This window comes from Oryctolagus cuniculus, chromosome 5, assembly GCF_051225735.1.
Source record: "Oryctolagus cuniculus isolate XC-2025 breed Fujian yellow rabbit chromosome 5, ASM5122573v1, whole genome shotgun sequence".
Taxonomy (NCBI): Eukaryota; Metazoa; Chordata; class Mammalia; order Lagomorpha; family Leporidae; genus Oryctolagus; species Oryctolagus cuniculus.
Genome location: NC_142871.1, coordinates 36,208,054 through 36,280,142, shown reverse-complemented (window position 1 = coordinate 36,280,142; position 72,089 = coordinate 36,208,054). Strand labels below are relative to the sequence as shown.

General features: G+C 39.8%; 2 protein-coding genes across 6 annotated transcripts; both read right to left on the bottom strand.

Moving 5' to 3' along the window:
• Window positions 1–17,687: 17,687 nt before the first annotated feature.
• Window positions 17,688–27,160, bottom strand: TAAR1 (trace amine associated receptor 1). The gene is made up of 2 exons (XM_089332668.1): window positions 27,041–27,160; window positions 17,688–20,388 (listed from the first exon to the last, which is right to left on the bottom strand). Exon 2 carries the CDS (start codon window positions 20,266–20,268, stop codon window positions 19,249–19,251), a length of 1,020 nt encoding a protein of 339 aa, XP_089188794.1. The 5' UTR covers window positions 20,269–20,388; window positions 27,041–27,160; the 3' UTR covers window positions 17,688–19,248.
• Window positions 27,161–44,669: 17,509 nt separating this feature from the next.
• Window positions 44,670–66,064, bottom strand: VNN1 (vanin 1). 5 transcript variants are annotated; one of them, XM_070073553.2, is made up of 8 exons: window positions 65,832–66,064; window positions 64,202–64,300; window positions 63,432–63,734; window positions 58,216–58,408; window positions 57,008–57,299; window positions 55,560–55,918; window positions 49,461–49,631; window positions 44,670–48,129 (listed from the first exon to the last, which is right to left on the bottom strand). In XM_070073553.2, exons 3-8 carry the CDS (start codon window positions 63,647–63,649, stop codon window positions 47,947–47,949), a joined length of 1,416 nt encoding a protein of 471 aa, XP_069929654.2. In that variant the 5' UTR covers window positions 63,650–63,734; window positions 64,202–64,300; window positions 65,832–66,064; the 3' UTR covers window positions 44,670–47,946. The 5 variants fall into 5 exon arrangements, 4 of the variants coding, with proteins under 4 accessions (XP_069929654.2, XP_069929653.2, XP_002714789.3 ...); XM_070073552.2 differs by having other exon boundaries at window positions 63,432–63,591; XM_002714743.6 differs by lacking the exon at window positions 63,432–63,734 and having other exon boundaries at window positions 64,170–64,300.
• Between the last annotated feature and the right edge of the window lie 6,025 nt (window positions 66,065–72,089).

Genomic DNA, 72,089 nt, shown 5'->3' with positions numbered 1-72,089 from the left:
GCAAAATAGATGTGTCCCTCATTACATCAGAAGACCAGGAAATGTCAAAGTCCATGTTTTAGCTCAAATTTCAGTCCCTGAATTTTATTGCCCAATGATTTTTCTTCTTTTTCCCCTTTGCATAAATGTGATTAAAAATACATATCATCAACTCTTTCAACACTAGATAAATTGGACATAATTATTATCTCTTTAAATATCTCATGTGTTCATATAAAATCTCAGATGTTACTGGTTTAAATCTGCTCATCTGTTTAAGTTTCTACATTTGTGTGGGTTCTTTTGTGATGTGAAGTTCAGTTTGCCCTGAGGAGACTGCTTTGTGAGGCCAGAGGCTGTAGATGTAGATGAAATTTAACACTGGTTGTTGGAAGATATCAGGGTCCTGCTTGCATTAAAATGTTAGCTATAGCTACTCCATATGGTCTCACTCAGCAGGGTCTAGGACTAAGCAGAGTACTATACTCTATTACCAAAAAGTTTCTAAGTCTCCTTTGTTGATGATCCTCCCATAAAGCAAATGCATAGGCAAGCAATGTGTGCAGTCACAAAGGGGATCTTTGAGTGACTCACGCCTGCTTTCATGCCCTGCAGCTGCCCTCCTTAAATTCTTGATAATTTTCTAACAAAGTACTATGCATTTTCATTTTGCAATGGGCCCCCCAAAGTATAAGAGGTTTGAAAAATTTCATGGAAATGCTTATTATGAAAAAACTACATGTGAATTCCCATTTTGGGGGCACCAAAATAAACTTGGCTTTTAATTCCATTCTGAGTGGTTTGTAGTTGGGTCCTAGCTCTTTTTTCTCTCTCAGAAGCTTTTATTGAAGAAAAAAAAGGACAAAAATCTCTTTTCATTACAGAGCATATTCATATTTATATTATGGCATAATGAGAAAATATATATGAAAGGATTTTTAAAGAAAGCTTTACTGGGATAGGCACTGTAGTACAGTAAGTTACACTGCTATTTGTGATGCTCAAATCCCATATCAGAGTGCCTGGGATCAAAGCCCGCCGCTGCGTCTGATCCTGCTTCCTGCTAATGCACCTGGGAGGCAGTAGCTGATGGCCCAGGTATTTGTGCTTCTACCACCTATGTGAGAGATGATGGATGGAATTCTGGGCTCCTAGTTTTGGCCTGAATCAGCCCTGCCGGCTGTGGCCATCTGGGGAGTGGACCAGTGGATGGAATCTTGCTCTCTCACTCTCTCTCTCTGTTGCATTATTTCAAGTAAATAAGTCTTTTCTTTAAAAAAAGAAAGGAAATATTTTAACTATAAATATTTTAACTATATAATCTTGTTCCCCAAGAATGTAGAATCAAACTTATTTTTCATAGTTAGCAAAAGACAATACTCAGAAGTCACCAGCAACTATGTCTCTTCTGGGAGAGATAGATGGAAAGTCAATTTGGACAAACATTTTTGGTATTACAAAGAATCACTTAAGCATTTCTATTATGCATGTGCGTGGGAAACAAGCAGTAGGGAAAGGTTAGAACTTAAATATTTGGGTTTTTTGTTTGATGCAACTCAGTAATTAGAGAAATTTTATAAACTTGAGGTAAGTATTATTTACAAGAAATGATGAAATAGTTTATCTTTGGCAAGATCATTTCATATGGACATTACAAACTGCAATCATGGATGCCTCCAAGTCCTTATGATTTGGCTGGTTGTTCCTGTCTCCACACTACTTCTCCAGGTTCACACCAGCACAAATGAATGTCATGCTCTTTCTGCTTTATAGTTCTCTCTTTCTATGCATGATATTGGTAGTTCATAAAGAAAAAAATTAGCTTTTGAAACATTATTTCTCTTGTAAATTAGTTTGGCCATGTAGGTCTTATGGACCAGTAAAGGTTAGATGACCCCAAACGTCTATAGTCAACTTCTTTGTTTCTTCATTGCTCTATCACTGTGTTTTTCTGCATTCATGTAGTAGTTACATTTGTACATTTGCATAGCCAAATCAAAATATTGTTTTGTTTGGTTTTATAACTGTTTGTAAAACTGGTATCATGCTTTTTGTCATCTTTTGGAATTCATATGGCTCTTATTTTTCCATACTAGTTTATACTATCTGTGCCTACAGTTCATTCACTGTATTGCCATATAATAATCTATCCATGGCCATAATATTGACAAACGTGGCTCCACCTGGTTGTGCAAAGTAACTAATGCCCAGTTTCTGGGCAGATTAGTCTTTATGATCGCTGGTACACTGTCTTGAAAAGCTGCCACTCTTTAGCCCCTGGATGACTGTACCCTAAAGAATAAGGCATGTCCAGAAGTCTGAGTTATATGCTGCTTTGTTGGTCATGAAAAATTCTTCGCAGGAAGGTCAAATTCAAATTTGCATTTTGGAGGCCGATGTTGTGGATTAAGCTGCCGCTTGTGACTCTGGCATCCTATATCAGAGCACCAGTTAGCATCCCAAATGTTCCACTTCTGATCCAGCTCCTTTCTAATGCACAAGGGAAGGCAGCAAAAGATGGGCCAAGTGCTTGGGCCCCTGCACTCACATGGGAGACCCAGACATGATTCCAGGCTCATGGCTTGGACTTGGCTCAGACACTGCAGCTATCTGAGAAATGAACCAGCGGACAGAAGATCTCTCTCTCTCTCTGCCTCTACCTTTCTTTCTTTCTTTCTTTCTTTCTTTCTTTCTTTCTTTCTTTCTTTCTTTCTTTCTTTCTTCCTTCCTTCCTTCCTTCCTTCCTTCCTTCCTTCCTTCCTTCCTTCCTTCCTCTTTCTTTCTTTCTTTCTTTCTTTCTTTCTTTCTTTCTTTCTTTCTTTCTTTCTTTCTTTCTCTTTCTCCTTCCTCCTCCTCCTCCTCTTCTTCTTCTTCTTCTCCCTGTCTCTCTCTGTCTCTCTGTGTCTCTCTCTGTCTCTCTCTCTTTCATTCTTTCTTTCCTTCCGTCTGTCTGTCTTTTCTGTTAATCTACCTTTCAGGTAAGTAAATTAATATTTTTGAAAAAGCAGATTCGGGGATGGAGCTGTGGTGTAGCTGGTAAAGCCACCGCCTGCAGTGCCAGCATCCCATATGGCTCTGGTTCAAGTCCCAGCTGCTCCACTTGTGATCCAGCTCCCTGCTAATGTGCCTGGGAAAGTCGCAGAAGATGGCCCAAGTCCTTGGGCCCCTGTACCCACATAGGAGACCCAGAAGAAGCTCTTGGCTCCTGGCTCCGAATATGGGCCCATCTCCTGCCTTTGTGGCCATTTCAGGAATGAACCAGCAGATGGAAGACCTCTTTCTCTCTCTCTCTGTCTCTCTCTGCCTCTCTTTAACTCTTTCAAATAAATGAACAAATCTAAGAAAAGAAAAGAAAATAAATGAAAAGAATTGAAAAGAAAAAGAGGGGCTGGTGCTGTGGCGCAGCAGGTTAATGCCCTGGCCTGAAGCACCGGCATCCCATATGGGTGCCGGTTCAACACCTGGCTGCTCCACTTCTGATCCAGTTCTCTGCTATGGCCTGGGATAGCACTAGACAATGGCCCAAGTCCTTGGGCCCCTGCATCCACATGGGGTACCTGGAAGAAGCTTCTGGCTCCTGGCTTCGGATGGACGCACTTCCGGCCATTGCGGCCATCTGGGGAGTGAATGTAAGACCTCTCTCTCTCTCACTCTCTCTGCCTCTCCTCTCTCTGTGTAATTCTGTCTCTCAAGTAAAAAAATAAATAAATCTTTAAAAAAAAAAGAAAAAGCAGATTCACATTCTTGCTCATTCTTGGACAGCTGCCATTGGCACTCAGTAAAATGTGAGGCAGCTTTCTCCAACTAAATGAACTCTTCAAGTTACAGGATTCCCTAACGTGTTTAATTTTGGTAAAATGAACATTCATGACACTACTATTGCTATATGCCCATCATAAATATTTAGCCTATTACCCACCTATTCTGAAAGCATTCTCATATGGGAAAAGAATTTCCCAAGGTTGATACGCCTATATAATTTTCTCTGTCATAACTCGGTAGACAGAATGGGATTTTTGTCTTTATTAATTATTCATGCTCATTTAACTCTCTCAAAAGATTATCATTAGGATGCTTTAGGCTCCTCTGAACCTTGATAAAAATCTTCTGTCATGGCATGATACTGTTTCTATAGATCCCTAGTGTGTATGCTCCTCTAATACTCTTCCTACTGCTCAAGTAGTACCTTGTTCCTCTGTTTATAATGACAGCAAAATCACAGCTTGCAGTAAAAGTTTTTATCAAGGTGGTCCTACATATTCCATAGGGCTCTTTCAGGAAAGAGAAAATCAGCCAATTAAAGCTTATATGCTGGATACTCTTGCCTTGCAACTATGCACCCATAATTGTGGTAATTATTAAGAATAATTATCTTTTAATTTCTGTTACATCAAGACAACTGAATCTGGGGCTGGCACTGGGGGTAGATTAAGCCTTTGCCTATGATGCTGGCATCCCATATGGTCACTGGTTCCAGATCCAGATGCTCCACTTCCGATTCAGCTCCCTGCTAATGCACCAGGGAAAGTAGTGGAAGACAGCTCAAGTCCTTGGGAACCTGTACCCATGTGAGAGACTTGAAAGAAGTTCCTGGCTTTGGATCAGTCCAGCCCCAGCCATTGCGATCATTTGGGGAGTAAACCAGGGGATGGAAGACCTCTCTCTCTCTCTCTCTCTCTTTCAAATAAATAAAAGCTAATTGTTTAAAAAAAAGACAACTGGACCTCTTGTTATAATTGTAAAACCATAGCTATTATGTAATCTTTTATCCTATCAGGTTAGATTTATAGCTTCACTTGCAGCTTCTGGTATTTCTGCTATCAGACTGTGCTGCCTATTTTCTTATTTTAATAAAACATATTCTTCCTAACTTGAAAATTTTTAAAAATATTTATTTATTTATTTATTTGAAAGTCAGAGTTACACAGAAAGAGAAGGAGATGCAGAGAGAGAAGTCTTCCATCAGGGGGTTCACTCCCCAGATGGCCGCAATGGCCGATCTAAAGCCAGGAGCCAGGAGCTTCTTCAGGGTCTCCCACATGGGTGCAGGGGCCCAAGGACTTGGGCCATCTTCTACTGCTTTCCCAAGCCATAGCAGAGAGCTGACTTGGAAGTGGAGCATCCGGGACTCGAACTGGCACCCATAAGGAATTCCAGCACTGGTGCCCATATGGAATGCCAGCACTACAGGTGGTGGCTTTACCTGCTACACCACAGTGATGGCCCCCACCTAATGTGAAAAATTGATTAATCCTGTTTCTATTTACCACACTCTATCTGTTAAATATCCTTTCACTCCTTCTTCTTCTATTTGTGGATAAATCTGTCAACCAGCAGTAATCTTTTCTTTTTGTAACAAATCACTAAATTCCTACGAAACTTCAGGAAGTCTCCCCTAGAATCATGGGGTGACAAATGTACCATTTGACTCCTTATGTAATGTTCACATCAAATGCTCATAGTAATTCTATCTCTGAGGTATTAACAGTGGGTCTAAATCTATTTGACCTTGTAGAATTGGGTGCTGATATCGGGGACAACTGCTTTACTATCTCTCTCCCTAATTCTACAACATGTAAGTTTCACTCTGAATGGATTAAATTAGCTCTTTCTCTTCACCCTCTCTCTTCTGACAAAACTTCATTTCTCATTCATTATTCTTCTATTAAAATATTCGCTGTTGTCTTGTGGGTTTTTACCCAGATTCCAGAGACACTTTTCAACTCCGCAAAAACTACAGAGGCACTGTTCTTATTAAACATGAATCTCCTCCTGAAAATTCTTCTAAGGATCCTGTGAGGATCTATTTTTATACTTTACCCATCATGGTTTGCCTTTGGTTGGTCTTCCAATCTATTATTTATGAGCCCTCTTTTATGAGAAGCTGATTTTGGTGCAGTGGTTAAGATGCCACTTGGAATGCCCACAACTTATATTGGAGCTTCTGAGTTAAGTCCCAGCTTTATTCCCTATTCCAGCTTTTTGCTAATGCTCATCCAGGGAGGCAGTAAACAATGATACAAATACTTGAATCCCTTCCACAAATGAAGGAGACTTTAATTTAGTTCATGGCTCCTGGATTTGGCTGTATCCAAATCACAGCTGTTAAGAACTATTGGAGATTTAATGAATGGATGAATGATTCTCTCTCTCTGCCTCTGTCTCTCACTCTCTCTCCCCTCCCCTCCTTCTCCATCTCCCTCCCTCCCTCTCTCTGTTTCTTTTTATCTTTCAAACAAAATAAATATTTTCAAAAATTAAAAATAGAACTGTCATATGATCCAGCAATCTTACTAGTCTGTATATAACCAAAGGAAAGGAAATCAGCATGTCAGAGGTATCTGTAATCCCATCTTTATTATAGCTCTATTCACAATAACCAAGATATGTAATCAACCTAGGTATACTTTAATAGATGAATGAATGAACAAAGAGAATGTGGTAATATACACAACAGAATACTGTTTGGCTACAAAAGGAAGGAAATCTTATTTGCAAAAAATACATGACCTCACTTATATATAGAATCTAAAACAGTTGACATTACAGAATATAGTAAAATGGTGGGATGATTATAGAGGAACAGGGTTCAGAGGATGTTGACCAAAGAATGCATAATTACGGTTAGGAAGAATATGTTTCAGAGATCTTTAGTACAACCTGGTGACTATAGTTATTAATATTGTATTGTTCCCTTGAAAAACAAAAGGAGTGTGCTAAATTTTTTCACTACAAAAATGATAGCTACATGAAGTAATATATGTTTTTTAAAGATTTATTTTATTCATTTGAAAGACAGAGTTACAGAGGGAGGTAGAGACAGAGAGAGAGGTCTTCCATCCGCTGGTTTACTCCCCAGATGGCCTCAATGGCCGGAGCTGCACCAATCCGAAGCCAGGACCCAAGAGCTTCTTCTGGGTCTCTCACATGGGTGCAGGGGCCCAAAGACTTGGGCCATCTTCTACTGCTTTCCCAGGCCATAGCAGAGAGCTGGATCGGAAGAGGAGTAGCCGGGACTAGAACCAGCATGCATATGGGATGCTGGCGTTTCAGGCCAGGGTTTTAATCTGCTGTGCTACAGCACCAGCCCCGAAGTAATATATTTTTATTAACTGAAGTTAAGCGTTCCAATTATGAGATTTAGAGATTTATCCAGAGGCCATGTGAGAGAATGTTAAGACTGGAATTGAGATGTGTTGCTCATTCTGGAGTGGGTATGGGAAATAAGAGAAGGAGGAGTCAAGAATGAATCCCAGACTTCCAACAGGCATAATTGTGAAGGCTGTTATGGGGTGATTTTTATATGAAGAACTTGTGGTTGCTTGCTGAAAAGGAGAAGCCAACAAGAAAGCATAAACAAGAGTATGTTTTATATGAGTTGAACAGACAAAAAGATAAACTGGGAGAAGGCATTGGAAGTATGAGCACAACAATGACCTTCAAGTTTGCTGTATCCATTAGACAGAAAGAGTGACATGTATACCGTGATTTGAGCTCAAAACTGACAGTGAGTTATATACAGTCATACACCATGTAATGACATTTTAGTCAATGGCAGACTGCACCTATGACTGTGATCTCACAAAATATATTGCTTAGTGACATTGTAGTCATCTTTGCATAAGTACAATCTTTGATGTGTGACAAGTCACCTAATGGTATATCTCTCAGAATCCTCTCATTAAGTAACACAAGAATGTATTATTACTTTTTATTTCAATTTATTTATTTTCACTTTTTATTTGAAATGCAGGTAGACAAATAGGCAGATATATTCTATCTGTTGGGCTCAAATTTCTGTGACAGCCAGGGCTGAGCCAGGATGACCAAGAGAGAGTAACAAAGAAAGAGACAGAGAACTTCCATCGTCTGGTTCAAACCCCAAATGCCAACAATGGAAGTTCTTAGGGTTGAAGATAAAGCCCCAAAATTCAGTCCAGGTCTCCCACATCAGTAATGGAAACCCATGTGAGCCATCACCACTGCCTCCTAGGGTCTGCATTAGCAGAAAGCTGGAGCCATGTATCAAATGTAGGCCTTCCAATACAGTACACAAGTATCTTAACTGCTAGGGAAGAACATACCCTTGAGTTTTAAATTCTGTCTTTGCAACTACGAACTAGGTTGACAAAAGAAAAACAGATATTTAATAATAATAATAAATCAAATTTATTGACCATGTAGTATAAACTACATACTGTAAATTATTCAAACACTTGATAAATATACTATTGCATTTTCAGAAAAATCCTATTTAATACCTAGAAAAATGCCAGAGAGTTGGAAAACATCTTGCTCTTACTTCTGTATCCTTATATATAGCTAACACAGTGACTGGCATAAAAAAATCTCCAATAAAAACTTTTTATGTCTGGGGCCAGTGTTGTGACACAGTGAATTAAGCCACCACCTGCAATGCTGAGCTTTGATTCTAATACAGCTCCCTGCTAATGTGCCTGGGAAAACAGCAGAGCATGGCACAAGTGATTGGGCCCCTGGACCCAGGTGGGAGACCCAGACAAAGCTTCTGGCTCCTGGCTTTGCCTAGATCAGCCCTGGCCATTGTGGTCATTTAGGGAGTGAACTGGCAGAAGGAAGATCTCTCTGTCTCCCTTTCTCTCTCTCTGTGACTCTGACTTTCAAATAAGTAAAATAAAATCTTTTTAAAAATTATATGAATGAATGTCTTCACAAGAACCCTGAAAGTTGTGTATTACCCATTTTATGAATGAGAAAACTAAAATTAAAGAAGTAAGTTGCTTTCTGCAATTGGACGTTATTAAACAGCTAATAATCACTAGTAATTGAATACAAACTTGGGAAAATATGTTTCTGGGGCATATCACAAAAAATGACACTGGTTTGCTGTATTTGCAGTCATATTTATTGATGGCAATGGAACTGATTAACAGAATTTAGAAGAATACATTACCTAGGTAATGGCTACCACTTTTCACTTCACTTATTTTATGTAGAACTAGCCTGCAATCTAACCGTACATAGTCCAATGTAGCATACAGTAAAACAAGTTGGTATTATGGTCTGCATTTTGTTTTCTAGTATTTCATTAGTCCTCGTAACTTAAACGATGTAGAAGAAAATCAATTGTTGATCTGTATTTTTTTCTTATTCTTTCTTTTCAGAGTCTAATGTATTTATTTTTAATTTTTTCCCAAAGAAATCTTTTATTTAATGAATACAAATTTCATAAATACAACTTTAGGAATATAGTGATTCTTCCCACCATACTCACCCTCCCACCTACACTCCCACCCCTCCTCCTCTTCCCTCTCCCTTCCAGTAAAAATTCTCCATTAAGATTCATTTTCAATTAACTTTGTACACAGAAGACAAACTCAACAATTTGCACACACACACACACACACACAAATACTGTTTGAGAACAAGTTTTAGAGTTAACTCTCATAATACCACTCATTGAGGACAGAGGTCCTGCATGGGGAGTTAGTGCACAGTGACTCCTTTTGTTAATTTAACAATTTTTTTAAGTTTGTTTATTTATTTATTTGACAGGTAGAGTTACTGACAGTGAGAGGGAGCAACAGAGAGAAAGGTCTTCCTTCCGTTCGTTCACCCGCCAAATGGCTGCTACGGCCGGAGCTACGCCGATCCGAAGCCAGGAGCCAGGTGCTTCTTCCTGGTCTCCCACGTGGGTGCAGGCACCCAAGCACTTGGACCACCCTCCACTGCCTTCCCAGGCCACAGCAGAGAGCTGGACTGGAAGAGGAGCAACCATGACTAGAATCCAGCACCCTTATGGGATTCTGGCACTGCAGGCAGAGAATTAGCCAAGTGAGCCACGGCACCAGGCCCTGTTAATTTAACAATTAACACTCTTATGTATGATGTCAGTCACCTGAGGCTCTTGACATGCACTGCATAGGCTATGGAAGCCTTTTGAATCCAAAAACTCTGTCAGTATTTAGACAAGGCCATAAGCAAAGTGGAAGTTCTCTCCTCCCTTCAGAGAAAAGCACATCCTTCTTCAATGGCTACTTCTTTCCACTGGGGTCTCTCTCACAGAGGTCCTTCATGTAGGAAATTTTTTGCCACAGTGTCTTGGCTATCCATGCCTGAAATGCTCTCATGGGCTTTGCAGCCAGACCAGGATTCTTAAGGGCTGATTCTGCAGTCAGAGTGCTACTTATAATGATTGTCATTCTATGAGTCTGCTGTGTGGACTGCTTCCAATGTTGGAACATTTTCTCCTTTTTAATTCTATCTATTTTTAATACCTGACACTGATCCTATTTATATGGTCAATTTAACACTTAATCCTGTCTATATGTTCACTTTAACACTTAATATGGTCACTTTAACACTTAAGATGGTACTTTTACCACCCAGCCTAATGGGATTTGGAGTCCATGGCAAGTTTTTAAACTGTACCCCTAAAAGTAAGTCTGTAGGATTGTATGTAGAACTATACAGCTTTCCAGTCACAAACTTCTTTCTCCCTCTGTTATTCCCACTCTTATTTTTAATGAGATCCTTATCTTTTAAATAATTTCTTACTTGCCTTTATATCATTTTCTGTGCTTAGAACACACAGACAAGATAAAGACTTTAAGTCATAAAAATAGTCATTGGCATATTTAAATCACATTATATCACTGCTGGCAAACATTTCTGTTTGTTAAAAGCAAAGTCTTGAGTGAATTGCTAATAGCAGTAATTAAATGTGTTGATTGGCTACTTACTGATGCCCACTGAATTTTTTTTACGGTTTGACATTTTAAAGCTTTAATTTGTTTAACTTGTCCCTAGTGCAGGTGCATTTCCCTCACCTTGTTCTCATTTGCCAAACTTCCGAGAAAATAGAGACCAGAGGGCATCATTAACACATCTGCTGTTTGACCTTAATCATAATGGGAAATAGTTTCACACTCTGAGTCACTGGGGAAGCCGCTGTGTTTAGTGGAGAAAGGAAAACATTTATCACAAAACTTTTTCTGAAGATCCAGATGCTTGGGGAATTCTCAGACTATTAAGCAAAGGCCACATGTAAAATCTGAAAAAGAAAACTTTAACTGATGCAAGAGAAGCAGAACATTGCTTATGCCTTAGTCTATCTTCTTCTTTATAGTAGATATGTTTACAGGACTGCCATGAGCAGATGGAACATTTCAGAAGTTTCAGGAAAATCATTCAGCTAACATCACCTCTTAGCACTAGTTGTCTGCAACACGAAAGCTCTTTATTAAACACTTACCTTGTTTCTCCCTTAATGACTTCACATTTTAGACTGAATAGTAAATTGTTTACATCAAATAAATTGAGCTCCTCTGTTGAAAAGGGAAATAATACAGAATGAGGCCTTTGTTCTTAGTAGCAAGAATTACTTTGCTTATGTTTGGCTACTGTCTTTGCCATCTATTTCCATTGGATGGTGACTCTGCATTATTAGAAGTCTTTATGGCTCTACTTCCTTCAAGATCTAGGTGGCATGTTTCAAGTCTACCCAAAGACCTTGTTGCCAAAAATACCTTTTCGGCCACTAAGATTGCTAATAATCTAGTTTATTATATTTTGAGATTTCCCAAATAAGCAGCCAAGTACAGGTTTATCAAATAAACAATTTTAAAAATAGCTTCATTTTAAAAATATCTTTTACACTTTGAAACCAACATTCTCATGTATTATTTGCACTTATTCATGGGGTACAGTACTATAGTTCAATACATGTGTACCATCTGTAATAACCACATCATAACTGGCATTTCTCTCTCTTCACATAGTATCAGTTATCTGCTGGAGAACTTCAAACTCTTCTGCTGTAGTTATTTTCAAATGTCCCTCCTTCCTACAGTGGCCTCTATTCTACTCTCTTTCTATGAAATCAACTTTGATAGCTTCCACAATTGGTTAAGAACATGTAATATTTGTCTTTCTCCGCCAGGTTTCAAAAGAAAAGAATCTCTTATGCCTGGAAATTTAGCCAGGGCATAATCTTGAACAAAAGACAGTCAATTTGGCAGGTGCCACGGCTCACTAGGCCAATCCTCTGCCTGTGGCTTCAGCACCCCAGGGTTCTAGTCCCGGTCGGGAGTCGGATTCTGTCCCGGTTGCTCCTCTTCCAGTCCAGCTCTCTGCTATTGCCCGGGAAGGCAGTGGAGGATGGCCCAAGTCCTTGGGCCCTGCACCAGCATGGGAGACCGGGAGGAGGCACCTGGCTCCTGGTTTCAGATTAGCGCAGGTGGCCGTAGCGGCCATTTGTGGGGAAGACCTTTCTCTCTGTCTCTCCCTCTCTCTCACTGTCTAACTCCACCTGTCAAAAAATAAATAAATAAATAAAGTCAATTAAATAGAACAAGTTTTCTAGTATAAAAAAATCACTACTTTTTTTTTTTTTTAATTTTGTGTAGAATGTCCTGTAAAATTCAACATAGTCATCACTAATCCTCTCACTGGGAGGGTGTGGAAATCTGTAAATTAAACTACCTAAGTACCATTAATTTGAGAATCTGACGTTAATATATCTAACTTTTCAGAAATACCTTTATTTTTTGAAATTTGAATTTTTTTATTTTTTTAAATTTGAATTTTTTAAATTTTGATTAATAAAGCAATAAGCCCATTACATGTTAACAAAAAGAATCTTTTCTTGAAGATTTATTTATTTATTTATTTATTTAAGAAATAGAGTTACAGACAGAGAGAGAGGGAGAAACAGAGTGAAAGGTCTTCTATCCACTGGTTCACTCCCCAAAATGGCCTCAGTGGCTGGAGCTGGGCAGATCTGAAATCAAGAGCCAGGAGCTCCTTCTGGGTATCCCATGCAGGTGCAGGGGTCCAAGCACTTGGGCCATCTTCTACTGCTTTCCCAGGCCAGAACAGAGAGCTGCATGGGAAAAGGGGCAGCCAGCACTTGTACTGGCTCCCATATGGGGTACTGGCACCTGCAGGTTTACATGCTACACCACAGGGCCAGCACCCAGAAATAATCTTTTATGAAAATGCATCTGTAAATAGAAAATGGTATTGTTTTTCATTTTTGCAAATATCTTTGGTCTAACTTAATACTTCATTTCTAGATTCTCATATCCACCTCTACATTTAATTTGGTGTTTTGATGAAAGTATATGAAGAAAAGCTGAGCTCGCACAGATATTCAAACAGCTGGAGAGGGAATATCTTTACAGCCTTCCAGAAAAGTGTGGATTTGACAAGTAGTATTTTTCAGAGGTTAGTTGCAATATGGACTCTACGATATTATCAATTCATTTTCTCTACTCTGTTACATCTTACATTTTGAATGGGATCACTTATCTATCCTCATCTTAACATTATGCATTCAGCTTCACAGACCTCCCAATCTTTAACACATTTATTATATAGTATCAAAAATGGGATTTGTTAATATCACCATTGGTTTCATTAGAAAAATCTGTTTAGGTATTAAGAAGCTTTCATGCTCACCATGGTAGATTAAGATTCTCACTTCAAAGCTCAAATTTTATCATTGGCAACAAACATTCAGTTGTTTTCCTTGAAGTGACAAAGACTTCCTTTTGCAGAAAATAGATGTCACCCATTCAATTGTGGATAACACAAGTACCAGCTCTTTGCTCAAGTAAGAAATGGTGTTCCATTAAAAAAAATAGCCATTGAGCCCATAGCTTACTCAAGACAACCACAAAGAAGTGCTTATACATCCTGCCATTTAGAAATATTAAAGTATTGAAAGGCAGGTTGGACACTGTGAACAAACTATGTAATTACTAAGTTAATATTATAAAAAAAAAAAAACAACAAGGACTACTAAATGCTACTTGCCTTGATCTGTGCTTTGGTAGCAGTTTTATCCACTACTGATTTTGCAACAACAGTGCAAGCAGCAACACAGTGATAGTGTTATGAGGCAAAGATATTCTTAGTTTTAGATGAGCAAACCCTTTGCAGACCACATTTTTGAGTACTGTAAGTCTGACTAGAGCAGTGTGCTGTCCAGTGTAAGGATCCAGTTGCCTGGATGAGATGTCCCTCATTGGGACTGTGACAGCCTAGAGTCATTATACATGTAAATCATGAAGTTTCCTTCCCTATTTCAGTGGTCAATGCACAACCTTTGGATTAATGAACTGCCACACAGTTAAATATCAGAGACAAAATGCTAAGTGCCTAGGGTGATGCAACCACTTAGACTGCTTCATAGCTATACTTCTCACCGTAAATTAATGAACTGCATTATGTTTTTTATTCAACGGGCTTTATAAGCCTTGTAGAGGCAGCAGCCCTGAATCCAATCAATTTTGGATTAGGACTGATAGTTTCTGAGGTCTATCTTATGACAACTTCCATGAACAGTTTTTGTTCCTATGGCACCACTGGAATTGTCTACATAAGGAAGACTCTTTATGGCAATTTCAAATATCATACTAGAGATCTGTGGAATCAAAAAGCCAACAAAAACTAACAACTAAAATATTCAAAGAAGCAACTTCATTTTCTCTAGAAAGCATTACATTATTATTTTCTATGTTTATTTTGAGAAAAGATGACTATTCAACTTTATGGTGATAGAGTGAGGTTTGATGGAGTGTAGGAACACTCTTGCTTGCTCTACACCCCTGCTCCTCTCTAGCTGCCTCTTCAATTTGTGGAGTCTGGAAAGTTATCAATTATATGTCTCTGGTTCCTTTGCAGTTATGAGTTTTACTGTGCCCATGGGAAGGGGAGCAGATGTGCCTGCGTGGACTGTGAACCGGATGGCACAGTCCTGGAGCTGGCAGCCAGGCAGCGACTTCCCCGTTCCTCACGACAGTTTCCTGACAGATGGCTGGCTCTGTAGTATGGTTTTGGGGTGAACTTCTGGAAGATTAGGCTAGAGATATCTCTATATATGAATAAACCTATTGAGTTTAAACTATCTTAAGTGGCTTTCGATGCTTGCTGTCAAGAGCTGACCAACTCACATTTTTTTTTGCTTTCTTTTTTTTAACTTTTATTTAATGAATATAAATTTCCAAAGTACAGCTTATGGATTACAATGGCTTCCCCCACACATAACTTCCCTCCCACCCGCAACCCTCCCCTCTCCCGCTTCCTCTCCCATTCCATTCACATCAAGATTCATTTTCAATTCTCTTTATATACAGAAGATCAGTTTAGCATATATTAAGTAAAGATTTCAACAGTTTGCACCCACATAGAAACACAAAGTGAAAAATACTGTTTGAGTACTAGTTATAGCATTAAATCAGAATGTACAGCACATTGAGGACAGAGATCCTACATGAGGAGTAAGTGCACAGTGACTCCTGTTGTTGACTTAACAAATTGACACTCTTGTTTATGGCATCAGTAATCACCCTAGGCTTTTGTCATCAGTTGCCAAGGCTATGGAAGCCTTTTGCAACTCACATTTTAAAATTTAACATTCCTTTAACATTTAACACCATGCTTCTGGTTTCTAATTTGATGGTATTATTTTCTTCCTCTATAGCATTCATAAGCCAAGACAATGTCCCTTTTATACAGTTAAGTGTTATTAAAAATTAAAATTCTATGGTAGTGCTTTTAGATACATCTACAATTTTATTATGAAATCATTATTTTGGCATTAGGCGGTTACAGTGAGAGCAAGATAACTGTGAGTGTGGCAGAGCACCTCCGATTTAACAATCATATTCCCTGCTTACGGAATCACAATCTGTTCTTTCACATCCATTATATACAAGTTACCTGCAGTCACGACTGCTAAGAATCCTTAAGTACATACCAACTGGGCAAGAGCTAATGCTAAGCAATTAGGCTAACTTCTGATAAAACTACAAAAGTTTCTTGATGGAACCTTTTCCTTTCCCCTCCCCTCCAATGACTTAGTTTTAAAATAACTGTATTACTCAGAGCTAATCAGATAGCAGTAGCACCGCAGAAACATCATGTTTAGTTCTTGCTAAAAAGCAATACCTGTGCAGTGCATATTTCACACCATAGGAAAGGGAATGATCTTGCATTAGAGTCCCTTAATATATAAAAATACTCCATCACGTTCTTCAGGATGATGTCATTGCTGCACAGTTTTTGAGATATCACTTTCCATGCTGTGTTTGCTCTGAAGAGATCTTCCACTATATCTCCAATATGCTTTTCTTATAGTGTCTTTTTTTAGAATTTCACATAACTCTAATGCTTTATTAAGAATGTAATCCTTATAGTCACATTAGTTTTCTAGCATGTCTTCATAGATGTCCACAAGAAAGACAATTAGCTAGGGAGAACTGTGGAATGGATCAATATCACTCCATTCTGTTCTGTCCCTGTGCAGCACATAGGTGGTGAGTCCAGACTCAGAAACCTATCGTTCATATGGGATGGCACTGCTTCCCTGGCCTGGGACACCATCTCTTTGCCTTGTGAATGGCAGAGTTAATCAACACTATGGACCAAATGGACCTAACTGATATCTACAGAACTTTTCACCCCACAGTAGCAGAATACTCAATCTTCTCAGCAGTGAATGGAACTTTCTCTATAATAGACCACATACTAGGCCATAAAACAATTCTCAGCAAATTCAAAGAAATTGAAATCATACCATGCATATTCCCTGACCACAATGGAATGAAGCTAGAAATCAACAACTCAAAAATCTCTATATCATAGGCAAAAACATGGAGAATGAATAGCATGTTCCTGAATGAACAGTGTGTCATAGAAGAAATCAAGGGAGAAATTTAAAATTTTCTGGAAACAAATGAAGATGATAATACATCATATCAGAAATTATAGGATACAGCAAAAGTAGTGTTAAGAGGGAAGTTTATAGCAATCAGCACCTACATGGAAAAATTGGAAAGGGCCTAGAAAAAACAACAATCGAAACCCAAAATTAGTAGAAGGAAAGAAATAATTGGAGAAAAAATAAACAAAACTGAAACAAAAAATATAAAAGATCAGTTAAATGAAGACCTGGTTTTTTGGAAAAATAAACAAAATTGACACACCACTAGCCCAACTAGCTGAAAAAAAAAGAAGGAGAAAACCCGAATCAATAAAATCAGAGATGAAAAAGGAAATGTAACAACAGATACCACAAAAATAAAAAGAATCATCAGGAATTACTATAAAGAGCTGTATACCAACAAACTGAAGAACCTAGAATAAGTGGATAGATTGCTAGACACATACAATCTACCAAAATTGAGCCATGTAAACATAGAAAACCTAAACAGACCAATAATCAAGATGGAGATTGAATCAATAATAAAGGCCCTCCCAACAAAGAAAAGCCCAGGACTGGAAAACTTCACTGCCTAATTCTACCAGACATTTAAAGAGGAACTAATTCCAATTCTTCTCAAGCTATTTAAAGCAATTGAAAGGGAGGGAATCCCCCCAAATTCCTTTCTTTTTAAACTTTTATTTAGTAAAAATAAATTTCCAAAGTAAGGTTTATGGATTACAATGGCTCCCCCCCCCATAACTTCCCAACTTCCCTCCCACCCGCACCCCTCCCATCTCCTGCTCCCTCTCCATTCCATCACATCAAAATTCATTTTCAATTATCTTTATATACAGAAGATCAATTTAGTATATATTAAGTAAAGATTTCATCAATTTGCACCCACACAGAACATAAAGTGCAAAATACTGTTTCAGTACTAGTTATAGCATTAATTCACATTGGACAACACATTATATCCCTTAAGTTTACTTCTGATGGATGACTACCTCCCTTTCCCTTTCTGTGTACCATGGAGTCCAGCAGTGTAAACTTGTTTATTCTAAAGCACCTATGATTACACTGCCACTCAAAGTATAACCTTAAAATGTGTGAAGTCAGTCCAGACATTTTTGTGGCCTCAGCAGCAGTCAACAACTGAAAACTTAATTTAATTTCTGTTACTTAAAAAATGAAATTAGAAACACCTAAAATGATAGACAACAGGTAAATGTTCTAAATACTATTTGTACATCCATGCCAAATATTAGTGTATAGCCACTAGAAAATGGTACTTTTCTAAGTACCATTCTAAGTACCATTTTCTAAGAATTTTAAATGGCATAATTTTAGGAAGTGAGATATAAAATATTTTTAAATTTAGTTTTATTTTTATACAATATTTTAATTTTTTACTAGTATGAGAATTGGAAAATCTATTTTAAAAAGCTGAAGATCGAGATACTTTTAGAATATATACATGTTTTAATAATACAGTATTTAATAATAATCTTTAATGTGAAATTTGAGTTGATTTTACAAAAAGGCACACATACAGTTGACCATTGGTATCTTTGGGGGATTGATTCCATGAACACTCCCACACATACACCCAATACCAAATTATATAGATGCTCAAATCTGTTACATAAGGTAGCATAGTACAAGTATTCACATATAGCCTGTGCACATCTTCCCATATATTTTAAATCATCGCTAGATTAGATATAATATCTAATACATTGTAGATGTTATATAAATAGTTGTTATACTATATTGCTAGGAATAATGACAAGAAAAACAAATCTGTACTTGTGCAATACAGATACACCATGTTTTCCCAAGTACTTTCAGTCTGTGTTTGTCTGAATCTGCAGATATGGTCCTACAGATACAGAGGTCTGACTGTACCTATATGATAAAGACATCTATACACATATGACAAAAATCACTCAAATTTGAATCCCCAAATGCAGTCTATGGTTTCAACCACTGAACAGCTGAGCAAAGAACCACTGTTCAATTCATGGCATTCATCTAAGAACAGGAAAAGTTCTTTAGAATGTGGGTCCTTAAATGCCAGTTTTGTAAAGCTTCAATGTGTATGAGAGTACTTCAAAATATTTGTGAGAATGGTGAGTATTTGGCCTAGTGGTTAAGTCAATTGTGTCCCCCTGTGCCTGGGATCCACTCTTAGCTCTGGCTAGTGACTGCAGCTTCCTGCTAACGCAGATCATGGCGGGCTGGTTAGGATCCTGCCACCCAGGTGGGAAAGATGGATTGAGTTTTGGATTCTAGCTTTGGCCTTCTAGCTGTTGTAGGCTTTTTGGCGAGTGAATCAGTGAATGGACTCTCTCACTCTCTTTCTGTAACTGTGCCTTTCAAATAAATAAATAAATAAATCTTAAAAAAAGAAAGAAAGAAATGTTTGTGGGATGAGATTAAAAGATAAATTTATTTAGGGGCAAAACATTATGAAATTGTGCAGTTTTTTCATAATGTACATATTGCATGAATTCTTTAAATACCACTCATATGCATAGATTTCAAAATCCGTGAATAATTCTATGGATCATAACATTCTATGTATTTGATTCTAAAAATAGCTTACACCTAGATGAGTCCTTTTTGAAAATTTTACCAAATAGAATCATCTTCAATGCAGTTCTGAACCAGGGATAGAAAAATGCATAAACCATTGGGTTAAAAGTAGAGTTCAAATAGCCAAACCAAATCAATGCATCATTCAAAGTGGGTGGAATAGTGTAGTCCAGAAAAGGATCCACGACTGTACAGACAAAGAAAGGGCACCAACACATTAGGAAAACTCCCATCACAACCCCTAATGTTTTTGCAGCTTTCCTTTCTTTGCTTTGTGAAATTCCATTTTTGCCCTCCAATCCAATTTGAAGATCCTGATTTGAATTGATAATTGATCTTGCCTGCCCCTTAGCTATAAAATATATCTTGTAATAGACACACAACATAATAGACCCAGGTATATAAAAAGAAGTCATAAAGGCCAAGATCCCAGCTATTTTGCTGAAGAAGACTGAGCAACCACCTATACAGTGAACATGTTTGTAATATGTTTCCTCAACCCCTTTGAAATTTAGCTCCAGAAAGATCATTGCAAATGCAAAAATAGCAGGGACACTCCAACTGATGAAAATCATTACAAAAATAACCAAGACATTGATCCTGACCTTGTATCTTAATGGGTCACACACAGCACAGTAACGGTCAATGGAAATGAAGGACAGGTGGAAGATGGATGCCGAGCTCAGCATAATGTCAGTGCTGGTGTGAATTTTACAGAAGATGTCTCCAAAGTACCAGCAGTGTTCAACAGATCTCACCATGCTGTAAGGCATGACCAGGCATCCCAGCAGAAAGTCCACAGTGGCCATGGAATGAATAAGCCAGTTGGTTGGGGTATGAAGTTGCTTGAAGTGTGACACGGAAATGATAACTATCAGATTACCAACTAGTGTGGTCAGAATTATCAGCACCATTAAGCTGTACAGGGATGCACGCATGTCATTCGACCAGCTGCTCTTCACACAGGAGATATTAATGATACTGTGACAAAAGGGCATCATTTCTGAGGGTGTCCATCAGCTTATTTTTCCCTTTGTGTGTTGAGTGAACTTTCACCTGAATTCATAATCTTCTGGTCAGGATTCCTTCTCCTTTGATTTACACATTTCTATCCTAGAAACCTGGGTTGAAAAAAAAAAGTAAATCATTGGCAATTTGATTCTGTTACTTGAAACACATTTGCCTAATACTTCTTGTTGATGAACAGCGAGCCTAGAAGGAGCTTTGTTTCCAAGTTCAGCTCAATAATTAAATTCAACAATTTTTTGAACTTCTATTTGGAGCTGGGCATTCTGCTATAAGTACAAAACTGAATTGTTCGGTTCAACTATATGAAACGGCTACTTTCGTAGGTCAAGGTCAAATAACGACTTTTATTAACACATGCTTAATCTATGGAAACAGCTTGATCCCTAGGAAGCCTGAGTCTAGTAAGGAGGCTTACATTCTAAAGAGTAGTCTGAAATTACCAGCAAATTCAGAATTAAAACAGGTTAATTTGAAAAAAAAAAAAAAAACAGACTGATGTTTTAAATGTGCTCCTTGTATAGAATTAATACCCACCACTAGTGATTTTTTTTACAGGGTCATACTTTACATAAGGTATTTGTTATTTTATAATTGATTATAATGAAAAGAAGCTTACATAATTTTATTTCCAGTTTGCAAAGCACTTCCACATCTATTTCATGCCTTACTTTATCTAACATTTTATTTGACATCTACAATATGAACATCAATCCTTGTAAAGAAAACAGTACATGTGTTATTAGTCTTAGCCCACTGGCAAGAAATTGAGGCTTATAAAAACCACTGGTTTTGGGGCCAGCGCTGTGGCATAGCAGGTTAAGCCACTGCTTTCAGTGCCGGCATCCCATATGGGCGTTGGTTCAAGACTTGGCTGCTCCACTTCCAAACCAGCTCTCTGCTATGGCCTGGGAAAGCAGTAGAAGATGGCCCAAGTCCTTGGGCCCCTGCACCCCTGTGGGAGACCCGGAAGAAGCTCCTGGCTCCTGGCTTTGGAACGGCGCAGCTCTGGCTGTTGCAGCCCATAGAGGAGTGAACCAGCAGATGGAAAACCTCTCTCTCTCTCTTTCCTTCTCTCTCTCTCTCTTCCTCTGCCCTTCTCTCTATATGTAACTCTGGCTTTCAAATAAATAAATAAATCTTTAAATAAAAACCATTGGTTTATAAAACCATTAAAACTGGAATGTGATGTGAGGTCTCAACTATTTCCTTTTTTGGGGGGAAGAGAGACTTTGTTTTTTGCCTTTTGTTTTGCAAGTCCAGTTTTGTATTTTTTTGTTTTTTGTTTTTTTGCTCAAAAAGAACCAACCCAAGATCAATTAAAAAACTCTAATCTTTGTATGGTCATATAAGAATTTATGAAGTTTTAAATAAAGAAAGCTAGTAGTGAAACAATACTGTGGTCCCAGTTGCTAAGATTTTTTTTATATGTGGACCAAAGTGATGTGGGACAAAGGAAAGAGGACTGAGATGTGAACCCAGGGAGCTAAGCTTGGGCATGGGCTGTAGCCATGAAAAGACACTTCTCTTTTTAAACTCTGAAACCCATTAAAATTTATTTTCATGGACCGGCATCGCAGCTCACTTGGCTAATGCTCTGCCTACAGTGCCGGCACACCAGGATCTAGTCCCAATTGGGACGCCGGATCTGTCCCGGTTGCTCCTCTTCCAGGCCAGCTCTCTGCTGTGGCCCGGGAGTGCAGTGGAGGATGGATGGCCCAAGTGCTTGGGCCCTACACCTGCATGGAGACCAGGAGGAAGCACTTGGCTCCTGGCTTCGGATAGGCGCAGCACGCCAGCCGTAGGGGCCATTTTGGGGGTGAACCAACAGAAAGGAAGAACTTTCTCTCTGTCTCTCTCTCTCTGTCTAACTCTGCCTGTCAAAAAAAAATCAAAAAAAAAATTTATTTTCATGAAATCTTAATTCATAAAATAGGTGAAAAGAAAATCTTGTTAAAACAGAGATGGCAGGGCCGGCGCCGCGGCTCACTAGGCTAATCCTCCGCCTAGCGGCGCCGGCACACCGGGTTCTAGTCCCGGTCGGGGCGCCGGATTCTGTCCCGGTTGCCCCTCTTCCAGGCCAGCCCTCTGCTGTGGCCAGGGAGTGCAGTGGAGGATGGCCCAGGTGCTTGGGCCCTGCACCCCATGGGAGACCAGGAAAAGCACCTGGCTCCTGGCTCCTGCCATCGGATCAGCGTGGTGCGCCGGCCGCAGCGCGCCGACCGCGGCGGCCATTGGAGGGTGAACCAACGGCAAAGGAAGACCTTTCTCTCTGTCTCTCTCTCTCACTGTCCACTCTGCCTGTCCAAAAAAAAAAAAAAAAAAAAAAAAAAAACAGAGATGGCACCTTCTGCCACACCGCTCTTCTCAGTTTTCAAACTGGACTCAGTTTGAAATTGACTTGTTTTTTCTAATACAATTACACAATTCTGAGTTAAATGTTATAATTTGTAGTTATGTGTAGTGTATAATCCTGTTCCATTGCTCTATTATTCTCATATATGTATATATTCATATATATGTATATATGTATTTATTCATATATCTGTGTATATATATCTCTATGTTATAAAATCTCTATGTTATAAAAGTGCTAGAAATTGACAATTCTTAGAATTCCAGGAGTCAACCTTCATTTATTTCTCTTTGCCTCCCTTCTGTGCATATGGTATAGATTTAAAACATTCAGAAATCTAAATTTACTCCAACTAGAATGGAAAGAATAAAATCTTTAAGTAATAAAATGTATATTTTAGTAGATTTGAGCCACCTCTCCCCCAATACCCTTCCATCTTCTATCCCTGAGAAGAAACATATTCATACCATTAAATCTTCATGATTTATTTCAATATACATACAGACCTATTCCAGAACAGATCAAACAATAAGGTAATGTTATATTAGGTTAGTAGAACAAAGCAATATTCAAACTATAGTTAAAATTTCACTTTTTTTTACAGTTATGGGTATTTTACTATAAGATTTTAAGTCTGCATTGAACTAATCTGCTTCATTAAGTTTATAAATCTACTTAGACTTTCTTCCTTACTATTTCCCCTTTTTCTTTCTTTTAACTTACACTGTTTACATATGAAAGGACTCAAGCAACATACAAAATCACTGTTTAGAAGTGTTTGCGGCTGGCACCTTGGCTCAATAAGCTAATCCTGCGCCTTGCGGCGCTGGCACCCGGGGTTCTAGTCCCGGTCAGGGTGCCACATTCTTCCCGGTTGCCCCTCTTCCAGGCCAGCGCTCTGCTGTGGCCCAGGAGTGCAGTGGAGGATGGCCCAAGTCCTTGGGCCCTGCACCCACATGGGAGACCAGCATAAGCACCTGGCTCCTGGCTTCGGATCAGCGCGATGCGCCAGCAGCAGCGTGCTGGCTGCGGCGGCCATTGGAGGGTGAACCAACGGAAAAGGAAGACCTTTTTCTCTGTTTCTCTCTCTCTCACTGTTCACTCTGCCTGCCAAAAAAATAATAATAATAATAATAAAAAGAAGTGTTTGCTAATCAGTGACTGTCAAATATTCCTACTTGATGTAATATTAGTACTCTGAGTAAAAACTAGGATCCAAAAAGAAGTAATGGGTAGAAATAAAACAAAATCAATCACCTAATGTTAGGAGAAGAAATTCACAGATGAAAGTCATTTCACAACTTCATATGCCTTATTCTTTTGTGGATGTAAAATGTTCAATCAATCTCAAAATAAGAACCAAAATGACTCAAAGCCTTCTGTAAACTCATATTTATGCATATTGGTTTCAGAGAAATGGAGCCTTAATCACAGTGTGTTAAAATTGTTGCTATGGGAGTGGGCATTTAGCCTAGCAGTTAAGAAGCCTGCACACCACATGAGAGCGCCTACTTGTGATTCTCCACTCTGGTGCCTGACTCCAGCTTCCTGCCATTGCAGACCTCAGGCAGCAGCAGTGACTGACCGTGTGACAGGTCATGTAATTGTATCTCTGCCACCCTTGAGTGTATGTGAAGGGCGGGGATGGAGGGGTCCGGATTGAGTTCCTGGCTCCTTGCTTCAATTCTGGCCCAGGCCCAACTATAATGGGCATTTGGGGAGTGAGTCAGTGGGTAGGAGCTCTCTCTCTCTCTCTCTTATTCTCTCAAATAAATCACTTATCAAAAATATGCTGAGAGACCAGCAATGCAGCATAGTGGGCAAAGCTCTGAGTACAACACCAGCATCCCACATGGTTGCCAGTTTGTGTCCTGGCTGCTTGACTTCTGGTCCAGTTCTCTGTAAATGGCCTGAGAAAACAGGAAAAGATGGCCGAAGTGCTTGGGCCCCTGCACCCATGTGGAGATCTGGATGAAGCTCCTGGCTCCTTGGCTTCAACCTGGCCCAGCCTTGGCCATTGCTGCCATATGGATAGTGAACCAGTGGATGGAAGATTCTCTCTCTCTCTCTCTCCCTCTCTCTCTGTAACTCTGATTTTCAAATATATAATTAAATCTTTTTAAGAAAAGTAAAAATATTGACAATACTAATGCCACTTTGCTAGAATAATTTGCTCAGGTTAAGGAATATTGAACACTACTGTGTAGATATGTATTTTAGTGCTATCATTTATTTTTAAATAGTTTTAGTTATTTAAATAAGTGCTTTATGATGATATTAAGAGTTGAATGCTTATGTAAGGACCTGGCAAAATAGTGTGTGGTGTTTTTGGGTTTTTTCCTCCCCATTTTAAGGATTTGAACTAAATAGGCATGATTATTAGCCTTATATACAAATCATTGGGTTGAAGAGAAATAGTAATAGAGAAAGTTGTCGCTCCCCCTCTTCATGGAGGAACGACACTAAGCCCTGCCTAGGCTTCATATCCGAGTCACGGCACCATTATGTCGCTCCCCGTCTTCGTGGAGGAACGACACAGGACCCTGCGTTGTTCTTTCGTCTGCTCGGCCCTCCCCGGGTTTGCTGCTGGTTCTTCCTGGGTTGGCTACCGTCCCTTCCACCTCCGTGGAAGGGCGGTTCCCCCTGCCACTTTCCCCACTTCCGCGGGGGAGCGGCACACCGCCGGCCGGCTCTCTCGGGGGCTGCACAGGTGTTTCTTCAGGTAGATGTTCCCTTTAGATGTTCCTGGTGCATGCCATCTCTCTCCTCCTTTATACTCCTCTTCCACCAATCCCAACTCTGCTACCCACATGCCGAGTACACTGCTCTCCTCCAATCAGGAGCAGGTCCCACAGTTTATTGGTTGAACTGGAGGCAGCTGTGTAGAAGCTGTTTCCCTTCTCAGCGCCATATTGTGGGAAAGCAGATGCATAGAATAAGTCTTAATTCCAGTAACTTAGTCTAGTCCGAGTTGCTCCCCACAAAAGTTAATAAATTTCTGTTTGATTACCTAGCAAAGCCAACAGGTCTGTGAAAATAATCTAATCATCAAATGTTTAAAATTACATATGAATTAAAAGTATGTTGGTATAAATTATTTGAAATAGATCTGTGTAGCAGGACAGAAGCTCATTTATAAAGTGATCCAACTTCCCGACAGAAGGTCATCAACACTAAACCCTTCATCCCTTTTGCCACTGGTTCCATGACCCATCTCTAACCGGTTAGACTTTCAAACCCATCCTGCTCTTAATTGAACTTATTTCCCACTCTTCTATTACAAAGTTCTTCCAAGTGTGCACCCTGGAACCCATGGTCATCATTCTACCTTCTAGAATTCTCATCTTTAAATGCTTTCCCCTCTTGGTTCTCACTGAAACTCTCTCCCCTAGGATACCTCATCCTCTGCAGCTTCACCTCTGGTGGCTGCTGTCTTCTATACTTCCCATACACTCTTTCATACGGTATTACCTGGAGGAATGGCAAGTGTCTTCTTGTACCCTTTGTCATTCCAGATCATTGTTCCTCCCTCCTTTCTCACTTCCAATCCCTTGCAAGCATTTGGGCATCTTCCACTGCTTTCTCAGGCCATTAGCAGAGAGGTGGATCAGAAGAGGAGCAGCTGTGACATGAACCAGTGCCCATATGGGATATTTGTGCAGCAGGCAGAGGCTAAGCCTACTATGCCACAGCACCAGCCCCTCATACAGTTTTTAAAAGATAAAATTTATTTTGATACAGGAAGAAAATTTTAATTCTTGCATAATACATTCATAATAGGGATTTTCCATAAATTTTTTGAAGATTTCTCATATATAAAAGGGCAGTGGCATAAGAAATATTCCCAGTATCAATACCATGATCTGGCAGCCCTGTGACCTGATCAGAAGTGTGAACTCATTTTAGGAATGTGCCAGCATTTTTCTCACTAAATAATACTTGTGCAAATACCATTTTAGTCCTTTAGTATATAGTAACAATAAGATACATTTTTATTTAAAACCTCTATGAAGCCCCTTTATTTTACATTTCAACCAACGAGTATATATAACATAAAGTCTCCTTAATTTACAAAGGAAGAGATTAAGGAAAAATTTCAACATTCCAAATTTTCTAGTATTCTATAGATGAACTCTTAATAAGAAATAAATATTTTTAAAAAGCACCCATAAAGCTTTCTAACTTTTTTTAAGCATCTCCTACTAAAGTGGTAAGTAACCAAATTATAGGAACCTTAACATTCACACTAAGTAATCCTAAATGTTAATGTATGAATAAATATCAAACCATTGATAAGTCTCTTTACCATCATTATTATCCTTGAATACTATGCCAGGCCTCCAGGTAAATCTGTAGGATTTCATGTGGTTATTCAGTGTAGTCAAACCTACCTTGTTAGGTAAGAGTAAGCAGTGACCATAGCCAGTGGATGAGCCAGCAGCAGAAACACATTTGGGATGGGGCACTCTGCACCTTTCTCCTATACACCTGCAGCCAGCTGCAGTTTGTTGCTATGCTATTACAACTCACAGTTAATATACAGAATGACGCAAATATTAAGATCTGAGAAGGATAAGCTGATAATAAATCTTTCTGAAACAAGTCACTAGCATGTTATTGAGAAATATAGCTTTCATTCTAAATCATCATCAGGAAGCTATCAGTGAGCCAGCTAAATAGAGAAGGTAAATATTACCATGACTGTAAAAATAATTCCCAGCACAGGCCACCTGTAACCATAATCATGAGTGTTAGCAGTGTACAAATGAAACCACATGTTCATTAAAACTACCTTAAGTGTTGACTGATTGAAAGTAAAGTATTCTGCCATTAGACCTCTGTACAAGGAAATAACAAACATTTTTACAAATTCACTTAAAAAATGGATTACTCATATACACCAAATTAATATTTTTTAAAATTATACTTATTTAAACTTAATAACATATTATGGTTGAAAAATACTTTATCACATACATGTACAATTATTGTGTCAGTTGAATTTAATTTTGAAAAAAGCAGAAAATACTGAATCACATTAGTTTACAAACTTTTTTAATATTACAACCTATAGGAGACAATATAGTTTTCAAAGATTTATTTATTTATTCACAGACAGAGTAATGGGAGGGTAGGAAGGGAGAGAGAGAGAGCCTTCCATCTGCTGGTTCACTCCCCAGATGACCTCAATGACCAGAGCTGGTCCAGGCTGAGGCCAGGAGCCTAGAACTCCATCCTGATCTCACACATGTGTGGCAGGAACCCAACCAACTTGGACCATTTTCTGCACTTTCCCAAACTCATTAGCAGGAAGAGCAGGCAGGAGTTCAACTGACACTCTGATATGGGATGCAAACATCAAGCAACAGCTTAATCCACTACACCACAAAGTGGTCTGCAAAATACCTTTTATATTCTGACTCAATACACATGCAGGTATTTATTCATAAGAAAAGTGAATTTTTCATTGAAAATATCCTTACATTGTTTAATTCATTCCATTTTCTATTTTACTCTATTTTTAAATGAACAATATTTACAAACCAGTAATAATAATTGTAAGTAGAAAACATGTAGTTATATGGTCATACATAATTGTAAGTAGAAAACATGAAGTTATATGGTCATACATATTTATCATGTTAATTTTTCAGTTCCTATACATAAAATTTGCAAAATGACCTCTTCTACATGGAGCCAGAGTCTTCAATATTGAATAATAAATGGCTAAGCAAGTCATTTCTCATCAATTTCTTCTTTCTGCAAGAAGAAATAATAGGATCTTCATGCTAGTTTATCAGTTCCAATATATACCCTTGTCTTGGTTTCACTGAAGTTAGAAGACACGTTCTTGTTCTTTGAACTTGAGATTTGCCATTTGACTTGTTTTGGAGAAAATAATTCATTTTTTATCCAGCTTTTATTTTTATTTATTTTCCAAAAGAAACCTTTTATTTAATAAATAAAAATTTTGTAAATACAACTTTAGCAATATAGTTATTCTTCCCACCATACCCACGCACCCACCCATACTCCCATACCACCTCTTCCTCCCTCTCCCATTCTCAGTCCCATTCTCCACTAAGATTCATTTTCGATTAACTTTGTACACAGAAGACCAACTCTATACTAAGTAAAGATTTCAACAACTTGCACACACACACACACACACACACACACAACATATTGCTTGAGAACAAGTTTTACAGTTAACTCTCATAATGCAGCTGATGGAGGACAGAGGTACTTCATGAGAAGTTAGTGCACAGTGACTCCTGTTAATTTAACAATTAACATCCTTTTTTTTATTTTTTTGACAGGCAGAGTGGACAGTGAGAGAGAGAGACAGAGAGAAAGGTCTTCCTTTTCAGCTGGTTCACCCCACAATGGCCGCAGCGGCTGGCGCACCGCACTGATCCGAAGCCAGGAGCCAGGTGCTTCTCCTGGTTTCCCATGAGGGTGCAGGGCCCAACCACCTGAGCCATCCTCCATTACACTTCCTGGGCCATAGCAGAGAGCTGGACTGGAAGAGGAGCAACCGGGACAGAATCTGGTGCTCCAACCAGGACTAGAACCCGGTATGCCGGTGCCGCAGGTGGAGGATTAGCCTTTTGAGCCGCGGCGCCGGCCACAATTAACATCTTACATCTTACGTATGATGTTAGTGATCCCCCGAGGCTCTTGACATGAGCTGCCTAAGCTATAGAAGCCTTTTGAATCAGTGCTTAGACAAGGCCATAAGCAAAGTGGAAGTTCTCTCCTCCCTTCAAAGAAAAGTACATCCTTCTTCGATGACCACTTCTTTCCGCCGGGTCTCACTCACAGAGATCTTTCACGTGGAACTGTTTTTTTTGGCACAGTGCCTTGGCTATACATGCCTGAAATGCTCTCATGGGCTTTTCAGCCAGACCAGAATGCCTAAAGGGTTGATTCTGAGGTCAAAGTGCTACTTAAAGCGATTGTCATTGCATGAGTCTGCAGTGTGGACTGCTTCCCATGTTGGAACATTCTCTCCTTTTTGATTCTATTATTATTACCAGACACTTGGTCCTATTTATATGATCACTTTAACACTTAATCCTATCTATATGTTCACTTTAACACTTAAGATGACACTTTTACCAGCCTGCTTAATGGGATTTGGAGTCTATGGCAAGTTTTTAAACTGTAGCCTTAGAAGTAAGTCTGTAGTAATGTGTGCAGAACTATACAGTTACAAACCTCTTCCTCCTTCTTTTATTCCCACTCTTCTTTTTTAATGAGATCCATCTTCAACTGACTTTATACACATGGTTAACTCTATGTTAAGAGTTCAATAAATATTATGAAGAGAAAAGAAAAAAAATCAAAAAAAAAATTGTTCCATGACAGTCAAGTCATCCCTTCTCAAACTGTCAATTTCACTTCTACAGATTTCATTTTAGATGTTTTATTAGTTCTCACAAATCAGGAAGAACATATGGTATTTGTCCCATTGTGACTGGCTTATTTCACTAAGTACGATGTTCTCCAGATTCATCCATTTTGTTGCAAATGACCAGATTTCATTTATTTTTTACTGCTGTGCAGTATTCCATAGTGAATAGGTCCTTTAATTTCTTTATTCAGTCTTTGGTTGATGGGCATTTAAGTCGGTTCTATAACTTAGCTCTTTTTTTTTTTTTTTTTTTTTTTTTTTTTTTTTGGATGAGTGGACAGTGAGAGAGACAGAGAGAAAGGTCTTCCTTTTGCCGTTGGTTCACCCTCCAATGGCCGCCGCAGCCAGCACGCTGCTGCTGGCGCATCGCGCTGATCCAAAGCCAGGAGCCAGGTGCTTCTCCTGGTCTCCCATGCGGGTGCAGGGCCCAAGCACTTGGGCCATCCTCCACTGCATTCCCGGGCCACAGCAGAGAGCTGGACAGGAAGAGGAGTGACTGGGACAGAATCCGATGCCCCAACCAGAACTAGAACTTGGGGTGCCAGTGCCTCCGGCGGAGGATTAGCTTATTGAGCCGCGGCGCTGGCTCTTGTGAATTGAGCTGCAATAAACATGGGGATGCAGATAGCTCTTTTATTTACTAATTTCATTTCTCTTGGGTAAATTCCCAAGAGTGGGATGGCTGGGTCATATGGTAGGTCTATATTCAGAATTCTGAGTTGTCTCCATACTGTCTTTCACAGTGGCTTCACCAGTTTACGGTCCCACCAACAGTGGATTAGGGTGCCTTTTTTCCCACATCCTCTCTAGCATTTGCTGTTTATTGATTTCTGTATGAAAGCCATTTTAACTGGGGTGAGATGAAATCTCATTGTGGTTTTGATTTGCATCTCCCTGCTGGCTAGTGACTCTAAATATTATTTTTAAAGATTTATTTTATTTATTTGAAAGACAGAGTTACTGAGAGAGGTAGAGACAGACAGAGAGAGAGCTCTTCCATCTGTTGGTTCACTCCCCAGATGGCTGCAATTGCTGGAGCTCTGCCGATCCGAAGCCAGGAGCCAGGAGCTTCTTTCGGGTCTCCCACATGAGTGCAGGGGCCCAAGGACTTGAGCTATCTTCTATTGCTTTTCCAGGCCATAGCAGAGAGCTGGATTGAAAGAGGAACAACCGGGACTCAAACCAGAGCCCATATGGAATGCCAGTACTTCAGGCCAAGGCTTTAACCCACTGCGCCACAGCACTGGCCCCGATCCTAAACATTTTTTTATATATCTGTTGGCCATTTGGATTTCCTCTTTTGAAAAATGTTTAAGTCCTTTGCCCATTTCTTAACTGCATTGTTTGTTTTATTGTTGTGGAGTTTCTTGATTTCTTTGTATATTCTAGTTTTTAATCCTTTATCAGTTGCACAGTTTGCAAATAATTTTTCCCAATCTATTGGCTGTCTCTTCATTTTCCTGAGTGTTTCTTTCCCAGCACAGAAACTTCTCAATTTGATGTAATTCCATTTGTTAATTTTGGCTTTGATTGCCAGTGCTTCTGGGGTCTTTTCCAAGAACTCTTTTTCTGTGCCAGTGTCTTGCAGGGTTTCCCCAATGCTCTCTATTAATTTGGATTGTAGATTTAGATCTTTAATCTATGTTGAGTGATCTTTTGTGTAAGGTGTAAGGTAGGGGTCTTGCTTCATACTTCAGCATGTGGAAATCCAGTTTTCCCAGTACCATTTGTTGAAGAGACTGTCCTTGCTCCGGGGATTGGTTTTAACTCCTTGGTCAAATATAAGTTGGGTGTAGATGTTTGGATTGATTTCTGGCATGTTTCATTGGTCAACCATCTATTTTTGTACTGGTACCAGACTGTTTTGATTATAACTGCCTTGTAGTATGTTTTGAAATCTGGTATTGTGATGCCTCTGTCTTTGTTTTTATTGTATAAGATTGCTTTAGCTATTCGAGGTCTCCTGTGTTTCTATATGAATTTCAACACCATCTTTTCTATATCTGAGAAGACTGTTTTTGGTATTTTGATTGGCATCGCATTGAATCTGCAAATTGCTTTTGGAAGAATAGACATTTTGATGATATTGATTCTTCCAATCCATGATGATGGAAGATTTTTCCATTTTTTTGTATCTTCTTCTATTTGTTTCTTTAATGTTTTGTAATTCTCATTGTAAAGATCTTTGTCATCCTTGGTTAAATTTATTTCAAGGTATTTGATTTTTTTTGTAGCTATTGTGAATGGGATTGATCTTAGAAGTTCTTTCTCAGCCGTGGCATTGTTTGTGTATACAAAGACTGTTGTCTTTTGTGTGTTGATGTAATATCCTGCTACTTTACCAAACTCTTCTATGAGTTCTAATAGTCTCTTAGTGGAGTTTTTCAGATCATCTACATATAGACTCATGTCATCTGCAAATATGGATAGTTTGACTTCTTCCCTCTCTATTTGTATCCCTTTCATTTCTTTTTCTTGCCTGATGGCTCTGGCTAAAATTTCCAGGACAATTTTGAATAACAATGGTGAGAGTGGGCATCCTTGTCTAGTTCCAGGTCTTAGTGGCAAATCTTCCAACTTTTCCCCATTCAGTAAGATGTTAACTGTGAGTTTTTAATAGATTGCCTTGATTGTGTTGAGGGATATTTCTTCTATACCCTATTTAGAATTTCATCATGAAAGGGTATTGTATTTTATCAAATGCCTTATCTGCATCTATTGAGATATCATTTGATTTTTGTTCTTAAGTTAGCTCAATAGGCTTCTTTTTTTGTAATATCAGCAAGATAGGATTCTAAAATGTGTATGGAAATGTAATGATTCCAGAATAACTAAAATCTATTTTGAGGGGGAGAAAAGACAAAACTAGAGGGATTTTTTACATGAACAATATTCAAGACATATATTAAACTATAATCAGAAGATTTACTCATAGGTATATATATCCAGGAAAGGTATTTTAAAACAATATATCCACAAAAAGACTTGTACAAGAAAGTTCATAGTCATTTTCTGTGATAGCTCCAAACTGGAAACACCTAAGTGTACATCAAAAGAAAATGGATAAACAAATTGTGATATATTCATATACTAAAATACTTCTGAGTGACAAAAAAAGTTAGCTATCAAAAACACTTTCAGGAACAAAACTTAGAAATATAAAAGTATACACTATGGTGTATATAAAGTCTATACATCCTTCACTTGTATGAAATTCAAAAACTGCTTAAACTAATCTGTCTCAGCAGAAATTACAACAGAGGTTGTCTGTGGAGTAGGGGGCACAGACACTTACTGGAAAGGGATAGAAAAGGATCTTTCTGTGTGTTGATGGAGATATTTTTTGCTCAGGTGTATACATCTGTCAATACTCATCAATCATGTTTAATGTGTGTTTCTATGGCAATATATGCATTAAACCTCAATAAAATTAGTTTATAAAAAAGACCAAAAAAAAACAAAAAACAAAAAACAAGTTTGTTAATGTGATGTATCACATTGATTGATTTGCAAATGTTGAATTATCCTTTCATACCAAGGGTAAATCCCACTTGGTCTGGGTGGATGATCTTTCTGATGTATTGTTGTATTCCGTTGGCTGGAATTTTGTTGGATTTTTTTGTGTCTGTTCATCAGGGAAATTGTGGACAAAAGAATTCTGACTAGACAAAAGACTGTGCCAGTTCCAAATCTAGCCCTTAAGAGAACTCACCTGTTGGCAAGTGCTTTCTATGTCATTATCATGAGGAAAACATGCCTCTGCCACCCACTTGTCCAAGGAGGATGAAAGATATGTAGGACAGGATACAGACTTGAAGACAGACAGTGTGTGGCTAGCATTGTGGCACAATGTCTTCAGTTGCTTACATTGCCAGCATATCACATCAGACTGCCTTTTTGGATAACTGGCTACTCCACTTCTTGTCCAGCTTCCTATCAATAATCTTAAGAAGACAGCAAGTACTTGGGTTGAGAAGACAGCAAGCTGTCAAGAAGACAGCTCAATTACTTGGGTTCCTCTGACCCATGTGGGAGACCAGGATGGAATTCCTGGCTCCTGGCTTTGGTCTGGCACAGACTCGGCTGTTGTAGCTATTTGGAGAGTTGACCAACAGATGGGAGATTCTCTCTCTCTCTCTCTCTCTCGCATGCATGCTTGCTCGCTCCTCTTCCTTCCTTTCTTTTTTTTTTTTTGGACAGGCAGAGTGGACAGTGAGGAGAGAGAAAGACAGAGGGAAAGGTCTTCCTTTTGCCGTTGGTTCACCCTCCAGTGGCCGCTGCGGCCGGCACACTGCGGCCGGTGCATTGCGCTGATCCGTTAGCAGGAGCCAGGTGCTTATCCTGGTCTCCCATGGGGTACAGGGCCCAAGCACTTGGGCCATCCTCCACTGCATTCTCTGGCCACAGCAGAGAGCTGGCCTGGAAGAGGGGAAACCGGGTCAGAACCCAGCGCCCTGACCAGGACTAGAACCCAGTGTGCCAGCGCCGCAAGGTGGAGGATTAGCCTAGTGAGCCGCGGCGCTGACTTCACTCTTCCTTTCAAGTAAATAAGTTTAAAAGAGGGGAGGGGGTCCCTATTGAAAGAAAAAAAGGAGAGGATTTATCCATTTTTGTTCTTCATCCTCTTCTCAACTGTATGACTTTCTAGGGCTGATATAACAAAGAACCCCAGACTGAATGAGTTAAATAACAGAAATTTATTTTTTTACACTTGTAGGGGCTAGAAGTCCAAGATGGCTGGCACCCCAGGTTCTAGTCCCAGTTGGGGTGCCGGATTCCATCCCGGTTGCTCCTCTTCCAGGCCAGCTCTCTGCTGTGGCCGGGAGTGCAGTGGAGGATGGCCCAAGTCCTTGGGCCCTGCACCCGCATGGGAGACCAGAAGAAGCACCTGGCTCCTGGCTTCGGATCAGCGCGGTGCGCCGGCCACAGCGACCATTGTGGGGTGAACCAACAGCAAAAGGAAGACCTTTCTCTCTGTATTTCTCTCTCACTGTCCACTCTGCCTGTCAAAAAAAAAAGAAAAAAGAAAGCTTGAGTTTTCTTGATCCTCTCTCCATGACTTGGAGATCCTGCATATCCCTTGTGACTCTGTGTATCTGAATTTCCTCTTCTCACAAGGACACCAGTGCAGGTGAACATAACCAAGTATCACTTGTCTGGGTCAAAGGGGTTACATTATAATCATGAACTGCCATCAGATTTAAGTTAGTTTATTTTTTCTTTCTTGCTCCCTAGCTTTCTACATTTTAAGGTTCCTTTTACAAAGTTATGCTTCAGTAAGTCTTTTTAGAGTATCTTCTCCTAGCTTACTTGTGATAATTATCTTCAATTACACTTCCAGGCTAGATAAACTGAAGTCCTCTAATCACTGAAATATAACTGTGCTTACAGTTAAACAATTAAAATCAAGTGATAGGATTTGAATATTCCATGAACCTATATATGCTCTAGAGAATTTTTCCCAATAATGGGCAGGGTTACCTAAACTTGCCTTTAGCTGCAGGGTTTTGGAGAAAGGCTTTTAAATTTTTTTAAAGATTTATTTATTTATTTATTTATTTGAAAGCCAGAGATACAGAGAGAGGAGAGAGAAGATCTTCCATCAACTGGCTCTCTCCCCAGATGGCCACAATGGCCAGGGTTGGGCCAGGCCAAAGACAGGAGCCAGGAGCTTCTTCCAGGTCTCCCACATGGGTGCAGGGGCCCAAGAACTTGGATCATCTTCGGCTGCTTTCCCAGAAGCATTAGCAGGGAAGTGGATTGGAAGTGAAGCAGCCAGGGCACACACAGGCACCAATGTGGGATGCTGACACTGCAGGCAGAAGCTTAACCTTCTCCGTTACAGCATGGATCCATAAAACTTTTATTATTTATTTATCTGTTTATTTACTTATTTAATTATTTTTCATTTTATTTGAAAGGTAGAGAGACAGAGAAAGAGAGAGAGACAGAGACAAAGAGAAAGAGAGAATTTTCCAACTGCTGTTTCACTTCCCAAAGGCCACAACAGCAAAAACTAGGTCAGGCTGGTCAGGAGTCTGGAACTCATTCTGGGTCTCCCATATGAGTGGTAGGGATCAAAGTACTTAAGACATCACTTGTAGGGCCAGCGCTGTGGAGTAGTAGGCTATCTCTGCCTCAGGCATGGGCATCCCATATGGGTGCTGGTTTGTGTGTTGGCTGCTCTCTTTTGATCCAGCTCTGTGCTTAAGGCCTGGGAAAGCAGTGGAAGATGGCCGAGTGCTTGGGCCCCTGCACCCATGTGGGAGACCTGGAAGAAGCTCCTGGCTCCAGCCTTCAGCTCTGCTCAGCTCCAGCCATTGCAGCCATCCAGGGAGTGAACTTGTGGATGGAAAATCTTTCTCTCTGTCTCTCCCTCTTTCTGTAACTCTACCCCCCAAATAAATAAATATGTAAATAATAAAAAAGATATCACTTGGCCGGCGCCACAGCTCACTAGGCTGATCCTCTGCCTGTGGCGCTGGCATCCTGGGTTCTAGTCCCAGTTGGGGCACCGGATCCTGTCCCGGTTGCTCCTCTTCCAGTCCAGCTCTCTACTGTGGCCCGGGAAGGCAGTGGAGGATGGCCCAAGTGCTTGGGCTCTGCACCCACATGGGAGACCAGGAGGAAGCACCTGGCTCCTGGCTTCGGATCAGCGCAATGTGCCAGCCATAGCGGCCATTTGGGGGGTGAACCAACGGAAGGAAGACCTTTCTCTCTGTCTCTCTCTCTCTCTCTCTCTCACTGTCTAACTCTGCCTGTCAAAAAAAAAAAAGATATCACTTGCTGCCTCTCAGAATGCATATTAGATAGAAGACAAATTAGAAGTAAGTAGTCCATAACTGAGTCTGGCACTCAAATATGGGATGTGGGCAGCCCAAATGGGATTTAATCCACTGTGTAAGCACTCACCCTAGGACATTTTTTGTTTTTGCTTTAGTCTTTCTTACACATATTGTACCCCTCATTGTACTTTATTTTAATAATTGATTGGAACTATATATTTTTCATTCCCCACAATCCCTTCAATGTAAACTAATGGGTGAAGCAGAAATTCTCTGAGGATAATACTAACATTACCAGACGCTTCAAGCAAAAATTAGTTCAGGGGAACAAAGCTTCTAGGTAAAAGAGTATTAAGATGAGGGTAAGAGTTCAGGATGAATTTTGAGTTTAATATGATATCATTAATGAGGCTGACTCCATTAAGAAGATTAAGGTACCAATGTAAGTATATTTAAAATGCTCTGAGGCCAGTGCTGTGGCATAGCAGGTAAAGCCGCTGCCTGCAGTGCCGGCATCGATATGGATGCTGGTTCGAGTCCTGGCTGCTCCATTTCCAATCCAGCTCTCTGCTATGGCCTAGGAAAGCAGAGGAGGATGGCCCAGGTGTTTGGGCCCCTGCACCCAAGTGGTAAACCCTGAAGAAGCTCCTGGCTCTTGGCTTTGGATCATCTCACCTCTGGTCATTGTAACCATTAGGGGAGTGAAACTGTGGATGGAAGATTCTCTCTCTCTCTCTCTCCCCCTCTCCCTCTCCTTCTCTCTCTGTTAACTCTACCTTTCAAATAAATAAATAAATATTTTTTTAATAAAAAAGTAGTTCAATTTCAAGAATCTGATCACTTCTGATGGAATTGAGAGAAATGGGTTTCTGAACTTGCAATATGGACAACCAGAAAGAGACTAGATGCCCTATGTGAAGTTACTTTGTAAAATCAATTGACTTCTTGACTACAAAGAATAGCAAACTATCTATTTCCTAAAACATTAAGCTACAATACAGTTCACTACAAATAGTCTTCATGATTACCCTATGGTAATTAGCCCTGTGGTTAACCTTGTAAAGGAAGCCATCCACAGGCCTGGAATCCACAGCTACTGAGTCAGTTCACTATACAGATAATTTCATATACATCGCTAAGTTAGAACAAAGCATTATAACAAGAGTATTTGTATGTAAGTATCTTAGTATAATTATAAGATTTATATGTTAAGGGAGGACTAGACTAGTCTCTGGGACTTGGTGGAAACTCAGTAAATAGTTTAAAAAGTTAAAAATAATACGGAGACTGAAAAGCAAATCGGTATTTTTTTTAAATTCTATTTAGCTGGAAACTCTGAGAATAGAGCAAATGTCAATAGGTCTCATGAATCTCCTTAAACTACATTTAGAAAACAGGTTGACTTATTTAAATAAGGTCATCCTGATGTCACCAACTCTGACTGTCTCCATAAACATTGCAAGGTGGAACTTTTGAGGGTTGTCTGAATACCTATTCTGTGGCCACCACAAATAGAAGAATGGCATGGTAATGAGCCACTCAGATTACACATTTCAGGTAGTATATATCCTCCTTCCAAAGAAAGCCCAGGGAACTATAGCTTTAATAGTAATCTCATTGAACTTGAATCTCTGACCTAAATATTATATTTACATAGACCTGTAGAGGGCAGCCTTCTACCAATCTATGTGGGACATTAGCTTTTACACTGGTTTTTCACACTGGTTTTTCTCTTTTGCCAGACCCCATAATGGAGTGACCCAATAGGAGTGAAGTTAGACCTCTCACCTCTCCCCATCCACCCACCAAAATCTGTGGGATTGGGAACAATGGGGCAACATTCTGTAACAGTGGCTTCCACAGTGTGTCATTCAGCCCTTTCTCTTAACATTGTGAGAGCTTTTGAAAGCAGAAACTGAATACATTGCCTATGAGAGTATAGCTTGAGCTTAGCTACTCTCATTGACAATAAAGAGAAATAACAAGCAAAAAGAGGAGGGGATAAAGGAGAGGAAAAAGAAGAAAAAGGAGAAAAAGGAAAAAAAAGGTAAAGGAGAAAGAAAAAGGGGCGAAGGAGAATGACGAACTCTCATTGACCCCATACCAGTCAACTGACCAAGGGCATGATAAAATATCCTAAGTTTATTCCCAGAACAACTCAAAGTAAATCATACCATTTTTACTCCATGCTTTGCAAAGGAATAAAGTGAAAATTAGCTAAATTACTACTAAGGGGCAGCAGTGAAATACGATTTCAGATTTGTCTAACTCCAGAGTTATAGCTCCTAACTACTACCAAGAATTTGAAAAACACGAAGTGAATGAAGGGTTTACCTTTCTCTGAAGTTGATTTCTCCCACATACTCTCCAAGTAGTTAGGTGGGGAAACTCAGTTCTGGACTTGGGCGCAGTTTGTCCCCTAATAGCTCCTATATTAGGAGCTCAGGCCCTGTGTATTCACGTAAGACCTTCAAGAGGTAGGGCCCCCATGGGAGTTGGTTGAGTCACTGGAGGCATTGACTTTGGAAGAGATTAAGGTAATATTTTGGGGACTGCGAGTCAGTTTTCATGAAAGGATTGTTATAAAATCATGACCCCTGAGTGTCTTGCCATGTGATCTCTCCCTCTGATTCATCCTCCCACTCTTGTGATGCCTTCCACAATAAGGTCCTTACCAGAACTGAATTTATGCCAGTGCCATGCCTATGACCTCCAGAATCATGAACTGAATACACCTCTCCTCTATAAAGTTACCCAACCTCACGTATTTTGCTGTAGCAATCAATGGAAAATGGACTAACACATTGAGGTTACTACATTAAGGAGAATTTTACCTAACATCTACCTGTTGATGAATGGACAGAGGAATCTTATTAATTATATGCTAGTCAGATGAGATAGATACTAACAGTAATTTTAAAACATTTCCAATGTAGTATTTGTTATTGTATTAACCACTGAATGTATTATATTTCCATATGAAGTATCTGAGGATAGTCTTCACATATTTATTAAGTTATATATGTGTACTTAGGGAGCTATTTCAGGCTATCACATTTTATTTTCTTGTTATAATGGTTTTATAATTTAGTTCTATAACAACTAGTTGCCTAGTATTAAAAACACATGATGGCAACCTTTCAATTAATTTTTGCTCATATTGTGGCAGCAAAAAGCCCTTGGTTAATTCCACTTGATGGAATAAGATGAAATTTTACCATAGATAGGAAGGAAAAAAGCTATCTGGCTCACAACCAATTTTATTAAATCTAGACCATAATAAGTGAAACAGCATTTTGTGATAGTAGTGTTTTCATAACTCAGTTCAAACTTTATACTGTAAATATATACACATGTTGCCTGAATATAAAAAAATTATCAGATAATCTTCCACCATACTGTATCTGACAGCTGGGCTCTGTTTGGCAGGAGTTCAAGGTTTCTGGAAAGTATCAATACTTAAAAAGTTGTTGATGCTGATAAGATCTTGTACTGTATTTCTATGGCTGGACCACCATAGGGAACAGATAGTAAAATAGAAAGATTATAAGGGTTCATTCTGCTTTTAATGTATTTTATGTATTTTCATTGATCCTTCTAAGCTTACCTCCCAAGTCTGAAAAAGTAAAATTTTTATGTTTACAGTTTTCTCCCACTGTTTCAAGAAAAAATTTTATTTCCCATGCATGTCAACAGATATGATCAACTAACTTCAGTGTTTGCTCCAGAATATATACGTATATTAATAGCAATTGTGTACCTTCATCTGTGCCTTCACTGTTCATTCTATCATAGCTTTCAGCTACTAAAGGTAGAAAACTATGATAAATATGACTTCTCTCTCTTATGAAAGTAAGGATACAAAATCTGGCTTTAAGCATTGCTGAATAACGAATCAGTGTCAAACACTTTAATCACATAGGGTTAATACTGAATCACTCAGAGAGTCACACTCTAGCATGGCTATGTAAGAAAATACTAGCAACCTAGGATAGTAAGGAAAGTGTTGGACATGAAGTTAAAAGATTCTGGATTGAGGATTTGATACATATAAGTTATAAGATTTCAAAATGACACTTTTCTCTCCAGTGCAAAAATATACTATATATATATATATGTATACTATGTATGCTAACGTTGAAGAATGCAAGATGCATGCCTCTGAGGGACTGTGTACAATTCCTCCATACTCTTTTCTAATTATCCAGAAATTATGGAAGCACAGGTTGGTAAGGAGATGAAGGTGGCCGGCCCATGGTCCTGGGCTATGGAAACTAGCTGCCCTGGGATGTACTCTGCATAAACAAGAAACTTTTATTGTTTTGAGCCATAAGATTTTTATTATTTGTGACTGCATCATAATCTACCCCATGCTAATAGTTAAGAGAAAGTGTGACACAGAGAAACAGTATGTAATTCACTTGAGGAGAAAGGAGCTGGGAATTTCATCGCAGTTCAACCACTTGCTATTGGTTGACCTGTCATATATATGACTTAGCCTCTCTAATCCTCAATGTTACTCTTTTAAAATGAATTGAATGTGTTTACTTAATTGAACTTGCTTTATGTAAAAAAAAAAAGTGATCGATTTTAGCATATACTTAAAGTGCTATTATTATTATACTCTAATAATATCAAAATGTGCTTCAGATATCTTTAAAATGCACACAATTACTCTTGTAGAGGACACTGTGTGTGTTTGGCAGAACGCACTGAGCAAGGTGCCCAGGGGTTACAAAGCACAGGAAAATAGCCACCATCCTTTGGGATTTTGAGAGCTGGAACTGCCGTGGAGCCCAGATATTAGGGTGAAGACCCTTGGAAACCTGCAGAAGCATTTTTGTATTTTATAAATGCATATTTTCCTTTATTTTTTGCAATGTTTTGCAAGACCATTGGTTTGAGGGAAGTAGTATCCTATGCTGCAGCCAACAGATGTAGGCATTTGGATTTCTCCTCAAGAACCTGGAATAGGGCCGGCGCTGTGGCTCACTTGGCTAATCCTCTGCCTTCTGTGCTGGCATCACATATGGGCACCGGGTTCTAGTCCCGGTTGCTCCTCTTCCAGTCCAGCTCTCTGCTGCGGCCTGGGAAGGCAGTGGAGGATGGCCCAAGTGCTTGGGCCCCTGCACCTGCATGGGAGACCAGGAAGAAGCACCTAGCTCCTGGCTTCGGATCAGCACAGCGCCGGCCGTAGCAGCCATTTGGGGAGTGAACCAATGGAAGGAAGACCTTTCTGTCTCTCTCTCTCTCTCTCTCTCTCTCTAACTCTACCTGTCAAAAAAAAAAAAAAAAGAACTTGGAATTTCTGTAGTTGTTTTTTTTTTTTTTTCAAAAAATTCTTATATAGGTGTATCTACAGAAATATGAGAAACGTTTCCCCTCCCGTATTTTCTCCACCAACTTGAAAATGAATACTTTCAGCAAACAAAGGAGGAAAAGACCAAAGCAACATTTGGTGAACTTGGGGATTTGCTAAGGAAAAAATGGACTGAATTGAGATGAAGAAAATGTCCCGATCGGAAAACCCACATTTATCCATCTTCTCAACTCCACTGGCTTCTTATGTCTCTGTTGGAAAACTTTTGATGTTCTTCCATCATCACAAAGATGCACTTAGTAAATTATAAAGAAAAGGACAAAAATATGAATGAAGAGCATCAGAGTCCCATAATCCTTCATTGTTCCTTATGGCAGTAGATGTGTGAACTGTGTCATCATGAGCCCGGTCTCCACATTCCTAAGCTGCAGGCTGAGGCTCGGCTGTTCCCTCTATCCTGGTCCTAGCATTCAGTTTCTACTCCTCTTCCAGCTACCCCAGCTTCCTATCAGAAGTGCATGTAGTGAATTAATGTTATGACTAGTGCTCAAACAGTATTTTGCGCTTTGTGATCTGTGTGGGGGCAAACTGATGAAATCTTTACTTAACATATACTAAATTGATCTTCTGTATATAAAGATAATTGAAAATGAATCTTGATGTGAATGGAATGGGAGAGGGAATGGGAGATGGGAGGGTTGCGGGTGGGAGGGAAGTTATGGGGGAGGAAAATCCATTGTAATCCATAAACTGTACTTTGGAAATTTATATTTACTAAATAAAAGTTAAAAAAAAAAAAAAAAGAAGTGCATGTAGAGCCCTAGCAGACTAGGTCAGCTATTGTCAGCAAACCACCAGACATGGGGTCCATTTACCCCGATACCATTCAGGTCCCTGTGAGATAGGAGTCAGATATTTTGCTCTTGCTAACATCCATGCTCAGGAAGTGTTTGACCCTAACAAATCCATGATCTCTAAGGTGGTACTGAAATCACAATCAGAGATTAGGAAAGCTCCCAAAGTCCACTGCAATTTGAAAGATACTGAGCTATTAGTAAAAAGAACAAGATGCCAGAAGGCTGGAGGAAAAGGAAGTTGCCATCTGGGCTTTATTCACATAGCAGAATTCAGCCCTCTGCCCATAAGCCAGGTGTATCTCCTTGTAGAATGGTATTTTGAAGAGATCCATGATTTGTTTCCTGTCTGAAAGCAACACTTTTAAACGAACCTTTCGTTTAAGTTTTATTTAATTGTGTCTGAATGGGCTGTGTTCCTCTTTATTGCCATTTTAAGAAACTTTGCCTTTCAGTTTTATTTTTTAAGTGCCCTGTTTCTATTGGATTATGGAGAATTCTCACGGATTTTCCTACCTCCAGTCTCTTCACTGTTTCCCTTTTGGCCCTGAGTCATGTTAAACCTTATTTACTTTTCCATATCTATTTCCTGGGATTCACTAAGAACTTAGGTAAAATAGTAGATCTCAGTTTTCAAGAGTACAAGTTTTTGTTTATATCTAACCTATAAATTACTGTGACAAATGTAATACACAATAACAACACCTCACTAAAACACTATTAATTTAAGCTAATCCCAATTTTACTTTTGGTGATAATTGTGTCCATATTTCACATGCTATTTACATTTACAAGGTCCCATATTTATTTAGTATTTTAATCTACTAGATTTCATTTTATTATACCAATCCCAGATAGGTAAGAATATTTTTTTTGACAGGCAGAGTGGACAGTGAGAGAGAGAGAGAGACAGAGAGAAAGGTCTTCCTTTTCCCTTGGTTCAGCCCTCAATGGCCGCTGAGGCCGGCGCACCGCGCTGATCCGAAGCCAGGAGCCAGGTGCTTCTCCTGGTCTCCCATGTGGGTGCAGGGCCCAAGGACTTGGGCCACCCTCCACTGCACTCCCAGGCCACAGCAGAGAGCTGGACTGGAAAAGGAGCAACTGGGACAGAATCTGTTGCCCCGACTGGGACTAGAACCCGGGGTGCCGGCGCTGTAGGCGGAGGATTAGAATATTTTTTGAACATGGATTTGGGTTTTGCACTTTCTGTACTTAAATATATAGAATGATCTCTAACTAGTTGTAGAATATTTTCCTTGACTAAGAATTTCCTGTTTTTCTAAAAACAAAAATTAAAGTGATACACTGGAACATGCCCAGAACATCCACAGGAGAGAGAAACAGAGAGAATCTGAGGCATGATGGATCAGTCGTTAGTCAAGTGATGTGTTTCAGAACAGTTTTTCACAGCAGCATGACTTTCTAGTTGTCATTTTTAATATTCCTTTTTTATATTAAGAAATAGACATTTCAGTAGTAAATTTTTTTTACTTCTGTAATATAAAGTTTTATATTTTACTAGGAAAAATCCTTGTAATAGTCTATTAATTAAATATCGCGATGTTTTTAAGATCTTATTCCCTAGTGGTGTCACTTTATTAATTAGTTATTCTGGAACTTAAATTTTATTACATGGCAAAAGAGCAATATTAAAATATTTAATTTAATTTAATTATAAAAGTCATTACAAAAAAGTTATTGATATAGTACTTTTCAGACACAAATGTTGGAATTGTATTTTTGAGATACATGAATGGGTCTTCAAAAAGTTTATGAAAGTGAGTATAATGCAAAAGCTATGCATAGATTCTGAAATTCTTGCACCAATGTAAACTTATCTTTTCACCCCATTTTTCCACAAATATTTGAAATACTCATATTACATGTAGTGAAAAGGAAAAACAATTCAATGCTTTGACATTATAAAGCAGATAAATACATGAGTCAATACAAATTCTTCTGTTCACCATTATAGCCAGCACCCAAGATGGTCCCCAGTGATTCCCATCCCTGATTTTTCAACTTTGTGTGATTCTCTCTGGTTTTGTACCACGCTGAGCCTGTGTGACCTACAGCATGTGGCAGAAGTGACGTCACTCCTAGGATTAGGTTCTAAAAGATTGCAGCTTCTGTTTTAGGTTATTTCTCTCTCTCTCTCTTTCTCAATACCATCACTCTGGAATAAGCCAGTTACCATTTTGTGAAAACTTTATAGCACCCTTTAGAAAACCCCACATGGTGAGGACAGAAGCCATCAGCCAACTTCCAGCAAGGAAAAGAGTCCTATCAACAGCTATGTGCATGTGCTCAGAAGCAGATGCCCAGCTGCATCAGAGCCTTGAGGTAACTGCAACCCCGGTGACTGCTTAACTACAGCTTGAAGAGTGATCCTGAACCATAATGATCCGACTAAGCCACCCTGAGATCCTGACCCTCAGAAACTCTCTAATAAATGTTTGTTGTGTTAAGATATTAATTTGGGGATTATTTGTTATACCACATGGATAATTAATACCATTGTCAGTGCTGAACAGAAGAGAAGCATGCAGCATTTTTCCATCTTCAATATTTCAAGACTGTCACTGACATACCAGCATATTTTCTACTTTAAATTAAAACTATATCACAATATTGAGATCTTCCTCTGGGATTCCTATTCCTAAATACATGATGAGATTTCTTGTTTTTACTTAGATCTTTTTAAAAAATTGCTTAATTTCACCAAAAGCATAAAATGGTATTTAAATATTTTCCAGGAAAAGTAGCTGTTACAAAAAAAAAATGTTTCTTTCAAGATGATGTATTGCTGGTGTGGGTCACTGCTTCTGGTAACCTTCTGCCCTTTGCAGAAGACCATGTCTGGTATAGTATGAAGTTCATGTTAATGATGTATTGATAATTCATCAATTGAGAATTATTTTGAATTGGCCTAGGATTTACAATGTCTATATCCATACTGAAGTGCCTGGGTTCAATTCTTAACTCTGGTTTCTGACTACAGATTCCTGCTAATGCATATGCTAGGAGACAATGGTGATGTTTTCTTCAAGATTTATTTTTATTTATTTGAAAGACAGAGTTACAGAGACAGGTAGAGACATAGAGAGAGGGAGAGAGAGAGAGAGAGAGGGAGGTCATCCATCCGCTGGTTCACTCCCCAAATGGTGCAATAGCCAGAGCAGCACCAATCCAAAACCAGGAGCCAGGAGCTTCTTTCGGGTCTCTCACATGGGTGCAGGGACCCAAGGACTTGGGCCATCTTCTACTGCTTTCCTAGGCCATAGCAGAGAACTGGATTGGAAGAGGAGCAGCTGGGACTAGAACCAGTGCCCTTATTGGATGCCAGCACTTCAGGCCAGAGCTTTGACCTGCTGCACCACACCCCAGTGGTGGTGTCGTAAGTAATTGGGTTCCTGCCACCAACATAGTAGACCTGATTGAGTTTCTGGCTCCCAGCTTCAGCCCACTGGCCACTGTTGGGCATTTGAGGAGTGAACTAACAATGAAAGCTCTTTCTTTGTCTCTTCCTAACAAAAGCTATGTTCTCTGTTTCACTAAATCATCAAATGTCAACTACTTCTGCTATTTCTGAAAATAATATTTAATGTCAGATAAACATATAACTTTATAAATATAACTTTGTGATATCCTAATTGCAGAGGATATTGTAGTATGGTGGTTTCACTATCAAGCTATCAGCAATCCTTCTGTAAGGATGTCTGTTAGAGTATTGGGAACCCAGACCAGTTGGATATTCTTAGTAAATGACCCATTTTGACTCAGGCTTCTGGTTATGCTGGAAAATGGTGCTGGGGACAGGGAAGAGAGAATTGTGATTTGTATGAATATCCTCCAGTCTGAATGTCTTAAACACGGAGGTTTTATTATCTAATGATCCTGGAGGCTGGAAGTCCAAGGTCAAGTTGTCAGCAGGGTTGGTTTCTTCTGAGGGCCCCTCTATAGGACTTGAGGATGGTTTTCCTTTTCTGTGACTGCACATGCTCTCCTCTCTGAGCAAGTCTATTTCCTATATCCTAATCTCTTCTTATAATAACAACTAGATTAGAGTACACCTCATTTCAATTTAATTACCTCTGGAGGTGGTGACTTTAAAACATAAATTTTGGGAGACACTATTCAGCCCACAGGAGAATTGAAATGTATTATATAGGTAAGTAACTAAGCACAGAAAACAAATAAAACTCTTTAGAAAATTTAAGCATAATGGAATAAGAGATGTGTGTTTTAATAAAAGTGGTAAATATTACAGACTTGGGAGGCTGACGCTGTGGTGTAGCGAGTAAAGCTGCCACCTGAAGTGCCAGCATCCTATATGGGTGCTGGTTCCAGTCCAGACTGCTCCACTTATGATTTAGCTCTCTGCTATGGCCTAGGAAAGCAGTAGAAGATGGCCCAAGCCCTTGGGCCCCTGCCCCCCGGTTGGGAGACCTAGAAGAAGCTCAGACCCAGAAGAAGCTCCTGGCTCCTGGCTTCAGATCGGCACAGCTCTAGTCATTGTGGTCATTTGGGAAGTGAACCAGAGGATGGAAGATCTCTCTCGCTCTTTGCCTCTTCTTCTCTCTCTCTGTAACTCTTTCAAATAAATAAATAAATCTTTGGAAAAAAGATTTCAAACTTAAGTGTATTTTAGAAGAAATTTGATGTAATTTTTATTTCTTCTGCAGAAAGCATTTGTGAGTCCAATTTGATACAAACAACCCAATTTCAGGAAAGAACAAAGCTCAAATAGTTTTTGCAAATTAACATATATATTGATACGTGTTCTTCTAAACAAAGACAAATGTATATTTGTAATTTAAAAATACCACAAACTACTATTTGCAAAATCCAAGACAATCCTTTTCTCATTCACCATATTTTTAAATTATCCCAAATAAAAGAGATGAAATATATAATTATCCTACCAAAATAAAGAGCACACAATATTTATTACAACTGTTAAAATGATTCCCAGGGCTTGTGCTGTGAGATCTGAGGAAGCATCTGATGCCTGATCCTTCTCATACAACCTTCCAAACAGAGTTACTGTTAAGACAGGTCCAGATGTTGGCTTCAGGCTCATCAGGCGTCCATCACTAGACACCTAGTTAGAACACAGAAAAGTAGACAGGTTTTAACTTTAAGACACATAATCTCATCATACTTATGAAATCCAGCATCACTGGATGGATAAACAATAAAAATACTGTTCAAATTCTATTCTGTCAAAGATATTTAAAAAATTGGAGCTGTGGAACTTATACTGATTGATTTATTCCTGAAGTGCCTATAATCGATATCAAATGCTCTATTTACTCAAGGAAGCATTCCATGAGTTAATAAACATAAAACAATGGAATTGATAGCATATAAAAAAGAAATCTAGTCCTCTCAGGCAGTATAAAGATGCCCTTAAATAATCAGACATTATTGAATAAGGGGAGGTTGAACTGCGTATCTACCACCCCCCATCACACACCCACCACAATCTCCCAACAGTCCCATTGTTCTCCCTCACCCAGCAGTTCTTCAAACCAGGAAAGGGGCACAGGAGTAAACCCTGGAGGCAAAGTCAATGGGAGAATGTCACCGAGCAGACACATAGGCTCCAAGGAGTTGTTTTTGGGTTTAAAGTTTTTGCTTCCTTGCCAACACCAAACCCTATTGTGCTCTCTGTCCTTCAGCTTTCTGCTGCGGTCACATTGAGTCCCCCCCCCCCCTTTTTTTTTTTTTTTGACAGGCAGAGTGGATAGTGAGAGAGAGAGAGATAGAGAGAAAGGTCTTCCTTTTTGCCGTTGGTTCACCCTCCAATGGCCGCCACGACTGGCGCGCTGCGGCCGGCACACAGCGCTGATCCAAAGGCAGGAGCCAGGTGCTTCTCCTGGTCTCCCATGGGGTGCACTTGGGCCATCCTCCACTGCACTCTTTGGCCACAGCAGAGAGCTGGCCTGGAAGAGGGGCAACCGGGACAGAATCCGGCGCTCCGCCCGGGACTAGAACCCGGTGTGCCGACGCCGCTAGTGGAGGATTAGCCTATTGAGCCATGGCGCCGGCCCACACTGAGTCTTGACCCACACAGTAAGAGTGATTTCTTTCAACTTCCTTATTCCCCAGTAATCCTATGGGACTTCTGGTGGGACTGGTCCTGAAACTATTCTTGTTGAATCTTCTTCCTACTTAACAGATCTTAAGTAGTCCAGCCTCCTTGCAAATGAGGCTCATTTCTTAATTCTTAATTAAGTAATTTCTTAATCACATTCATTATTAGGCTAAGAAATTCAGTTTGCTCAATATCCTCACACACCTAAGGATAATCTTACCCTTTCCAAATGGAGATTTTTTATAATATTTGTAAGCACGTGAATAGATTTTGATATTAAAAATAAGTTTCCTCTTACATGAAATTAATTGTTAGTATTAGGCAAAGATTCTTACCTGGAATTCTTCAGGTGCAAGCTTAGTGTCACTCAGCAATACCTCAGGGAAGACATACTGGGTTCCAAAAGTACCACTGAGGGAGAACATCTCAAACGTAGTAGAAGCTGTTTCAACTGAGTGCCCACAAGTGTTTAAGCCAGTGGTTCTACACTTCAGAAGGGTACAGATCTAAGGACAATGCAAGCCAATAAGTCACAAGAAAGTCACAATGGGTATCTTCATTAGCTTGATTTCATCATTCTCAGTATACATTGTATACATATAACAAAGCATCATGTTGATACCATAAATATACACTTTTTAAATTTTAATTACACCTCAATGAAACTGGGAAATAATTTAACAATATAAAATAAGGTTAATTAAATAAAATATAAGCTGCTTTTAAAAACAAGAAAGTCACAAGAAAATCAATTGAAATACAATTCTTCTGACTTGAAAAACTCCCATACCCTTCCATTTGGCAAAATACTGTATTTTCTCATTAAATTCATCCAGTTCATTCAGAATAACAAATGCAACTAGTTATTGAAATAAAGAATTTCAGACTCCAGTGCTTCTGCAATTCATGTCAAACAGATTAACCACATAAAGAGATCATGAGACACTTGACTTCTAGCCATGAAAAACCATATAGTTCTGGTTCTCACATTAGATGTTTTAACTATCAAAAGTGTTCATTTAAAAGAAAGTTTAATTTAGACACTAGTGAAATCTGTATTATTGCTTATCTCACAAAATATAAGAACTTCAGGGTAGTAATGAACATTAGAGTTGACCCAGAGATCATCCTGGTGATCTGGTAAAGTCACATATTTCATATTTGTGCAAGGACTGAACCAGTTCTCCATTAAGTTTTTCTTCCACTATAGTACGGAACTGTTTGAACTTCACATCTAAGTATGAGTCATCTAACCATGCAAATTGAAGGTTCCCAAAAGGGAAACCCATGTTCATTTAGCTTCATGTGTACACATAGTACAAGCCACCCTCATTCTTGCCTGACTAAAGCATGAATCTTTTTTTTTTTTTTTTTTTTTTTTTTGGACAGGCAGAGTGGACAGTGAGAGAGAGAGAGACAGAGAGAAAGGTCTTCTTTTTCTGTTGATTCACCCCACAATGGCCGCTGCGGTGGGCACACTGCAGCTGGCGCACCGAGCTCTTCCAAAGCCAGGAGCCAGGTGCTTCTCCTGGTCTCCCATGCGGGTGCAGGGCCCAAGGCCTTGAGCCATCCTCCACTGCACTCCCGGGCCACAGCAGAGAGCTGGCCTGGAAGAGGAACAACCGGGACGGAATCCGGCGCCCCGACCGGGACTAGAACCCCGGGGTGCCGGCGCCACAGATGGAGGATGAGTCTGTTGAGCCATGGCGCCGGCCTAAAGAGTGAATCTTTAACTTGTCTCCATGCTTCAACTTTTGCTGGTGAAAAGCCAGCACTTTGGAGCGTGTGTGTTTAAGGTAAAGGTAGAATGAATATGTTTGTATTTAGTTCCCTTGAAATCTTACAGAAACTAATACAATTTTTTTAAAGATCCCACAAGCAGAAGAGAGCAGGATAGACAACAGCCCAAATAAAGAGACTCAAGTGTTGCAACAGTATGTGGTAACTGATTTAGTAGACCTACAGCCTAAATTGGCAGTGGAGCAAGCCATATCCAAGCATATACACTGCGGAATACTCACAATACTCCATCACTACCACCAGGTTCCTCAGAGCTGGGAGTAAAGATGCAGTGGTTAAAATTAGGAAAATCAGTGTAAAATTGTGAAGGATGCCTTAAATACATAGTGTCTAATACAAATGGACAACTTCCCCATTCCCTATTATAGTAAGAGACTGAGAATTTTTTCCCAGAAAGGGTATGGATGGAGATTTTATAGACTCTGGTAAAGAGGATTACATGAATAAATTGTATTGAATGTTGAAAACAACTCCCACCATCAGCTCCCCTATACCATGAAAGGCCATTTTCCCAAGTTCGCTCCTAAATATTATCAGCAAGAGATTTATCTTTCAGGAATTGTTGGGACAAATAAAATACAGGACAGGAGTCCCAGTTAAATTTGAAGTTAAGATAAATAACAATGACTTTTTAGTATTAAGTATCGCAAATATTGAAGGAAATGTACTCTAAATTTTTTGTTGTTGTTTATCTGAACCTCAAATTTACCTGGGGATTCTGTATTTTTCTTCTATAAATTAGGCAATTCTATTCACGAAGGAAATTAAATGGGGTCAGCATTGTGTTGTAGCAGGTAAAGCCACCACCTGCGACACCAGAATCTCACACTGGCACTGGTTCTTGTCCCGCCTCTGCTCCACTTCCAATCTGGCTCCCTGCAACTGGACCTGGGAAAGTAATGGAGGATAGTCCCAGTGCTTGGGCCCCTGCCCCTAGGTAGAAGACCTAGAAGAAGAAGCTCTTGGCTCCTGGCTTCAGCCTACCCCAGTGCTGGCTGTTGCAACCATCTGGGCAGTGAACCCATGGATGAAAGTTTCTCTCTTTCTCTCTCTCTCTCTCTCCCTCTCCCACTTTCTCCCTCTCCCTCTTCCACTGTAATTCATTAACAAAAAAAAAAAAAAGTAAACCTTAAAGGAGGGAAGGAACGAACGAAGGAAGGAAGAAATTTAGAAGAATCTTGAAACCTGACCATCCCAAGAGCAGGTCTCTGAAGATACTTATTTTGGAGGTCTCCCTAATAACAGGTCTATCTAGATAACCCTACTAAAGCTTCAAATCGGCAAGTGCCATCCACATACTCAAAACTTTCAATCAGTTTCTGGTACAATCTCCAGATTACAACAATGGTAGGAAAATCTGTAATGCCAAACAATGGGCAAAACAACCAGATAACTGCAACTTGAGGAAACTAACTTTTCAGGCAGAAGAAAAATCAAGATGTCTTTTCTTGGGGCAGGTGCTGTGGTGTAGTGGGTAAAGCCACTGCCCACAACATTGGCAGGCTACAGTACCAGAAGCTCTACTTCCAATCCTGCTCCTTGCTAATCTGCCTGAGAAACCAGTGGAACATGGACCACATGCTTGGGTGCCTGCATCCATGTGGGAGATCTGGAAGAAGCTCCTGACTCTTGGCTTAAGCCTGGCCCATCCTAGCAGTTGTGGTCATCTAGGGAGTGAACCAATGGATGAGATCTCTCTCTCTCTCTGTTTCTTCTTTCCTCTCTCTCTCTCTCTGTTTCTTCTTTCCTCTCTCTCTCTCTCTCTCTGTAACTCTGACTTTCAAATAAATCTTTTAAAAAATAATTTTTAAATAACTTCAGAGAGATAGGAGAAAACACTGCATCCATGAAATCAACAACAAACATTTTAAAAAAAAAAATGAAAAACTCAGAAATAAAAAAGAGCTGTTGAAAATTAAAAACATGTTCACAAAAATAAAAGATTCAGTGCAAGATTTGGAAGATGAAGTAGAGTGTATTTCTCAGAAAGTAAAGCCCTAGGTGGGGAGCATTCAGCTCAACAGTTAAGAAATCATTTGGAAATTTGGCAATCCTAAGAAGTAAATCTGTCCATTCTTTTACTGTGTTAATTTAGAAGCTTTGGATGTATGTTGAATTTCTTTGAATAAAGGCCTTTTTTTCCCCTTTGTAAAAAAAAAAAAAAAAAAAAAGAAGAAGAAGAAGAAGAAGAAGTCATTTGGGACACCCACATACTTTACCTAAGTGCCTGGTTTGACACCTGCTCTGCTTCCCATCTGGCTTTCTTCTGACAGACATTCTAGAAGGCAGTAGGTAATGACCCAAGTACTTGAGTTCTTGCAACCCATGTGGGAGACTCAAACTGAGTTCTGGGCTCCTGGCTTCAGCATGGCCCAGCCCTGGCTGTTGCAGTCATTTGGGAAATGAAATGATAGATAGAAGATCTCTCTCTCTCTCTCCCTCTCTTTAAAATAAAAAATGATGATAAATAAGTAAATAAATAATTTTTAGAACAAAAGGAATTTTATAACTCATTTCACATTAAAACCTAACTTGAACTAACATAATTCATAACATATCTATGTGAATTGCTTATGGTAAATATTCCCATGTTTTCCAATAGATGTACAGTATTAACATGTCTGATACTGGGTGTTGCTGCAGACTCTGATGGTAATATTAGGTGATGTGCATTATTGTCTTTATAAAACTGGAATCCAACTGCCACCCAATAAGCTCCTCTTCCTTTATCTTCATGTGCCAGAGAGATCTCATTCACTCAGCTGCTCCTGCCAGAAAGCTGGTATATTCTAGACTCTTCCTTCCACTTTCCTTTTACATAACAAATGAACCTTTAATTTAATTTCGTAAATGTTTCTTGACTTTGTGCTCTACTATTATCCCTACTTAGATAATTTTTGTCCAGATCCTAATAGGACTATTACAATAATCTTAGTCATTTTTAACTTAATTACATAACCTACAGCATAACTGAAATGATCTATTTGAAAAAGATCTGACCATATCATTTCCTTGCTGAAAAATCTTCCAACAGCTGACCATCACTGAACAAGAAAGTCTCAATCTTAAGCATGTCCAGTAAGATCCTGCAGAATGTTGTGCTGCTTCTAGCCTTATCCTTGCACCTCATGTTATACCTTAATATCGAACTTGTTCTTCCTTGCATACTCTGCTCTTCCACACCCACACCCTTGCTCATGCTCTCCGCTCTACCTGGTATTCCTCCCACTTATTTTCACCTGGAGAATAGCATCAATTTATACATTGTGTTTCTAGAAACTTCCCTGGAAATGAAAATTAGGCTACATCCAGCACCTTTGTACTCCTATAGCAAAACATGTATTCTACATTCTATCACATGCCAACCTATACTGAAGCTATCTGTTCAAATGTCTTTCACCTTTACTAAATAATAAATTCCTCAAGAAGAGGGTCTATATTTATTTGCCATCATATAATTATCACTGTAATATACGCCCAGCACATTTTAGGTGCTCAACAATTGCTTGTTAAAATGAACAACCATTAGTACAGCATTTATCAAAAGCAAACAAAATTTTACATAGTGGGTATTGTCCCTGCACTCAGAGAGTTCCCAGTCTCAAAAATATATGTATGATTAACACTACATGATGTATCTTTGATAAAGTAAGCATTGGATGTTATGAGGACACATAAAAGAGATACTTAATGAAGCTGAAGAGGTGGAAGGTGTTATGTGGGAAGTATCTGGGCAGCTCTTCTGGTGAAAGGCTGCACAGTGTTATGAAAGGTGAGTGGGTGGTGATCCCCCATAGAAAAAGGAAACAGCCTACACAAACTTCCAGAAGTTCTGCAGATGTTAGTGAATTGCAGGAGGAAAGTGTCTCAGTATTGCAAAAACTTAGGACAAGTAAACAGAAGTGAGAAAAGAGGACAGAGAGTAGGGGTGGAGCAATCTTTTATATTCCGAATTTGATTTGTTAGTAGTCAGTGAGGAATTTTAAGCAAGATATTGATTTAATCATAAATAGCTTTTTTTGGGGGGGGTGTGGATTTTTTAAATTATAGAGGAGGGAATGGACTAGATGGAGTTGTGACTATCAAAAGGAAAGCCTATCAGGAGAGTATTGCAACAAACAGAGTAAGATAGAATGAGTGCCAGACCAAGGTAGAGAACAGTAGAATGAGAGGTACATGGTGCCACTTGTTCTTAAGAGTTCCATCTCAGCATGCTGTAGTAACTCCTTTTTTATTTCGATGACTATGAGATATCTAATCTTTGTAGCCATAACCCATTTTACTGGACAATTCCAAAGGTCAATGCCATCATTCTTCAGTACATGCTTAGTGTCAAGCTCTGTATAACGCGAGACAGATATTAATGCAAATAGAGGGAAACTAGCTCAACTTGTAATTTGAATAATTTTAAATACAGGTACTGAAAACAAAATTAAAGTTAGACTGATATCTAAGATTACAAAATTTACCAAATAAAAGTACAGTCTACCAGACATATTTACATTTCAAATAAACTTTTTAAGTATACATATATTCCCCAAAATGGGACATCCTTGTAACTTAAAAATCATTTATTGTTTATCCGAAGTCAAACTTGATCATATTTAAACTGGAAACTGACACCAACATATTACCTGTAGATAATAGCGCCCTTCAACAGTATGCAGTCCATCAAATGCCCCTAGGGCATAAACTTCATCTGATCTCTTCTCAGACATCTTGTAGCTTAGGTGACAGCAGAGATCTTTCTGACACACTGTGTAATTTCCTGTGGCTTCTGTGAGCCCCACGAAAGTGAATTCATCAAAGAAGACAGTGCCCTTAAATTCCTGGTTTCCCTTTGAAAGTGGTTCTATGCTGCTGGCATAAGAAGCCCAATTCACTACTGTGTGGTGTGGGTGAGAATCCAGTTGTGCAAGGAGGAGTTTTCCCTCCTCTGTCTTCATGTCATAATGAAATGCTCTGGGAGAATCAGGTGCATATATGCCACTTCCTGGAAATGCCATCAGAAAAAGGAAATAGGAAGGTGAAAAGGGACTCCTTGCTTATTATTTTAAATCCATATTAGCATTTGATTCCCTTTAAGCTTTATATTTAATTTAGTAAAATTTGTGGATAAGGACAAAGAGGTGAGGGGGAACCCAATAAAATATGACATCAAGAAGCCAAAAAAGGAAACAGTGTTGTGGCACAGTGGATTGGGCCACCACCTGTGACACCAGCATCAAATATGGGTTCTGTTCAATTCCCAGCTGCTCCAATTCTGATCCAGCTCCCTGCTGATGCTTGGGAAAGCAGTAGAAGATGGCTCCTGCTTCCTGTGTGGGAGTCCCAGATGAAGCTTCTGGCTCCTGGCTTCATACTGGCCCAGCCCTGGCCATTGCAGCCATTTGGGGGCTGAACCAGCAATGGAAGATCTCTCCCTCTCTCTCTCTTCCTCTCTCTATAAGTCTGCTTTTCAAATAAATAAATAAATCTTTAAAAGGGGAAAAGAAGAGGCCAAGACAGGGGTCCCGTATTGTGCTACAGTGGGTTAAGGCACTGTCTGCAACACTGGCATCCTGACTGCTCCTCTGATCCAGCTCCAAGCTAATGCATACAAGAAAGGAGAGGAAGATGGTCCAAGGATTTGGGCCCCTGCCATCAATGTGGGAGACCAAGATGAAGTTTCAGCCTCCTGGCTTCAATCTGACCCAGCCCTGGGCATTGTGGCCATTTGGAGAGTGAAACAGCTGATATAAGATCTCTGTCTCCCTGTGATGCCCCTTCTCTCTCTGTAACCCTGCCTTTCAAGTAAATAAGTAAATAAATCTTAACAAAAAGAACCCAAAAAAGAAAATTTCACTATATGAATTGGTAAATTTGGGAGGAGGGTAAGGCAGAGGAAACATTCAGTTTGAATAAATAAATCTGCAAAACTGTTTGGATTGAAATTGATTCCATAGCACATCACCAGATAGATATACAGTAAATAAGAGTTGTAAAATGTTCTGTTACAGATTACATGTTAATTAACAACAATTTTTTTGTTTTCTTTTTTCTGACTACATCAAACCTATAAATCTTAAAGATCATACCTTACCTGTCATTTTCTTTGAAGGACAATGTGTATTGGCTGCAAGAAAATTGACTCCCATGCCCATAGCCCAAGCTGAATGGAATTCAATAGCTGATAAATGTGGTAAAACATTCATCCACGCTGTTGGGAAGAGTATGGTGTCCACATGATGATCTTTCACCAGGGTAACAGCAGGATCATGGAAGAGTATATCAAAGCACGTGAAAATGCCAAACTTTCCAAAAGTGGTGTCAAAGGTCACAACCTCAGGCTCCTTTGGAACATTGAACTGTTCTTCGCCCATAAAAAGGTTTTGCTGCAATGTACAGAACATGAAGAAAGAAGGTCTTTTAGCAAGCCTGGACATCACTATGTCTGAACAGTGCAAGCTCACATCTGTTTGACAGTTCAAATTTCATCTTGATCCCTGTTTCACAGGGATAGAGCAGTGCATTAAGGAGTTGGAGGCTACTCCAACTTACTCCAAGGAACTTTTGGTTGAATTTCCATATTTTTACAAGGCATATGAGTGAAATAGACAACTATTTGCCAATAACACGTTTAACTGCTGTCTGTGGGCAAAGAACTTTGTTTTCTCCTTTCTTCTCATGACCAGTTCTATCAGTAAGGAGAATTTCACTTTAGTCCTTTACCCATAATTAAGTCATGTCTTTAAAAGAACAAAGTTGGGGTAGGCATCTGGCTCCAGACTCCAGCTTCCTGCTACTATAGACCTCAAGAGGTAGCAGAAATGGGTCAAGTAGATGGATTCCTGCCACCTATGTGGGAGACCTGGATTGGGTCTTAGCTTTTGGCTTCTACCTTGGCCCAACACTGGCCATTTCAGGCTTTGGGGAAGTAAACTATCAGATGGGAAGATGGGAGCTTGCTCTCTCTCTTTCCCTCTATCTCTCTCTCTCTCTCAAATAATTAAACTTAATTTTGTTTTTAAAAGATAAATGATAGATTCCACTAGATGACATTAAATTTCAATGCAGGTAGTTCCTGTTGATTCTCATATACTCTAAGCAACACACTCCTATGTCTAAACACAGAAGGAAGTCCTTGGGAATCTGTAGTTATTTTTCACACCTAATCATTGCTTTCTGTACTTTGTAACTGCTCTGCTTCTAAAGTACGCTTATTAGTAGTAACAATAATAATATTTTTCCCACTTGCCCACTTTATTTCATAAACATTCGGTAGCTGAATTACTTGCAAGTTAATTTTACCTTGTGGTAGCGCGCTACTAGTTTCCCCTGAGAATCAAACACCACATCTGTGTTATATTGGTACCAGCCATCAGGAGGACACTGGGGGTCACTGGCATTGCAAAGCTTCTTGTCTCCAATATTTGCGACGACATAGATAGAGTTGTCCTTGGCCAGGCAGCTGAGTCTTTCTTGTACTGGAGTTTGGCCAAATCTGGTTCATATTCATTTAAAAATGAAACAAAAAATTTAACTCAAACTTAGCTTTTAACAAAATTCAGGATCATCACTTGAATATGTTATTCGATATATATATAAAAATAAATTCTAAATAACAGAAGGTAGTAGAGAAGGATAAGGACAGGAATAAGAGAATTGAGAGGAAGTCCATGCTTTTTGGTTGTCAGAAACTACTTTCGGGTAATATTCCAGGCCATATATTTTTATAGTATCTATCATAATCTATAAGTATATAGTATATTCATATAAATATTCATCTTGGTCTGTAGCATCCTATAAGTATTATGGTCCCATATATCCTAGTCACTGGACCCATGACTGACAGAAAAGAAGCATTAAAAAGTAAATCTAGTAAATGGACCAAAATTGGGAATTAGGATAATCCTGAGAAGATGGCCAAATATAAAGCACCAAGAATCTGTTTCCCCACCTGGATAACAATTGCATGGGCAGAATCTGTCTGAAGTAACTTAGAAAATTGGAGTCAATTCAAAAGCTTTCAATTTCTAAGGGAAGTCTTGGGAGGTAAATTGTGATTAATTTGAGTTCATTTCAGCTCCTAGCTCCAAATTATCTACCAATTCCACAGCCCTGGTGCAGGCCACCACAAATATGGAAGCAGGGAAGACAGTAAGCACCCTGCCATCTGAGTAGCAGGGCTCTGTTTACAGATCACTGGTTGCTGCTTCTGAGCACGGCCATGCAGACACAGAATTAGGCAACCCTTATTGCATATGCACCTTCATACACCCATTATCACAAGTCCTGCCTCTCTGACCATGATTTCCAGGTGATTGAAAGAGCCAGTGTATTTTTTTTCTTTTTTCCTTTCTGTGAGCCAGTCATTTAAAGACCAAAACATATAGAAGCAATTAGATATCCAGGGGAATTTAGAAAGTCACCATATGTTCAGGAAAGGATAAAGACTCAGAAAAGACCTGAGAAGACTTTAAGTTTACACCTCAAGCTGATAACAACATAGAAACAGCCAAAAATAATCAAAAAAGGAAGAACACACAAAGTAAATCCCAATGAAGGGGGAGAATCCAGTTATTGAAGTTAATGCATTATAAGATTCAAATGCACAGTTATCAACAACAACGAAAAAAATCATTAAGACATACAAAGAAAGGAGAAAGTACAGCCCATTCAAAAAGAAACAGAAGCCATCCCAGACAAAAACTGCATGACAGATCTACTAGACAGAAACTTTAAAACAACTGCCTTAAAGATACTCAAAGAAATAATGGAAGATGTGGAGAAAGCCTTTTTAAAAAATGTATGAGGGCATTAGTGTTTAGCACAATGGTTAAGATGCCAATTGGAAAAACTATATCCCATATCAGAGCCTCTGAGATCTGGTTCTGGTTCTGTTTCCCAGTTGCCGCTTTCCGTTAATGCACACCTGAAGGTACCAGGTGATAACTTAAATACTTGGGTCCTTGATACCCATGTGGGAGATCCAGACTGAGTTCCAGTTCTTGGCTTTAGCCTGGCCCATTTCCAACTATTGTGATTTGCAGGCATTTGAAGCATTAACCAGCAGATGAACAATATCTATCTATCTATCTATCTATCTATCTATCTATCTCTGTCTATGTGTCTGTCTCTCTTTCAAATAAAGTTAAATTAATTTAAAAAGCAATTTATCAACAGAGAAGAAATATCAATAAAGACAAAAATGAAAATAAATTCTGTAGTTCAAAATTCTAATAGTTGAAATAAAAGTGCATGAGAGAGATTCAAAGACAGATTGAGCAGGCAGAATAAAGAATCAATGAACTCGGTAACAAAATGAAATCTGATTCAAAAATGGGCAAAAATTTGAATACATATTTCTCCAAACAATATACACAAATAAGTAACAAGCACATGAAACTATACTCAGCAGAGTAATTATTAGAGAAATGCAATCAAAACCATGAGATACCACTTCACACCCATTAGGATGGCTACTATTAAAAAAAAAAAAACAAAAAACAAAAAAACAAAAAAACAGGGACCGGCATTCTGGCTCACTTGGCTAATCCTCCGCCTGCAGTGCAGGCATCCCATATGGGTGCTGGGTTCTAGTCCTGGTTGCTCCTTTTCCAGTCCAGCTCTCTGCTGTGGCCTGAGAGGGCAGTGGAGGATGGCCCAAGTGCTTGAGCCCCTGCACCCACATGGAAGACCAGGAGGAAGCACCTGGCTTCAGCGGCCATTTGGGGGGTGAACCAATGGAGGGAAGACCTTTCTTTCTGTCTCTCTCTCTGTCTCTCTGTCTCTCTCTCTCTCTCACTTTCTATAACTCTGTCAAATAAATAAAAAATAGAAAAAAATGAGAAAATAACATGAATTTACGAGGATGCAGACAAATTGAAATCCTTGTGCACTGTAGGTGGGAAATAAAATGGTACAGCTACTGTGCAAAGCAGTTTGATTGTGTTTTAAAATTTAAAAATGGAACTGCCATAGGATCCAGCAATTCCTTTCTGGGTATGGGTATATACACAAAAAGATTGAAAGCAGGGTGTCAAAGTGCTATCTCTATGCACATGTTCATAACTGCACTACTCAAAATAGCTAAAAAGTAGAAACAACCCAAATGATCATCTGTGAATGAGTGGATAGCCAGTGTGTGGTATATACACACATGAAACATTATTTAGCATTTAGAAGGAAGGAGATACTCACATATACTATAATATGAACAAAACTTGAGGACATTATTCTAGGATAAATTAGTTATTAAAAAGAGAAATACTGTTTGATTCCACTTGTATGAAGTACATAGAGCAAATTTATAAAGACAGAAAGTAGAATATGGTTTCCAGGGACTAGGATGGGGAGGGGGGATGGGGGAGTATTATTTAGATTTGAAGTCTGAGTTTTGTAAGATGGAAGTTTCTGGAGATGGAAGGTGGTTGCAAAACAATATACCATTAAATAATATAAATACCATTAAACTATACCCTTAAATATGGCTATGATACTAAATTCTATGCTGTATGTGCTTTCCCACAATTAAAAGATTTGGAGAACAAAAAAAGCTTGGAGGTAAGACGGAGGCCAATGAAACCTTATGAAATATTCCTGCTACCTATCTGCCTCTGTCTCCTATTCTTCTCCCCCCAACACTCACTTCATTTCAACCACACCAATTTTGTTGTTCCTCACAATCTAGACACATACTCTGCTCACAGAATCTTGGAGGCTAGAATTCTTTGGCCTGGAATACTTAATACTGATATGACCTACTCTCCCTTCCTTCAATTCTTTGCTTAAGCATCACTCTAAAGTACTCTGATGATGTGGTAAAAATTTCAACCCCATGCTTGCCACTGTATTAACCCTTCCTGCGGTATTTTCTCCATGACCTACAATTTACCTCCATCTCATATCATAAATAAGTAGACAGATGATAGTTACCCAGATAAAGGTAGATAGCTGGGTAATTATCTTTTTTCCAGTTATCTACTATCTCTCCACACTAAAATATAAACTCAAGAAGGACATAGCTTTTTTAGTGTTTTGTTCATTCAGTTGCTGAGAACAGTACATGGACATATTAGATACCTCCCCCCAAACTTTTGAATAAAGGATTGAAGGAAAAAATGAAATAAATAAATAAATGAAGAAAACTATCATTAGTTCATGGAAAATGTGAAGGGGCAACAAGGAATTTTTTTTTTGACAGGCAGAGTGGACAGTGAGAGAGAGAGAGACAGAGAGAAAAGTCTTCCTTTGCCGTTGGTTCACCCTCTAATGGCTGCCGCGGCTGGCGCGCTGCAGCCGGTGCACTGCGCTGATCCGATAGCAGGAGTCAGGTACTTATCCTGGTCTCCCATGGGGTGCAGGGCCCAAGCACTTGGGCCATCCTCCACTGCACTCCCTGGCCACAGCAGAGAGCTGGCCTGTAAGAGGGGCAACCAGGACAGAATCCGGCGCCCCGACCGGGACTAGAACCCGGTGTGCCGGCGCCGCAAGGAGGAGGATTAGCCTAGTGAGCTGCGGTGCCAGCCAACAAGGATCCTTGAGATGGAACAAATGGAGCCTCCTAATGGGGATATTGAGGAGGTTTTTGGATATTTGGCACTAGGAAAGGCTGTTCTAAAACAAATCACTTATAATGGAACTGATAATAGACATGATTTTAGACATGGTTGAGTCATCTTGGGAGATAGTGAAATAAGAAATACTTAAGACATAATTAAATTTGAATTAAATGAATTATTAAGGTAAGCAATATTGAACATTTTCAAAATCAAGGTGTTTCTATTAGTAGCTACAACAGTTAGTATGTGTGGTTTAGAGAGCAATTTCAAAACAGGAATTGTCAATATAGTCTTAGCCATAGTGAAACAAAGAAGTGTGTTAGGGCCAGCTTTGTGCCATAGCAGGTTAAGCTACAGCCAGTGACCCATATGAGAGCCAGTTTTAGTACTGTGTGCTCCATTTCCAATCCAACTCCCTGCTAATGGACCTGAGAAAACAGCAGAGAATTACCCAAGTGCTTGGGCTCCTGCAGTCATATGGGAGACCCAGAAGAAGCCATGGCACCTGGCTTCAACCTGGCCTAGTTCCAGCTGTTGCAGTCATTTGGGGAGTGACCCAGCAGATGGAAGATTCTCTCTCACTGTCTCTCTCTTTCTCTCTGTAATTCTGAGTTTCAAATAAATCTTAAAAAGAAAGAAAAAGGAAAGAAAGGAAGAAAAAGAAAGAGAGAGAGAAAGAAAGAGAGAGAGAGGGAAAGAAAGAAATGGCGTTAACTGCTTCTCTTAAATGTATAAAACATTGGTTTGCTTACATCAGAATGGCTAGTGCTACTTTCATCACATTTCATATTTCTTCATTCTAGATCTGATTTACGCCACTCACTTCCCGGTCATATTACCTCCTAACAATCAATTTAACTTTTTAAAGATTTTTAAATTTTATTTTAAATACAGAGTTGCAGAGAGAAGGAGGAGGAAAAGGGGGAAAGGGGAAGGGGAAGAGGAGGAGAAGGAGAAGAAGACCTTCGGTCTGCTAGTTCAGTCTCCAAGTAGCTGCAACAAGCTGGGGCTGCGCCAGGCTGACGCCAGCAGTCTGGAACTTCATCCTGGTCTCCCATGTGCGTGCAGGTGCCCAAGTACTTGGGCCATCTTCCGTAGTCTTTCCAGGCACATTGGCAGGCAGCTGGATCAGAAGTGGAGCAGCCAGGACAAGAACTGGTGTCAATATGGGATGACAGCATTGCAGGTGTTGGCTTAACCTGCTACATCACAATGCTGCCCCAATCAACTTAATCTTTAAGGAGTTTAATATGTTAACCTCATCTCCTATGTTAACAATGAGAAAGGAAAATTATTAGTCCTAAACTGATATATGTCTCTATTTCACCATTTATTAACACAGTTTTCAAATTACGGTCCCACACCGGGAAATGTTTTTCTGCTGACTGTCAATGAGTCAGAGATGAGGGTCCTGTTTTTCTATAGCTACTCCTATGACCCTAAGCCAAGTTATACCTCTCCTCTTTCCAGCTCTTTCTCTCAATCGAAAGGTATCTACAAAGTTCCTTTTGAGCACTGATTTCTGTGATTTCATGATTCACATTCACTTTCCTAAAAAATACATTCATAGTAGAAGGAAAAAAAAAACTAGCCTGCAACTTAGAGTTGATAGTGGATCTAAGCAACAACCATTAAGAAAGTGTTCCCAAGTAATACAAGTTGATGTTTGTGATTGAATTTTTCACCAACTTATTTCCTTACCTGTTAGGATTATTACAAGGAATCCAGTTTACCTGAGGGTCTGGGATATCCTCCAAGTATGGGTAGAGAGATGCCCTGTTGAAATCCCAGCCATAAATACCATCTTCTGGGGTCACAATAATATGTGCACCCTGTTAAAAAAAAGTAGCTTAATTAAATACTTTTTTTTTTGACAGGCAGAGTTAGTCAGTGAGAGAGAGAGACAGAGAGAAAGGTCTTCCTTCCATTGGTTTACCTCCCTAATGGCCGCCACGGCCGGCACGCTGCACCGATCCGAAGCCAGGAGCCACGTGCTTCTTTCTGGTCTCCCATACAGGTGCAGGACCCAAGAACTTGGGCCATCCTCCACTGCCCTCCCAGGCCACAGCAGAGAGCTGGACTGGAAGAAGAGCAAGTGGGACAGAACCAGAGCCCCAACCGGGACTAGAACCCGGGGTGCCAGCGCCGCAGGCAGAGGATTAGCCTAGTGAGACATGGCGCCGGTCAAACAAATAGGCAAACAATCAAGAGAGGGCCTGAAAGACGCACAGAGTAAATGAGTGGCTAAAAACCACTGGGGCTTTGTTCTAACCTTCCAATCTTAGTCTTTCCTTATATTTATAATTTATTTTCTTTTCCCAAGAACTTTAGCTTTCCAATTCTTCATTATTGTTCCTGTGTGACTTTTCCATTTTTTGACAGACATTAAAAGTTTTCCAAGCTACTCATGATCTGTCTCCCATTGCAGCTGTTAAATATAAACCTAGTTCATTCCATTTCAAACCCCTCCCTAAACTTTGGCCAGTTTCTGTGTGTGATTTTGTCAGGGTCAGAGCTGACTGATGATTCACCTTCTCTGTTTACTTCCTCTTCTGCTCCAGCTGTCCCCTACAACATGATCTGCAAGCATGAATCCTGTTCCTCAGAAGGAAAGGAGTTGCACACTGGTTACATGCACAGTGCTTGGCTTACAGGTGCTTCCTGCACTAACCTGGGCAACTTTGGGATGGAAAGGCACCTTGAAAGTTGCTGTGGCCTTTAGGAAGTACTTGGATTAAGGGTGCAAAAGAATATCAGAACCTTGGGAAACTTTTTATATTTTAGTATAAATGAAAATATGTTGATTGATGGATATTAAATATGTATGTACTGGTGATTTCTGCATATTTCATGTGTCTCAGGTCCACAACTGATCTATGATATCTTAGGTTAACCATATTTGTAAATTATATTCTTATACTATATGATTTGCTTTAAACTCAATACTTCATTCAATTCAAGGATTACTATGCACTAATAGATATACTCTTCTCCTATAATTAGAACGAACTGTGCTGTATATAATTCATATTAGTAAGTAATTAGATAGACCCATTTTGTCTTCCATCTCCATCTGCAGTGGCAAAGAGGAACAAAGATTCTGAATTTACAACAAGTTCCTTAAAAGTCTGATACTTCTTAAAGATTATAAACATTTTCTTAACTTTGATCTCACTATTAGGAAAAGGTAATAGTGTCCTTCCTCTGAAACTTTTAAGAGGAAAGTATGGTTCTAAGTTATAAAACAAAAATTCTTATCTATCTTGATACATGCATCAATCCAAAGTATCGTTGACTCACAATGAGCATGTCTCCTGGGACCCCACCCTTTGGCACAGAAGGGAGCACATGAGGAAATGGTACCTGCTTGGCTGCTGACGTGATTGCTCCTTCCAGAAGATCCAGATTCCGATTCATTAATGCCAGTGCCTCTTCAGGAGACACGGGTGTTCCTGTGGTATTAGGCAATATCACGGCATGCTCATAAACAGCTGCAATGAAAGTATCCAGGGAGCTGGCTCTTAAGATACAGAGAACCAAAATTGCCACGTAAGTCAGCAACTGAGAAGTAATCATGCTGAAGTCCAATGACTGCTGAAAAGCAGAGCCTGTCCTGATATTTATAGAGAGAAAACACAACAAATCACGTGGTTCCCAGAACTTAGTACCTTAAAAATAAGTTGCAAAAGCAACTTGGTGACTTCATACGCTTCTTGAACAAAGGACCCTCCAGTGTTACAGGGAGAATGTGTGACACTGAACTCAAGAAATGCCTCTTTCTATTTGTTTTCTTGGGTTGCCTGGCACAGCGCCACAAACTGGTGGTGTAAACAACAAAAATATGTTGTCTGTGGTTCTAAAAGTTAGAAGTCTCAGGGGAGGGGAGCAGCAGAGTTGGTTCCAGAAAACTGTGAGGGGTGGCATGTTCCCAGCTTCTCCCCTTGGCTTGTAGATAGCTGTCTTCTCCATGTGTGTCTTCAGATGGCATTCTCCCTATATGCATGTCTGTGTCCAAATTTCTCCCTTTTATAAGATCTCTAGTCATTGGATTTAGTGCCCACCATACTCTAGTATGACCTCTCCTTAACTGATTAGATCTGAAATGACATCACACAATCGTATTTCCAAATAAGGTCACTTTCTGAGTTTCTAGCAGTCGGGATTTCAATATACAAATTGTTGGAATTTGTGTCTTAGAACGTCAATACATAGCAGTGTATGCAATTTGAAGAATATATAGCTTTAGATTTTTTGAATTATTATTGCTATCTTCATACAAATATTTGAGCTCCAAGTTTTCATTGTTAGTTTCCTCAAAATGAGGAAACCAAGACCAGGAGGAATACAAAAGGGTTATTCATTCTGAATTGCTACATAACAAAGTATTCCAAAAGTTAATGGCTTCAAAACGCAAACATGCATTGGAACTCCCATTTTCTGTGAGTCAGGAATCCAGGAGCTGCTGAGATGGGTGCCTCTGGCTTGGGGTCTTTTTCACTAGGCTAAAATCAAGCTGCTGTCCAGGCCACTGTTATCTCAAGGTTTGACTTGCTTCTGTGTAGGCTGTGTCCTGAGGGAGATCTCATACTCTCTGGATTTCCTCAGAGCCATGGAGCAAGAGAACCAACCCGAGACGGAAGCCAAAGTTTACATAATCTAACTGGGGAAGTGACACCTCATCACTTTGGCTGGATTCTGTACAACCCTCCTCCAGTATCTGCAGGAGATTTGTACCAAATCCTACGCCATGTCTGCAGATGTGCAGATGCTCAAGTCCCTTATTAAAAAAATAGCACATCTCCTAGCATAATTTAGATCTTCTCTAACTTACTTATAATTCCTAGTTGTTACATGGTACTGCTTAGGGAAATATGACAAGAAATAGAAGTCCATATGTTCAGTTTATTTTCTAAAAATATTTTTAATCCACAGTTGGATGAATCCACAGAAGCAGAACCAGCAGAAACAGAGGAGCAATTGTATCTGGAAAGCAAGTCAGGAGATCCAGCCCATACTCAATGAAAGGGCATTACACAAGGATGCGAATGATCCGGGGACCATGGAGTACCACCATGGAGGTTGTCTACTATGGGGCAGCAGAGAGCAAGAGTGAGGAGAGGAAAATGATTTATCACAGAAAAGAGTTCATTGATTTTGATACAGAATAGCTAGGTAATTTTTTTTCAGCTACACATTCTGGGTAATATTTACAATACAGATGCTTATGATTAGCCATTTTATTTTTAGGTATATTTGATATTGAATGGTGTTTTCATGGTTTAATTGGCAACTTTACATGTCTGACTTTCACATCTATACCTATAATTAATTTCTTCTGGGTTTTCCTGAATAATCCTGTGGTTACGGTTGCGTGCTCCTGCTGAGTCACAAAGAGGCAGCAGCTCCCTCTAACTGCTTGCTGACCACCTTTAGACTTCCCGTGCCTACGTGGGTGGAAGTACTACAGATTCTATGAGGAAATGTAACCACTAGATAACTATTTATAAAAGGAAGCCCCTAGCTAAAACTGGAATGAGTTACCATGAAGTTAAAAAATCACTTCTTTAACCCTCTTGGGTTGAAAATATTAAAAAAGAACCTCCTATTAGGTTTCCAGTCCAACTTGTAAAAAGCTTGGCAGTGGTCTCTCCCATCCTCACAACCAGAAAAAAAAAATCTCAAACAACTGAAAATCAGCAACTTTCCTTAGCTGTATCAGAGAACTGAAACCACAGGAAAGACTGCTGCTTCCAACATTGGACAGGCAGGCAAACATGAGGGCCACCAAAAAGTTAATAGGGAATGCATATGATGAAAAATTATGCAGATTTCAAACTTTGGGGACCAAATAAACTCTTTTAATTCCATTTTTCCATGAAGTTTTTTGAAGTTCCCTAACACACTGGATAAAAGCTCACCAGCAGCAGGATTGGCCCTGGCACCCCTATAGGATCAGAGCAGAGTCAGATCCTGCACTCCTGTAGGATCACTTAAACTGCCAGCTCCAACCCCAGTGCCTCTATCCTTTACCTTGGAGAGGGGGACACTCCCAGCTCCAGATAATCCTCTCTAGCTTAATCTCATCCCAATTTGGGGTGACGCATTTGGGAAGCAAGATCAAGCCCTGTGGTTCAGGCTAATTAAAAGATGGGGACTAAATCATAGGTTTATAGAATGCTCTCCTTGTGGCTATTTGTTAGTACCACATCAGTTTAACATTTCTGACCTACCATGTATGTACTGATTGAGAGCAAGACTTTGGGCAGAATATCACAGTTCCTGCAGTAGAGAATTCATTCACTGAATCTGATACTGGGAGGCATCAATAGCCTACACTGAATCACTTTTCATAAGCTGGTTGTAGCCTACCAAGCCCTCCTCATGCAGCTCTTCTGCGTTTTCAGAGTAGAGGCTAGGGAAATTGACTCCACCCAAAAGACTTTGACTATAGGAAGATAGTAATAAATACCTACTCAGAACAAGTCCTGCCCCACACAAGCAGAAAGCAGCAGAAACAAGAAAAAAAGAAGGGAAAGCAAGGACTGAGATGGCATTTCTCCTTGCACTTCACCCGGTCAGCTCTAAACCAGCTATGTGATGACATGCATGCATAGGTGTGAAACCGGGGATCCAGTGCTTGCATGCTGATACCATCAGACCCTAGTCTCCTAGCCTCCCTCCCTTGGCTTATCTCCTTGAATTGAGGGAGTGGTTCAGCTGGCCCCTACAACAGTCTAATTACCAGACTTAGGATCCAAACTTCGTGGTCAGTATTGTCTCAAGGGGTTTTCCTTAGGGGATTTCCAGGTCTGGGCAGGGGAATTTGTGGCCTACGGAAGAAAACAGGAGTCCATTTGTCCATGATAAATATTTCCTGAAAAATACAGCGTTGCTAGGGCCAGTGTTATGACACAGCAGATTCAGCTGCCAAATATGACACTGGCATCCCATATAAGCACTGGTTCAAGTCCCAGCTGCTTCATTTCCAATCCAGTTCCCTGATGATATGCCTGGGAAGCAGCAGAAGATGGCACAAGTGTTTGGTCCCCTGCCACCCATGTGGGCAACCCTGATGGAGTTCTTGAGTCCTGGCCCAGCCACAGCCATTGCAGCCATTACTCTTTGTAACTCTGGCTTTCATGTAAGTAAATAAATCTTCGAAAAAGAAAAGAAAAGAAAAAGCAAGAAAGAACACGGCATTTCTGATCAGCAAAGAACTTGGACACGAGCTGCACAAGCAGCCATGAGACTCTAAACAGCCCCTTACTGCCCGGCTGGAGGCCAGCATGCAGCTGCCCCTATCCTTTGTTGCCCTTATTCCTGACCCCCGCTTCCTGATAGCCATCTTAAAAACCCAATACACCGGCCAGCGCCACGGCTCACTAGGCTAATCCTCCACCTTGCGGCGCCAGCACACCGGGTTCTAGTCCTGGTCAGGGCGCCGGATTCTTTCCCGGTTGCCCCCTTCCAGGCCAGCTCTCTGCTGTGGCCAGGGAGTGTAGTGGAGGATGGCCCAAGTGCTTGGGCCCTGCACCCGATGGGAGACCAGGAGAAGCACCTGGCTCCTGCCATCGGATTAGTGCAGTGCGCCGGCCACAGCGCGCCGGCTGCGGCAGCCATTGGAGGGTGAACCAACGGCAAAGGAAGACCTTTCTCTCTGTCTCTCTCTCACACTGTCCACTCTGCCTGTCAAAAAAAATAAATAAATAATAAAAAAATAAAAAAAAAACCAATACACCCTCATCCAAGAGGGTGGCAGTTCTTGAGACTCAGAGGTCTGTTACCCGCTCCTCTATCGAGAGTTTAAAATTGTCTCTTCCCTTTATCCTCTAACCTTACCCTTGTCATTTTGATTTGGTATGGAGGACAGAGATCAAACTTTTGGTAACAGGTATGCACATATGTGTGTATGATTTAGATTAGGAGTGTATCTGTGAGTTGCAACTAAGTATACATGCCTATTTATTAATATTTCATAACTATAGCAACATGTCAATCCTCTTACTGACATTAATCTGACTGATAAAATTGTTTACATTGTAAAAATGTATATTTGTGGGCCGGCGCCATGGCTCAATAGGCTAATCCTCTGCCTGCGGCGCCAGCACTCCGGGTTCTAGTCCAGGTCGGGGCACTGGATTCTGTCCCGGTTGCCCTTCTTCCAGTCCAGCTCTCTGCTGTGGCCCGGGAGTGCAGTGGAGGATGGCCCAAGTGCTTGGGCCCTGCACCCCATGGGAGACCAGGAGAAGCACCTGGCTCCTGGCTTCCGCGGCAGCCATTGGAGGGTGAACCAATGGCAAAGGAAGACCTTTCTGTCTGTCTCTCTCTCTCCCACTGTCCACTCTGCCTGTTAAAAAAAAAAAAAAAAAGAATGTATATTTGTGCCATAGAACTTAGGAAAACCACTTTTGCATTTTAAGAAGTTATTTACCTGAGAGGCAGAGAAAAATGTAACAGAAAAATAGTAAGTTGACATTAGCTTACTTCTTTCCTGTAAAGCTTAAAGCAAATGTAACTTGATTATGCCAATGGAAACTGGCCTGTATGGGAAATTTAGCTATTATCTAATCTTGATTGCTTCAATCAGATAAATACTTTTGTTTCAGCTGGTGTCATGGCAATGCAGTGTGAGTGATCCTATTTTCATTTTTAGCCTTATTTGTTAGGCCCAGGTGCAGAAACTTGGTCTAAAACAGCAGTCTTTTGTCATTTTCATCTAACAGCCTGAACTACCTCTCATAAAAAAATTTTTGCATTGTTCACCAGTGAGTTACACTCATGGTATCAGAAATGCTTGTTGGATCTGTGAGTAGCTTCACTCCCCAAAAATAAATTTTAGATAAAGAAGTCAGGCTTCTCTTGTATAAATCATGGTAAATAAAATGAGGAGCAAAATGGGGCAACAGGGGAGCGAGGAAAGGCCAGAGATCAAACAAAGTGAATGTACAAATATTAAAAGATAAGGGATACAACAACTTCAAGAAGGGCAGTTCAGTTACTTTATCATGCAGAGTAAGAACTGATATGTTATCGTGAGATTTGATTTTGATGCTTCCTCTAGTACACAGGACAGAAGTCAGCTTACATAAACGTAGATGTGGTGAAGGGTGATGAGGAAATTGAGGTCGCTGGGGTGCATAATACAGCCTCCAGATGGCTGTCTACACAGAGAAGAGAGAAGTCTAGGAGGAACCAATGTGGGGCCCTAAGAGGGAAGATGTCCTTGTCTCACACAAACAGAAGAATCTGGGACACAGGCTGGTGCAATCCTAGGGTCCCTATGTCAAATCCTGGGGAGAGAATCCAGGAGATACAGAAGTGAGGAGATCCCACCGTTTTCTGCTGCCTAAACATCACTGGCTTCCTGGTAGTAAGTTATGAAGGGTTGGGAGAGAGAAAAGCCTCTAGGAATGCAGTAGCCATACTTTAAATGGAAATAAGTGGTGTCTTCAAACTCAGCAATCCTCAGCCTACACATCCCAGAGAACCTGCCTGCACTCTTAAGAGTATCTTACTGGAGTTAATCAGTGATGAATCAGAAAAACTACTCAGATAGCCAGGGTAAATTGAGCAAAGGTGACTGGGGGAAAGGTAACAGTGTAGCCTTCTCTAAGGTTGAAG

What these genes read in the sequence shown, in the direction of transcription:
- TAAR1 (XM_089332668.1), bottom strand. Translation starts at nt 20,268, where the DNA reads ATGATGCCCTTTTGTCACAGTATCATTAATATCTCCTGTGTGAAGAGC.
- VNN1 (XM_002714743.6), bottom strand. Translation starts at nt 66,044, where the DNA reads ATGATTACTTCTCAGTTGCTGACTTACGTGGCAATTTTGGTTCTCTGT. An exon ending in CCTTGTAATAATCCTAACAG is followed by an intron (nt 58,409 to 64,169) that starts GTAAGGAAATAA and finishes AATATGAACCAG; the next exon opens with ATTTGGCCAAACTCCAGTAC. An exon ending in TCCTTCAAAGAAAATGACAG is followed by an intron (nt 55,919 to 57,007) that starts GTAAGGTATGAT and finishes TGGCATTTCCAG; the next exon opens with GAAGTGGCATATATGCACCT.